The following is a 72,089-nucleotide window of genomic DNA, read 5'->3' as shown; positions in this document are numbered from 1 at the left end:
TCACTATCATGTGTTTCACTTACCGGGAATAATAGCACTATCAACCTGCCACTGGAAGCCTGTGAAAGACCAATGCACACATTAATAATTACATGTGGTGGCCAGAAGTGCTGCTTCCTTAAACTCATGCAAACATTCTGCAAAAGATCCACCCAACTTCTCATTGCATTAGTTCACCCCTTGTTTTTCTGGCCACAGTCACATTAGTGTAGATCGAAGATGGCCAAACCGGTCCTCGAGATCTACCAATCTACATTTTCCAGACCCCCTAGCTGGTGCACAGGTGTAGTCATTACTAACTGTCACATTTCCCAGGCCACCTAGCTGGTGTACAGGTGCAGTCATTACTAACTGGGGCAGTACAGATGGTGTAATGGTTAGCATTACTGCCTCACAGCGCTAAGGTCATGGGATCAATTCCCACCATATCCCTAACCGTTCAGAGTTTGTATATTCTCCCTGAGCTTGCGTGGGTTTTTTCGGGGTACTCTGTTTCCTCCCATAATCCAAAACCATACTGATAGGCTAATTGGCTCCCATCAAATTAACCCTACAATGTCTGTGTGTACGTGTACATGTGGTAGGGAAAATAGATTGTAAGCAGGGACTGATGAGAGTGTTCAACTATACTCTGTACAGCGCTGCAGAATCTGTGTGCGCTATATAAGAAACTGGTAATAATAGTCTCTGAAGAACGCTGTGGAATATGTGTGTGCTATACAAGAATCTGTTAATAAATAATTACTAACTGTCATGTTTCCCAGACCACCTAGCTGGTGCACAGGTGCAGTCATTACTAACTGTCAGATTACCAGACCCCCTAGCTGGTGCACAAGTGCAGTCATTACTAACTGTCAGATTACCAGACCACCTAGCTGGTGCACAGGTGCAGTCATTACTAATTGTCAGATTACCCAGACCCCCTACCTGGTGCACAAGTGCAGTCATTACTAACTGTCAGATTACCAGACCACCTAGCTGGGGCACCGGCGCAGTCATTACTAATAGTCACATTTCCCAGACCATCTAGTTGGTGCACAGCTGTAGTCATCACTAACTGTCATATTACCAGACCACCCAGCTGGTGCACAGGTGCAGTCCTTACTAACTGTCCCATTTCCTAGGCCATCTAGCTGGTGCACAGGAGTAGTCATTACTAACTGTCACATTGCCAGACCACATAGCTGGTGCACAGGAGTAGTCATTACTAACTGTCACATTCCCCAGACCACCTAGCTGGTGCACAGATACACTTAGCTGGTGCACAGGGGTAGTCATTACTTACTGTCACATTGCCAGACCACCTAGCTGGTGCACAGGAGTAGTCATTACTAACTGTCACATTGCCAGACCACCTAGCTGGTGCACAGGAGTAGTCATTACTAACTGTCACATTGCCAGACCACATAGCTGGTGCACAGGAGTAGTCATTACTAACTGTCACATTGCCAGACCATCTAGCTGGTGCACAGGAGTGGTGCACAGGAGTAGTCATTACTAACTGTCACATTCCCCAGACCACCTAGCTGGTGCACAGGTGCAGTCATTAGTAACTGTCACATTACCCAGTCCACCTAACTGGTGCACAGGGGCAGTCATTACTAACTGTCACATTCCCCAGACCACCTAGCTGGTGCACAGGTGTAATCATTACTATCACATTCCCCAGACCACCTAGCTGGTGCACAGGTGTAGTCATTAATAAGGGTCACATTTCCCAGACCACCTAGCTGGTGCACAGGTGTAGTCATTACTAACTGTCACATATCCCAGACCACCTAGCTGGTGCACAGGAGTAGTCATTACTAACTGTCACATTTCACAGACCCCCTAGCTGATGCCCCAGAGCACTCAGGTTTTGGCGGAGCAGCGGGTGGAGCTGACCTGTTCTTCAGGCTGCGAGTATGTGCAGCCAAGAAAATAGGTCTGAATCAGGCCCATTGCTGGATTATCATACAATAACCACTCTCAAACCACAAATGAATCAGACCCTCTTCAGAGACACAGATTTTTGCATGCAGGGAAAACTTTTTTTTTTTTTGTGAGCAAGTGTCCAACTCTATGGGCCTGATTCGGAGGTGGGAATAAAGCGAAAATGAGCAAGTAACTTTGCACCTCGGCAAAACCATTCTGAAGTGCACGCAGGGCTAAATTCACAATAGCGATGATGGATCTACAGATCCAGGCCTACAGGTAAAAATAGGCCAATCACCATGGCATCATAACGATGATGGCCACGTGGTCGGCCATATAATCTTTATTAAAATTATTTGGTGGCAAATTGGTAGTATGGGGGGGGGGGCACTTCTGTATTAGCATAAGGAGGGTGGAACCATTAATCAGGCCTTGTATACAGCATACTTGCCGACTTTGGCATACTCCTTTCCGGGAGAAGCCCGGAGAGGAGTGAAAGGGGGCGGGTAGAGGCTTCGTTTTGGGGGCGGGGCTTGATGACATCACCCGTGCCCCGCCCCAATTTGCGGGTCCGTGGGTGGGGGGAGGGGCTAAAAATGCCGCGAAATGCCGCGAATTGCGTCATTTAGCCCCGCCCCCTCCCCGCGGACCCACGAAAGTCATAGTTTTTAGACCGCGGGGAGAGGGGGAGCCGGGGCTGTAGGGAAATGCGGGAGACTTGCCCCCCTTCCCGGGGGACCGGGAGGGGGACCGGGAGGGGGACCCGATTTGCGGGACCCTCCAGGCCATTCCGGGAGGGTAGGCAAGTATGGTATACAGTAAATAAGTGAGACCACCAATAACAGATAATAAACTATTTCTGAGCCACAGTAAGCAACATCTATACTTACATGCAACTGTAAAGACCACAGCTAAACTCCAGGACCCCATATCTGATACCGATGACTGAGAGGAGTTACTCACTATTCACTAAAAAACAAAACAGGAAATAGGAATAACACTGAATGCATGTTTCAGCCAAAGTATTAACCAGAACATAAATATATAGGTAATTCTACACTACCCTTTTTATAATTAAATTTGTAATACAATTTTTAGCCCATTTATTTTGAATACATTTTCTTTTAATATTAATGTTTTTATTCCGGCTAATTTTATATATCCAATGGAATCTATCTTTTGCTTGTCATTTGTATATTTTAGTCTTACAAGCGAAAATCTTGTCACGTGGAAAACACTCCGGGTGACATTCTATGGATTGAGATAAATGCGCATGTTTTAATACCGCACCACATCGCACTTTTGAAAATCGCAAGATTGGCCCGTTTTTCGCATATTTAATGAGATGCGAAAAACGGGCCAAATAGTGCGAATAGGTGCGAGTTGGTGCGATTTCTTTAGTCCAGAAAATGTGCGATTTTCATGTCTGAAAATTCGCATGTTTGCAGGATTTCACATTTTAAATAAAAAAAAAACCAGCGCGGGGTCCCCCGCCAGAGCATAACCAGCCCCGGGCTCATTGAGCCGGTGCTGGTGACATAAAATCAGGGTCCCCGACAAATAGGGTCCCCTTGATTTAATGAAACCAGCACCAGGCTCAAGGTCCGGCGCTGGTTCCCGAAATACGGGGGACAAAATGACTAGGGGTCCCCCGTATTTTAAGAACCAGCACCAGACCCAACCAGCCAGCAGGGTAATGCCACAGCCGGGGGACACTTATTATATAAGGTCCCGCGGCCAAAGCATTATCCCCCTGGCTGGTCAGCATGGGCAGGGGTCCTGGGGAAGTGGGGACCCCCCCAATGAAGGGGTCCCCCCCCTCCAGGACTTACCAGCCCATGCTGAAACCAGCCAATGCTGTCCCCGATGCCCCTGGGCGGTGGGCATCGGGCTGATGCAAAGTGTAAAAAATTGAATAAAAACTATTGTTTTCTACTGTAGAACTATGAGTCCCAGCAAGCCTACCACGCATGCTGGGACTTGGAGAACCACAAGTCCCAGCATGCGGGGCATTAAATGGCCCGCTGGCACTTGTAGTTCTACAGTACAAAAAATAGTAAAATAAAACACACTGACACCCTGAAAAATAAAAGTTTAATACACACATAACACACACACTGATATTTACCTACCTTGAGCCCGTAGGTCGGTCCCTGGATCCTGGGTCCGGGGTCCGGGGCTCCTGGACAGAAGAGTCCGGTTCCGGGGCCTTGGTCCTGGTTCCGGGGCTGGTCCGGGGTCCTGGGCTCCAGGGCTGATGTCTCCGGGGTCCAGGATCCGAAGTTGTCCAAAAGGGGTTCCTAAGGAAGGAAATCCTACTCACCTGGTCCCCGGCGACGACCTCGGCATCCTCTCCGGCAGATGCGCTGCTCCCAGCTGGTACCCGCTCACGGACTGGAGAGGCGCAGAGATGTTCATCTTCCGCGCCTTTCCTCCGAATGATTCTATTGGCCGCCTAGCGGCCAATCAGGAGCCGACTTTCTCGGATCCAGGGACCGACCTACGGGCTCAAGGTAGGTAAATATCAGTATGTGTGTGTTATGTGTGTATTAAACTTTTATTTTTCAGGGTGTCAGTGTGTTTTATTTTACTATTTTTTGTACTGTAGAACTACAAGTGCCAGCGGGCCCTTTAATGCCCCGCATGCTGGGACTTGTGGTTCTCCAAGTCCCAGCATGCGGGGTAGGCTTGCTGGGACTCATAGTTCTACAGTAGAAAACAATAGTTTTTATTCTATTTTTTTACACACCCGCCCAGGGGCATCGGGGACAGCCCCGGACTTTCAGCATGGGCTGGTAAGTCCTGGAGGGGGGGGGACCCCTTCATTGGGGGCGTCCCCACTTCCCCAGGACCCCTGCCCATGCTGACCAGCCAGGGGGATAATGCTTTGGCTGCGGGACCTTATATAATAAGTGTCCCCCGGCTGTGGCATTACCCTGCTGGCTGGTTGGGTCTGGTGCTGGTTCTTAAAATACGGGGGACCCCTAGTCATTTTGTCCCCCGTATTTCGGGAACCAGCGAAGGACCTTGAGCCTGGTGCTGGTTTCATTAAATCAAGGGGACCCCTATTTGTCGGGGACCCTGATTTTATGTCACCAGCACCGGCTCAATGAGCCCGGGGCTGGTTATGCTCTGGCGGGGGACCCCGCGCTCGTTTTTTTTTTATTTTAACTGTTTAAACTTTTTTTTACACCAGAACCCTGCACAGATCATTGCGATCTGTGCAGGGTTCTGGCTAATTTGCCCATCAGAACCTGGTCTGATTTTTGGGCAAATTATAGAAACAGTTTATACAAATCGCATACCATTAAATATGCGATTTGTATACTTTTTCATGTGAAAACATCTGGATGCGATGTGCTGCGAAAAGCAGCAATCGCATTTCCAGTGTGTCCAACTTGTTGGCCAAAATCACACTTTTTTCACATTTTCGCACCTCATTAAATATGCGAAAATGGAAAAAATGCAATTTCGGTCGTTTTGGCGAAATAAATCGCCAAAATCAGATTATCTTAATCCATAGAATGTCACCCTCTTTCTTTCTATTTTTATTTTATAATATATATTATATAATAAATTTTAATCCCTCCCCCCTTTTTTTATGGTAATGATGGGTCCCACCCCCAATAATTGGTAATCAGTAAAGGTATTTAAATCGAACCTGCAGAGAGAGGAGACACACCTTGAAAAAGATCCAGGGAAGGATCGAAACGCGTTGGTGGAGTCTCTCTCTGCATACTACCCCTAGAGACCAGCGAACTGGTGGGATGAAGAAGCCTGTTTTTGAATGTGATCAGAGTATTGGGGCCCCTTTTTCTGGTCACATAGAATACATCATCATTTCCAGGCCCAACATGTCCCATACAGTGAGGCGGCTCTAAAGTGGAATTTTATTTTATATGTTTTTATAAATCTTGTTGAATAAAAAGGTCTTTGTTATATACAAGCACCTTGTGGAAATTAGCACTGTCAGTTGCCAGAGATATCTATACTGGTAAAATGGGAGGAGGAGACTAAGGAGTAAAGACCCACCTGACATGCACTTCTAATCTGTTCCTGAGTGAGTACTTAGGAGTAGGGGTAACCAACCCCGTAACAATCTATATATACTTCATGTGATGTGATATATGCTTTTATATAACCTCTACACTGTGAGTGGTTTTTAAAGGGGGCAATCCCTGAAAATTAGATCATTAATTCTTTTTGGATTACAAATACAGATTAACCAATTTGCAACCAAGCAGTATTACACGAGGGCAGTTGCTCTTTCTCTCTCTCTTGTCATTTCATGTACTGGCACGAAGTGAAGTAAGGAGAGACATCAGAACATCTGACCAGGGGAGTATTAGCCTCTCTTTATTTTTCAAGTTTTTAGCGCCCATGTTCATTTGAGATACCCATTTTTCCAAAATTCTACACAGCTACAAGACTGGAGTGCATCCAAAAACAGCTACAAGACTGGAGTGTCTTCTGTACACAACTACAATACTGGAGTGCCTCCCGTACACAGCTACAAGACTGGAGTGCCTCCCACACACAGCTACAAGACTGGAGTACCTCCCGTACACAGCTACAAGACTGGAGTGCCTCCCACACACAGCTACAAGACTGGACTGCATCCCATACACAGCAACAAGACTAGAGTGCCTCCTGTGCACAGCTACAAGACTGGAGTGCCTCCCGTATACAGCTACAAGATGGGAGTGCCTCTCATACACAGATACAAGACTAGAGTGCCTCCCATACACAGCTATAACACTGGAGTGCCTCCCATACACAGCTACATGACTGGAGTGCCCCCCGTACACAGCTACAAGACTGGAGTGTCTCCCATACACAGCTACAAGACTAGAGTACCTCCTTTTAACAGCTACAAGACTGGAGTGCCTCCCGTACACAGCTACAAGACTGGAGTGCCTCCCATACACAGCTACAAGACTGGAGTGCCTCCCTTAAACAGCTACAAGACTGGAGTGCCTCCCTTAAACATCTACAAGACTGGAGTGCCTCCCATACACAGCTACAGGACTGGAGTGCCTCCCATACACAGCTACAAGACTAGAGTACCTTCCGTACACAGCTACAAGACTGGAGTGCCTCCCATACACAGCTACAAGACTAGAGTACCTCCCGTACACAGCTACAAGACTGGAGTGCCTCCCGTACACAGCTACAAGACTGGAGTGCCTCCCGTACACAGCTATAAGACTGGAGTGCCTCCCGTACACAGCTACAAGACTGGAGTGCCTCCCGTACACAGCTACAAGACCGGAGTGCCTCCCGTACACAGCTACAAGACTGGAGTGTCTCCCGTACACAGCTACAAGACTGGAGTACCTCCCGTACACAGATACAAGACTGGAGTGCCTCTCATACACAGCTACAAGACTGGAGTGCCTCCCGTACACAGATACAAGACTGAAGTGCCTCCCGTACACAGCTACAAGACTGGAGTGTCTCCCGTACACAGCTACAAGACTGGAGTGCCTCCCGTACACAGCTACAAGACTGAAGTGCCTCCCGTACACAGCTACAAGACTGGAGTGCCTCCCGTACACAGCTACAAGACTGGAGTGTCTCCCGTACACAGCTACAAGACTGGAGTACCTCCCGTACACAGATACAAGACTGGCGTGCCTCCCATACACAGCTACAAGACTAGAGTGCCTCCCGTACACAGATACAAGACTGAAGTACCTCCCGTACACAGCTACAAGACTGGAGTGCCTCCCGTACACAGATACAAGACTGAAGTACCTCCCGTACACAGCTACAAGACTGGAGTGCCTCCCGTACACAGATACAAGACTGGAGTGCCTCTCATACACAGCTACAAGACTGGAGTGCCTCCCGTACACAGATACAAGACTGGAGTGCCTCCCATACACAGCTACAAGACTGGAGTGCCTCCCGTACACAGCTACAAGACCGGAGTACCTCCCATACACAGCTACAAGACTGGAGTGCCTCCCGTACACAGCTACAAGACTGGAGTGCCTCCCATACACAGCTACAAGACTGGAGTGCCTCCCGTACACAGCTACAAGACCGGAGTGCATCCCATACACAGCTACAAGACTGGAGTGCCTCCCGTACACAGATACAAGACTGGAGTGCCTCTCATACACAGCTACAAGACTGGAGTGCCTCCCGTACACAGCTACAAGACTGGAGTGCCTCCCGTACACAGCTACAAGACTGGAGTGCCTCCCATACACAGCTACAAGACTGGAGTGCCTCCCGTACACAGCTACAAGACTGGAGTGCCTCCCATACACAGCTACAAGACTGGAGTGCCTACCGTACACAGCTACAAGACTGGAGTGTCTCCCGTACACAGCTACAAGACTGGAGTGCCTCCCGTACACAGCTACAAGACTGGAGTGCCTCCCGTACACAGCTACAAGACTGGAGTGCCTCCCGTACACAGCTACAAGACTGGAGTGTCTCCCGTACACAGCTACAAGACTGGAGTGTCTCCCGTACACAGCTACAAGACTGGAGTGTCTCCCGTACACAGCTACAAGACTGGAGTACCTCCCGTACACAGATACAAGACTGGAGTGCCTCTCATACACAGCTACAAGACTGGAGTGCCTCCCGTACACAGATACAAGACTGAAGTGCCTCCCGTACACAGCTACAAGACTGGAGTGTCTCCCGTACACAGCTACAAGACTGGAGTGCCTCCCGTACACAGCTACAAGACTGAAGTGCCTCCCGTACACAGCTACAAGACTGGAGTGCCTCCCGTACACAGCTACAAGACTGGAGTGTCTCCCGTACACAGCTACAAGACTGGAGTACCTCCCGTACACAGATACAAGACTGGCGTGCCTCCCATACACAGCTACAAGACTAGAGTGCCTCCCGTACACAGATACAAGACTGAAGTACCTCCCGTACACAGCTACAAGACTGGAGTGCCTCCCGTACACAGATACAAGACTGAAGTACCTCCCGTACACAGCTACAAGACTGGAGTGCCTCCCGTACACAGATACAAGACTGGAGTGCCTCTCATACACAGCTACAAGACTGTAGTGCCTCCCGTACACAGATACAAGACTGGAGTGCCTCCCATACACAGCTACAAGACTGGAGTGCCTCCCGTACACAGCTACAAGACCGGAGTACCTCCCATACACAGCTACAAGACTGGAGTGCCTCCCGTACACAGCTACAAGACTGGAGTGCCTCCCATACACAGCTACAAGACTGGAGTGCCTCCCGTACACAGCTACAAGACCGGAGTGCATCCCATACACAGCTACAAGACTGGAGTGCCTCCCGTACACAGATACAAGACTGGAGTGCCTCTCATACACAGCTACAAGACTGGAGTGCCTCCCGTACACAGCTACAAGACTGGAGTGCCTCCCGTACACAGCTACAAGACTGGAGTGCCTCCCATACACAGCTACAAGACTGGAGTGCCTACCGTACACAGCTACAAGACTGGAGTGTCTCCCGTACACAGCTACAAGACTGGAGTGTCTCCCGTACACAGCTACAAGACTGGAGTACCTCCTGTACACAGATACAAGACTGGAGTGCCTCCCATACACAGATACAAGACTGGAGTGCCTCCCGTACACAGCTACAAGACTGGAGTACCTCCCGTACACAGATACAAGACTGGAGTACCTCCCATACACAGATACAAGACTGGAGTGCCTCACGTACACAGCTACAAGACTGGAGTGCCTCCCATACACAGCTACAAGACTGGAGTGCCTCCCATACACAGATACAAGACTGGAGTGCCTCCTATACACATATACAAGACTGGAGTGCCTCCCATACACAGCTACAAGACTGGCGTGCCTCTGTATTAGTTAATGCCCTGTACCTCAAAGTAGAGGGTGCAGATTCGTAATCCCCAGAATGTTATGTTATGAATCTCTGGGTTTCCCTTCTTCTATGAGAACATGATTATGAGAGGATCTTAACAGAACAAATATATTCAAAATTGAAAAGAAAAGTTAAACTTCACCTGTTACAAACAATATGGACACTGGATAGGCCTCTAATGAGTTGTCTTATGGACGGCTTTACAGGTGTGACATTTATAAGAGCCAGGTATAGGGAGTACTCGCCAGCTGTAATCATTATAGATTGGCCTACTTCCATTTAAAGGCGAGAAAAATGTTTTACAAGTTGTGCAATTATTTATTCTTAGCATGTTGTGTAAGCATCTAATTATCTAGTGTCCCAAATAGTGTTATTCAGTGCTGGACATGGGATACAGAGACCCAGGACATGTAAGATAAGCAAAATAAATTGAGATCAAAATAAATCGTTGTGAGGATACTGCTCATTAGTGAGCATACAAGTTAATAAGGGAATTGGCTCCACAAAATGCCGACATGGTCAAGGCATCGACATTGAAAATGTTGACAGGTTAAAAAGTTGGCATACTTTTTCATGAATTTTTCTTTGAAACTGTCTTGTTCATGCTTTACCGTCCCAGTGGATGTTGGGGGGAATATAATAAATAGTCCATGGTGAAGCATTACTAGCGCAGCGTCACACTTACAAAGTGTCTATGTCAACATAGGTTGACATAGACACCCCAAATTTTTGGTCATTTTGATCATATCAGCAATTTAACCATTGTCCAATGGTAGGTGTTATTTTGACCGTTGGGATTTTGATTGTAGGTAAATCATACTGAACCCGTGTGTACATATCTATAAAAAAACATCATGTACTATTCACACCCTCCCTGGTTGCATAATTAATTCTGAAAGCACCAGTTCTATGTTCTTCCTGCTATCATCCAGTAACCTGTCCTGTTACCCTCTTACAGCCAGGGGGACTGATTCAGCATTGATCGGTCCCCAGCGTATTCTCTCCAGGGACCAATGCTTTGGGTCTGCGCAAGTATGGGCGAAATTATGCATGTACAGACCCGATGGGGGGTTGCACTTGGACACTTGTTTTATGACTGTCAGTATCACATTGACCAGGAACTGCATTACTGATATTATATTAACGTTTATATTGAATACAAGGTGATTCATCGCGCCCTACGGGCGCTCTTCACACCGTCGTAAGGGGCTGCACCCCCTTAATTTGTGAACATTTGTATATGAGAAAGATGGTTAGAATTGTATGAAAGATGCCCTGTATTGCAACTTGAGTTATAGGTGAAATGTGGTAAATAGAGAGCATATGATGTGGAAGGGGGTGTGTATTGTTTTGTTTAATTAAAAAGCGGTTACAGAGTAAGATGTACATTGATAGTGTGGATGGTACAGTGACATTTGTGGGTGTGAGGGGGGGGGCTGTGTGTGCATGTTGTTTAGGTGTGTGTGTGCAATAGTAGGGTGTTTTTGAGTCAGCGGCTCCCCACTAGTGGAGGTCACGACACAGGAAAACAGGAGGCTGAGTAGTGATAGGGGTGTGTGGACATAAGGGGGACTAAAGAGGAGGGTGGGAGATACTGTGCAGCTTCTGCCAGTGGGTGATGGTCCAGTGTGGCAGTACAGGAGTACAGGATGGTGGCCCTGAGTCAGTGTCTCCTCCTACTGGGTGGGAGTTAGGGTACATGAGAGCAGGAGGCTGGGCTATGAGGCATGATAGGGGCATGTGGGCAAAACAGCGTCAGCAACTCCCCAGTGGTGGAAGTTACGGTTCAGGAGAGCAGGAAGCTGGGTAGTAATAGGGGTGTGTGAGTATACGGGGGACTAAAGAGGGGCTTAGGGGTGCCGTGAATTGTGGGAGGGGCGTGGGGAGTGCCGTGAATCAAGGGAGGGAGGGGGCGCAGGTGTCCGCGGATCGCGGGAGAGAGCGGGGGTCCGCAAAGCGTAGGAGGGGGCGTGAATTGCGGGAGGGGGTGGTTGCGAATTGCGGGAGGGGGGTGTGTGCGGGGGGTGACGTGAATCGTGGGAGGGGGCGTGAATCGTGGGGGGGGGTGTGCGCGGGAGGTCCGTGAATTGCGGGAGGGGGGGGCACGGGGCGCGATAAATCACCTAGTTGGTTATATATTCTTGTAGAAGGATGGTAGGATGTTGCTGTCATTCAGAATGCATTTACATAAACAGTAATAGTAGCAGTAAAAGATCTGACTTAAAACACCTACAGTAAAACATAACAGGTGTAATATATTATACAAAGAATTGGTTGATGATGTGTAGGTTGACGTGCACGTAGTTGTCACTGTAAAAAAATTGCTACAAGAAAAAATCAACACAGAAAGGTCAACACATGTAAATGTTGACATAAGTGTGGCACTTCATTGGTGTCCATGTCGACACATGAGAATGAACATGAAAACATTCAAAAAAGAAAAATAAATCTTCAAAAACTCATGTCAACCTTTTTCATTGTCGACCATAGCCGTGTCAGTGTTTTGCATGTGCCATTTAATCCTGGGGTTGCCGTGAATCGCGAGCGGGGGTGGGGGGGGAGGAGGTGAGGTGTGTCCGCGAATCACGGAAGGAGGGGTCGTGGGCGGATGCCGTGAATTGCGGAAGGGGGCTGGTCCCGGGGGGGGGGGGGGGGTGTGGGTGCCGTGAATCGTGGGAGGGGGGGACGCGGGGGGTTGCAGTGAATCGTGGGAGGGTGGGTCGCAGGTGCGGGGGGTTGCCGCAATGACAGGGGGGAATCGTGGTAGGGGGGGTCGCGGGGCTGGGGGGTACCGCGAGGAAGGGGGGGCCTGGGGGGTTGGCACAAATCGTGGGAGGGGGGGGTTGTGGGGTGCCATGAATTGCAGGAGGGGGTGTGTCACGGGGTGGGGCCGCAAATCGCAGGAGTCGCCGCGAATTGGGGGGGTGTGCTGTGAATCGCGGGAGGTAGGTCGCCGGGGGGTGCCGCGAATCGCCACAAGAAAAAATCAACACATGTAAATGTTGACATAAGTGTGGCACTTCATTGGTGTCCATGTCGACACATGAGAATGAATATGAAAACATTGAAAAAGTGAAAAATAAATCTTCAAAAACTCATGTCAACCTTTTTCATTGTCGACCATAGCCATGTCAGTGTTTTGCATGTGCCATTTAATCGTGGGGTTGCCGTGAATGTGTGGGGGGGGGGGGGGGGACACATTGCTTTGTTTCTGGACTTTCTTCTTAATTTATGGATTACCATCACCTGTGCTTAAACACCTTTCTTATCAATTACCCTGTTTAAAACAGGTGATGACAATCAGTGGCGGATTCAGGGGGGGGGGCAGCCGGACATGTGCCCCCCTGTCATTTAATTTTATAGCTGAGGACCAGGGCTTTCCAACGAGCCCAGCCCCGTGTCTCTAGCCCCCCGGGAACCGGAGATATCGCCTGGCAAAGCTGTAACGTTTTTTCCCCATAGGATAATATGGGACCCGTCAATTCCGACCCCCATCTGGTTCCGACGGCTGCCAGTTCCCCCCCTGGCATCACAGAAGCTTCAATTCCAAATCGCTGGGCCTTCAATATGATACCAGGGTGGTCCATATCGGTCAATTGGTTCCAGAGATATTACGTGTAAACTAATTTTTTTTATTTTTGAAATGTAATTTCATGGCTGTTCATGTTCTTCGAGGGCAGATTACTCTGGAACCAAACGTTCCAGTTTCACTGGACCAAAATCATTCAAAGCTTACGCAAAAGTTCTTCACTATGATACTTGTCTCATGCAAATGGGTCAGTTGGTTCCGAAGATATAGCCGGTTAAATTAGATAACTGTTAAAGGGGGGGAGGGGTGGTTTTCTCTCCCCCTCACACCAGAAAATGCAGGGACTAGGCTGGTGTAAAAGGAGCCAACCTGGGAATGCATTTTCTGGTGTGAAAGGGGTATTATTTCAAATAGCCGGGACCTGCAGTGTTCTGAATACAGCCAGGCTCTGCCACTGTCAGTGGCTATCAATTCTGCCTGGCAGCTGTCCCCCATTTACCGCGAGCATGTATTTCCCTTGGCAATGAGCATGTAATCCCACATGGCAATGAGCATGGAACCTCTGGCAATGAGCATGGAACTATTGGCAATGAGCATGTAGATAAGCAGCACTTATGTAGCATAATTTTTAATAGGCATTATGGTGTTTGACATAATACATAATGGACATAATGGCGTGTAACTTAACGTGTAATGGACATTATGGTGTAAATGTTTAATGCGCCCCTTTGGCAGACAATGTCCCTGTTTATGAAACGTATTGTGAATTTTGGCTTAATCTGTGTGGCATTATGTGAATTTTGGCTCAATCCGTGTGGCATTATGTGAATTTTGACACAATCCATATGGCATTATGTTTATTTTGGCTCAATCCATTTGGCATTATGTGAATTTTGGATCAATCCATGTGGCATTATGTGAATTTTGGCTCAATCCGTGTGTTATTATGTAAATTTTGGCTCAATCCATTTGGCATTATGTGAATTTTGGATCAATCCGTGTGTTATTATGTAAATTTTGGCTCAATCCGTGTGGCATTATGTGAATTTTGGCTCAATCCGTGTGGCTTGATGTGAATTTTGACACAATCCATGTGGCATTATTTGAATTTTGGCTCAATCCGTGTGGCATTATGTGAATTTTGGCTCAATCCGTGTGGCATTATGTGAATTTTGGCTCATTCCATTTGGCATCATGTGTAAGGGGCAAGTATAATGGGGTCTAGTATTTTGTTGCATAATGTGTAGAAGTTGTATATGGTGTTGTACACTACACTCAAGGACACACCTCTGTTGAGTGGCCACACCCCATTTTCCGGAGCGCGCCTTCGGCGCGCATACAACTACATCCTTCACTATTGTCGCCATGGTGGGCCTGCGTACTTTAAATGCCAGGGCCTATTTTTAATCCCATTCCCACCCTTTCTCTGCCGCTCTCTTAGCATGTACACTGGCACCACTAACACCGCCCCTCCCCCACCTAAACCCTCTTTTATCATGGTGCCCCCCCTGTCATTTTATCCTGGATCCGCCCCTGATGACAATCATAAATTAAGATGGAAGTCCACAAACAGAGCATTCTGTCCCTCCTGGAGAGGGTCATGTTGGGAGGTATGGAGGTATGGAGGTGTGGGGCGCTCACCTGGTGTGTCTGGTGAGTAGCTGTGTCTTTGCTGTGTAACATGGAGAGGCAAAGGGTGTCTGGCACTGTGGGCTCACTGGGCTGGTTCTCTGTCGTGTGAGTCAGTCATGTGAGTCAGAGGCTCCACCCAGCGTTACAGCTTCAGGCACACTTTGAGTGACAGATGTAGCCAAATATATAAGAGATGTATACTTCTATATTAACACTGTATTGAACTGTATGGCATATTCAGTGAAATGCAAGCTGTCCTAATCAGTAAATATTACCTACTGTAGCTTGTTTTATTATTATGTTATAGTGTACTAACATTCACTAAATTGATGCTTACAAGTAAATAATGAAAATAATACATTTATTTAGACTATTGGCAACCTGACCCCGCACCTCCCAAGTTTCCCGCTTATCGTGGGAATGTCCCATTATTTAGGGAAGTTCCCGCTTCACTACCGTGGCCATAGCATCTATTCTTGCAGGCAGAGGGGCTGGGGTTATATTTTACTATTAAATCAAAAAGGATAATACAATAATTAAACAATTCACCAGCCAGTAACTGTATATATTATATCAAATTTATGTAATACATAGAATTACACATGGTCACTTTCCAATAATGATTAATAATGATTTGGTTAGTAAGGCAAGCAGCACAACTGTTATTAGTTCTCCTTGTATACGTTTGATCTTGGGGCCCGGAACACTGAAATCTCTGGGGGCCCCCCAACATTGAACGCAGATTGTTATTACATTACATATTGAATGTTTTTATTATTATTATTATTATTATTATTATTAGAAATAAACAGACAATGAATATTAACAATGCAATATATTAGGGAAGGGCAGATGGGAGGGCACAGCATTGTGCGTTGTGTGGTTTGGTGTGTTGCCTGATATCACAAAACTCATTAGTACGGGTAGCCAGACAGGTGATTTGGCAGCCATGCTTACAGACCCTGAGTCCCTAAAAGCCTTCGAGCCCCTCAGCTGGTCGGGGCCCAGTACGAGTGTCCCCTTTGACCCCCCCTGTCGCCTGCCCTGACAACTGTAATTCCATTTATAAGAAGATAATTATGAATAAATGCTTAGAAAGTCCTTTTAGCTCTCTCGCAGCTGGTTATATAGTACTTTGTGGGTAGATAGTTAATATATGTAATTGGTAGTTAGTATGAATAAACATTCAGTGGGTTAATGGAGATGAGTTCTACCTTGCCAACCTTGCATTCAGCTGCCATGTTTAGTTGCATCCAGACCACGGTGTCCCGGCTACTGGCTCCCAGCTAGGTTCCTCCATGGGACGGCATGACCTCCACTAGGGATGACCATCGATGATTTGAAATCATCGATGGTTCATGGCCGATGTCGAATACTTCACCATCGATGGAGGAGAACCAGATGGTTTCCCTACATCGATGGAACAGCAAAACGATGTTTTGCGTTTTTTTCCCAAAGTGTCGGGACACGGATCATAGCTCCGCCCCCAACACCCGTGAAGCCCCGCCCCGTGTTTTGATTGGCCCACAGGCCAATCAATTAAACACAATGGATGACCATCGATATGTAAAAATATCGATGGTCATCCATTTCATAGTTTAGCACTATCGATGGGCAGTTGCAGGAGTGCCATTGATGGCAATGGCAACGATGGCCATCCCTACCCTCCACAGTGTCGAAAACGGGGGCGCGATTATAGGCCACGCCTGTTTATTAGCCCACGCCCCTAATTTTTTTGCCGCACTTCTGAGTGTTCCTCCTCCCCCTGCATACAAGTTGGGAGGTATGTGACCCCTAAATCTGCCCCTGCATAGAACTCACACATGTCTATGGCCTTACTGGTCACACAGTAGCATGATAAGTATGTTGGGGCACTGTTCCATGTATATCATTGAAAATGTATACATATTCAAATTCATCTTGACTTGCATATGTTGGGTAAGGTGCATCTCAAGATCATGGTGTCATTTGTGCCATGAATATATCAGGTAAAACTGTTGAAAGAGGATTGCGTGGCTGCTCAGTTTACAGTATTCTTGTTTTCCATGGAGGCCACTGAGATTCTTCTGAGTGTTTGCAAAGTACAGATGGAGCCGGCCTCATTTTTGCAGGGGCTGGCGATAGTATCGCTAGCCCCCGCTAGCAGCCGTCTCTCGCCAGGGGTGCACGCGCTCCGTTGCTACGGAGCTGGCTACAGGTCCCCGCCGCCTCCCCCGCCACCTCCGCCGGTGCCCGCGGCCCCGCCATCTCCCCTATTCCTGCCCATCTCCCTGAAGTGGAGACGGGCAGGGACCCGAAGTGGAGACGGGCAGGGACCCGAAGCGGCGCCGTCCTGAAACTGGGACGCGCGTGCGTGTGAGTCCGGCTATACTACGTTTTCAGCGTAGCCTAAGCTACGCTGTCAGTGTAGCCCAATGGCTGCCTAGCATAGTTAGCATAGTGACTCCACGGCAGCCCAAAGGCTGCCTAGCGTAGTTAGCGTAGGGACTCCGCGGCAGCCCGGCTCTGTCCCCGGCATCCATGGCAAGACTAATGAGCACCTCTCACACAGCACCGGTACCCGCCAGATATCCTGCGCTGGCGGACGCCGGCAGATGCCGGCGGAGAGGGGATCATGCGGGCGCCTGCAGAGAGGTGCTCCAGCTGTCTGAGACGCAATTGCATCTCAGATGCTCCTGCATCTCAGTAATTATTGCAGCAGGGTATGGCAACCCAGCCTGTGTCCGCTTCAGTGAGACGGGGTTACATAGAAACATAGAATTTGACGGCAGATAAGAACCACTTGGCCCATCTAGTCTGCCCCTTTTTTTAAACATGTTACCTTAAACCATATTTGATCCTTATTTTTTTGTAAGGATATCAATATGCTTATCCCAAGCATGTTTAAATTGTACTACTGTATTTGCGTCTACCACCTCTGATGGTAGGCTATTCCACTTATCTACTACTCTTTCTGTGAAAAAATTCTTCCTCACATTTCCCCTGAATCTTCCTCCCTCTAGTTTCAGTGCATGTCCTCGTGTTCTGTTGCTCCTCTTCCTGTGAAGAATGTCTCCCACCTGTACCTTGTTAAAACCCTTGATATATTTGAAAGTTTCTATCATGTCCCCCCTTTCCCTTCTCTGCTCTAAAGTATATATATTAAGATCTTTTAGTCTTTCCTGGTACGTTTTGTGATGTAGGCCATGCACCATTTTAGTTGCTCTTCTTTTGTTTCTAATGTATTTATATCCTTCTGGAGATATGGCCTCCAGAACTGAACACAATACTCTAGGTGAGGTCGTACTAATGACCTATACAGTGGCATTATTACTTCTTTCTTTCTACTGCTGATACCTCTCCCTATGCAACCAAGCATCTGACTTGCCTTCTTCATTGCTTTGTTACATTGCCTACCTGCTTTTAAGTCCCCTGAAATAGTGACACCTAGATCCCTCTCTTCCTCAGTAGTTTCCATTATAGTGCCATTTATACTATATTGAGTCTTTGGATTTATGAGACCCAAGTGCATGATTTTGCATTTTTTGGCATTAAACTGTAGTTGCCATTCTCTTGACCATTTCTCTAATCTACCTAGATCCTCAATCATTTGTTTTACCCCTCCTGGTGTGTCTACCAAGTTGCATACCTTTGTGTCATCTGCAAAAAGGCACATGTTACCCTCAATTCCATTTGCAATATCACCAATAAAGATATTAAAAAGCACCGGTCCAAGTACAGATCCCTGGGGTACTCCACTTGTAACCTCTACCTCCTTTGACTGTACTCCGTTTAATACAACTCTCTGTTTTCTGTCCTACAACCACGCTCTTATCCATTCAACTATCTTAGAATCCAATCCCAAGCATTCAAGTTTATTTAACAGTCTGCGATGTGGGACAGTGTCAAAAGCTTTACTAAAGTCTAGATAAGCTACATCTACAGCCCCACCTTGATCTATTACTTTAGTCACCCAGTCAAAAAAGTCAATAAGATTTGTTTGACATGATCTTCCGCCAGTAAACCCATGCTGTTTTGGATCCTGTGAATTGCTGGTTTTGAGATATTCTACAACTCTTTGTTTTAAGAGTGTTTCCATCAATTTCCCTACTACTGATGTAAGGCTCACTGGTCGATAGTTGCTTACCTCTTCCTTGCTTCCACTTTTGTGCAGTGGGACTACATTCGCTGTTTTCCAGTCCTCTGGGATTACTCCAGGAGCTAGTGACTGGTTGAATAATTCTGTTATTGGTTTTACCAGCTCCCCTTTAAGCTCTTTTAGTATCCTTGGATGTATCCCATCTGGCCCCATTGATTTATCCACTTTCAGTTTTGAGAGTTCTGTGAGGACTTTCTCCTCTGTAAATGTACTTGTCTCTCCCTCAGTTTTCTGACTATACTTGCAACTTAACTGTGGCCCCTTCCCCTCTCTTTCAGCAGTGAATACTGAGCAGAAATAATTATTAATATTATCTGCTATTACATTGTCCCCCTCAAGAAAACTTCCACTCTCTGTCTTCAGTCTAATTATTCCACTTTTTTTTTCTCTCCTTTCACTTATATACCTAAAAAAAGTTTCACCCCTTTACCCACTGACTGGGCCATTTTCTCTTCAGCCTGTGCTTTTGCACATCTAATTACCTTCTTAGCCTCCTTCTGTCTAACAAGATACACCTCTTAGGGAGTTCGGTCGCACGTTTGTCTACTGCACAAAGGGGGTATGCTGATGCAAGTGCGTCTTATGCACAATAAAGGAGGCATTTGCCAGTGCTCCATGTTACATACTGACAAATGCCTCCTTTTCAAACCCCCACTATCAGCGACAGCCCAAAGCGTGGCGAGCCCGCAAGGGGACTCGTTACGCGTCCTCTTGATTTGTTTATACCCCCACTATCCATGTCGGCGTGGAGTTGACTTTATAAAAAGTAGTGAGCGCAGCAAGCCACCGAGTCCAAAGCGTGGCGAGTGAAGCGGAATACATGTGAAGTAATCCGCGTCCCCTCGCGGGGCTCGTTACGCTCGCCATGCTTCGGGGCTCGGTGGCTTGCTGCGCTCACCACACTTTATAAAATCTACTGCACGCCACCGTGGATAGTGGGGGTATTAACAAGTCGGGAGGACGCGTAACGCGTCCCCTCGTGGGGCTCGCTGCGCTCGCCATGCTTCAGGCTGGCATGGATAGTGGTGTGTTTCAGGAATACATTCACACCTGCCATATCATACATTTGAGACAGTAATGACGACGTGTTAACTGGTAACAGGATTATAGTTAATAAGAAGAAGAAAGCAATTTAACAAAGTACAATAACATCAAAATTATTAAGAAGAAAGAAAAAAATAAAACAGTTATTCTTCTGATTCTGCATTGACAGAAAGTGCAGCAGAAGTGGATGCAGTTGTGTCGGCATCTGTGTCGTCTGCTTTGTCAGCTTGTGGTAGCAGCGTAAAGAATACAATGGAAAGCGTTTTCTGTGCCAACAGCCTTTTGCCAAATGAACTGCTGTAGGTAGGAGTCCAGATTCTGGCGCGCAGTGCCCCTTTGCCTTTTGTTGCGACACTTACACGATCCCCAAAGGCGTTCAATATTTTAGGTGTGAACCCCAGTGTCTGGATCAATAAAATTGTACCGGTGGTTCACTCGTGCATGGTGATATCCTGCCTGCTCCAGCTGCTAGGTGTTATATGCACGCCAGCAATCAGAGTATATAGTCGTCCCCGGTTCAATGTGTTTGTTGATGGCGGTCATCAGGGTTCTGGCATCACGTCTTTCGACAGGTGCCTTTAAACTTACTCACGAGTTTCCTGGTTAATCTGTCAATATGAATTGATAAGATTAAAAGAAAGTTATTTGGTGTGTGTTTGGTGTAGAGGTAGGGGACTGGTTTACAAAACAGCCAGCCCAGGTTCGCGTACGGACAAGAAACAATGTTACACGGCGGAAGTTGGTTGGTTAGATCTTTATCTTCTCTGAGGTTGATAAATATCTCCTTAGAAATTGAAATGTAAATTTATATCTCTGTATTTGGGCACCGCAAATCCCTTGTGGAGCCATATCAATAACGAATAAGAATAAGTTAGTTATATCTATGAAGTATTTATTATATCAGTTGAGGAAGACTCCTCACTTTTCTACCTTACTTGGCTGAAGTAGACAACAAAGGATGATTTATGTTTATTTAATCATTTAAAATAAAGTAACAATTATTACAGCATTATAGGTATTGGAAAGCAGTATACAATAGCATATAATCACTGTATATGTAATATATTTCATGCATACACAATTATTTCTTGCAAGTGAAAAGGAACAAGATTAAAGGATGCAGCTTTCTTGGGCTTGACTCTCAGCCATGGTTACTGTACATGAAGGGACAGACAGAAGAGGCCCAGGAACACATGGGAATAAGTATGAGACAGAAGGGGGAAAGCGGCTAAGGTGTAGATTTCTGAGTTCCATATATTTTAGTTTATGTGTTTAGAAATGGTCATGTGTAACATATACACCTAATACGCATGTGCCATTTTTTTAAATATATCTCATCTTTGATGATTCATAAGGACTTTAATAAAAATGGTTGTGGATTACTACAGTATGTCGACAGTCTAAGTTGACAGTCAATAGGTTGACTACTATTGGTCGACAGGCAACAGGCTGACCCATAGAAAGGTCGACACTGACAAAAGATCAACATGGAAATGACACAGGATAAGGTCAACACAGGTTTTTCACAGTTTGGTTGTTTATGTTGACATTTGTTGACATGGACACCGTATTCGTGTACGGCGTCCCTTTCCTACGCTTTGGGCACACTAGTATATTCTCCCTCTATGCCCCCTTGCATTGCCCACTTACTTGAAGTAAGAACAAGTCGGTTTAAAAAAAAAAAAAATGAATAACCTGTGTCTATATTTCCCTGTGTCCATTAACCATTAACATGTCAACTTTTTGCTTGTGTCAATGTCGACCTAGAAGATGATGTCCAAAAGTGATAAAATGGAGAGTGAGAAACACCAGCCAATCAGCCCATACCTGTCATTTTTCCAACCCAGCCTGTAACATGGCAGGTAGGAGCTGATTGGCTGGTAGTTTATCACTTTCCATTGTATCACTTTTGAAGCTTAGTACATCTGGCCCTATAGCGTAATCCATCTCCACGTCAATGAGAGATATGGAAGAACTATGAACAGTCAGCTGGTTTTACACATGTGTTCCCTTTCCGAATGTACCCTTTATTACATGCACATTGCGGGTAGCATTCCTTTCCACAGTCTGCGGGTACTTTTGGTCTCTGACAGGTTGGGGGGCAGCGTGATCCGCAGGGTTCATAATGCATATTATCGCCACAGTTTGCTTTACACTCTTTCGGTTTGATACAAACTACAGATTCATTATAAGCAAAGGTCTGTGGTATGAATCCGGCATCACATTTACAGCCACGTATTTCGTACAGTGGACAAAACCTATCAGGAACATAAAGTTCTGTACAGGTTACAAGGCAGCCCCCAACTTCTCCAGAGTGACTGTTTTTGGGACAATTATAGCCTGTTTAATAAGATAAAAGAAAATAACATAAATTCCTTTACAACATTCAATTGTTAAATCATTTGAGAAATACAGAGTTTAAATTCTGGCCTTAGCAATGCAAAGATGAATTTTATTCTGCAGTTCAAACATAAACAACACAAGTCGTCGCTCGCCCCCACCAGTATGAATTTTAGGGTTTCCCCCTCCCCTCAGCCATGGTATCTGCTTATCGTCAGGGGATGACTCCCTCCCTCCAATCTCCATCTGCCGCCAACTCAGGTCTAAAGTCACTGCCCCCATTCAAAATATCCCTAATAAAATGTCTGTCACCTTCTTTAGCATCCGGGGGAGGGCGGGCATACCCGCAGCTCCAGCGCGAAGGGGGGGCCGGCTGCAGACCCGCTGCTCTGGAGGAGGGGGAAGGGGGGACGGCAGGCATTACCGCTGCTCCGTTGGGGGGGGGGGGGTGGTGCTGACAGACCCCCTGCACCCTTACGATGGTGCGAAGAGCGCCCGGAGGGCGCGATGAATCACCTAGTCCATAATAACTGTCTTCTCTGAGGCGGCAGCCATTTTGAGAGGGTCATTTTCAATGGGGCAGGAGCAACGGGACCGCAGACAAGTATCTGCTGACCCAGGCAGTGATAGCAATAGCTGATTCTGCTGTTCCCATAGTATATCTATATTTAGGGCTGGTGCCATCTTCCCAGTGATATCTTCTGGATGATCGCAACCACACATTGAAAGCAAAGGTGCCAGAATATATTGTTCTCTATCTTCCCAAATATCACCCGATTAGAATGACACCCCCGGTGGAGCCCTACAATTACACTTCGTATTTTAGGTTGGTTAGGATATATATTTTTGTTTGGGGGGTAAAATGTTTAATAATTTTGCTAAAAAAATCAATTACTGTAATTATATATATGTACCATTAACTCACTATCATGTGTTTCACTTACTTGGAATAATAGCGCTATCAGCCTGCCACTGGAAGCCTGTGAAAGACAAATGCACAAATTACATGTGGTGGCCAGAAGTGCTGCTACCTTATACTCATGCGAACATTCTACAAAATATCCACCCAATTTCTTGCATGTGCATTGCTCCACCCACTGTACTTTTCTTAACCATCACCATTAGTGTAGATCAAAGCTGGCCGACTGGCCCTTGAAATCTACCAATCTACATTTTCCCAACCCCCTAGCTGGTGCACAGGTGTAGTCATTACTAACTGTCACTTTTCCCAGACCACCTAGCTGGTGCACAGGTGTAGTTATTAACTGTCATTTCCCAGACCACCTAGCTGGTGCACAGGTGTAGTCATTACTAACTGTTACATTTCCCAGATCACCTACCTGGTACACAGGTGTAGTCATTACTAACTGTTACATTTTCCAGATCACCTAGCTGGTGCACAGGTGTAGTCATTATTAACTGTCACATTGCCCAGACCACCTAGCTGGTGCACATGTGTAGTCATCACTAACTGTCACATTAACAGACTCCCTAGCTGGTGTACAGGTGTACTCATTACTAACTGTCACATTTACCAGGTCACCTAGCTAGTGCACAGGTGTAGTCATTATTAACTGTCACATTTCCCAGACCACCTAGCTGGTGCACAGGTGCAGTCATTACTAACTGTCACATTCCCCAGACCACCTAGCGGGTGTACAGGTACAGCCATTACTAACTGTCACATTCCCCAGACCACCTAGCGGGTGTACAGGTACAGCCATTACTAACTGTCACATTCCCCAGACCACCTAGCTTGGTGCACAGGTACAGCCATTACTAAATGTCACATTTTTAAACCTGTGCTGCATTCATTCCTAACCGACACATTCTACAGATGCACAGGTGGCCAGAGAATAACATGACCTGTTGGTGGATCTCCAGGCTACCCCTTGGGTAGATATATGCTTGATGTTGATGGGAGGAAGTTGCATCACTGTAAAGACACACTTCTGCCACTCTACTGATTCCTGTGGTGTTTTGCACACAGACCACTTTACAGTTCATATTGGTACTTACACCCGGCCATTTATGCAATAATGCTCTCCGGGGGGGGGGGGGGGGGGGGGGGGAGGGGGGAGGGGGCTCACCTGCTGCTGCTTCTTCTTCAGTGCTGGCCAGGCGGAGAGCTGAGAGCCTGGGAGGTGCTGTGCAGCAGCCCTCCCGCGGCCATTTTGGAAGTGGGCAAAGTGCTCTGCGGCCGCTGCCCGCGGCCCAGGCAGCCCAGGAGGGAGCGCGTCCGGCCCCTTTTTAATGACTTTTGGGCCGGCCGGCCGGCTGGTTTCCCGGTGGGCCAATCTGCTTTGTTTATGTACCTGTGTTTTCTCCCATTTATCTGGACTAAACTGCCCCACAGTCCGGTCCTGCTGAATATCTGTCTGTGTTGCTAGTAGCGGCAGTTCCCAGCCGCCGCAGGGACGCTCGCGGGTTACTTCCCATACACTGGAGGGACCCCGCCGGCGACTTCCTATACGCTGGATGGACCCCCTGCCTGCCTGCACTGCCGGACCCCGCTGCCTGGAGGCTGTACCCCACGCTGGGGGCTGATGATGTGGTGCTACAGGTGATGATGTCCCCTGCCCACATGCACTGCTTATTCCCGCTGCCTCCACTCCTGACCCCACGGCTGCAGGGGGGAGTTGTTACAGCAGCAGCGAGCATCCCATCCGTCTCCCCCCTCAGCAGCCTGACAGCTCGCCCGCCCCCCTCTCCCCCCCGCAGCAGCTGGGGACAGCTTCCCCAGCACTGCATGCCATGCACGGACCCGCTGCGGGTGCCTCAACCCGCAGCGGGACCATTTACACCGGCCTCTACACGGGTCCTAACCGTGTTCTACCCAGGTCAGGACCTGGGTAGAGGACCCCTGTAAATGGACACGGCTTGACCCCATTTACACCGCCGAAGATCCGGGTCTGACCAGCCGCTGACCCAGATTTTTCGGCGGTGTAAAAGGGGTATAAGTGAGACCACAGATAACAAATCATAAACAATTGCTGAGCAACATCTATACTTACATGCAACTGTCAAGACCACAGCTAAACTCCAGGACCCCATATCTGATACCGATGACTGCGAGGAGTTACTCACAATTCACTAAAAGACAAAACAGAAAACATGAATAACACTGAATGCATGTTTCAGCCAAAGTATTAACCAGAACATAAACATATAGGTAATTCTATTGACAATAAACCAGCATGACTACAGTAGAAAGTAATACTGTTCTGAAATCCACATCACTAATATACCAAGTAATACAGAGAGAGGTCTCCATACAGTAGGCATTGTCATTGGCAATCCATATAACACTGGAGGGCCTCCCATAAACATCTACAAGGCTGGAGCTTCTCCCATAGACTGCTCCAGGACTGGAGTGCCTCCCGTACACTGCTCCAAGGCTAGAGCGCCTCCCATACACTGCCCCAAGACTGGAGTGCCTCCCATATACAGCTACAAGACTTGAGTGCCTCCCGTACACTGCTACAAGGCTTGAGCGCCTACCATACACTGCTCCAAGGCTGGAGTGCCTCCCATACACTGTTCCAAGACTGGAGTGCCTCCCGCACACTGCTTCAAGGCTGGAGCGCCTCCCAAACACAGCAACAAGGCTGGAGTGCTTCCCGTATACAGCAACAAGGCTGGAGTGCTTCCCGTACACAGCTACAAAACTGGAGTAGCTCCCATATACAGCTACAAGACTGGAGTGCCTCCCATACACAGTTCCAAGGCCGGAGCGCCTCCCGTACACAGCTTCAAGGCTGGTGTGCCTCCCGTACACAGCTACAAGGCTGGAGTGTCTCCCATACACAGCTACAAGACTGGAGTAGCTCCCATACACAGCTACAAGACTGGAGTGGCTTCCATACACCTCTCCAAGACTGTAGTGCCTCCCATACACTGCTCCAAGACTGGAGTGCCTCCCGTAAACTGCTCCTAGACTGGAGTGCCTCCCGTACACTCCTCCAAGACTGGAGTGCCTCCCGTACACTGCTCCAAGACTGGGGTGCATCCATTACACAGCTACAAGACTGGAGTGACTCCCATACACTGCTCCAAGACTGGAGTGCCTCCCGTACACTGTTCCAAGACTGGAGTGCCTCCCTTACACTGCTCCAAGACTGGAGTGCCCTTTGTACACTGTTCCAAGACTGGAGTGCCTCCCTTACACTGCTCCAAGACTGGAGTGCCTCCCGTACACTGCTCCAAGACTGGAGTGCCTCCCGTACACAGCTCCAAGACTGGAGTGCCTCCCGTACACTGCTCCAAGACTGGAGTGCCTCCCGTACACTGCTCCAAGACTGGAGTGCCTCCCGTACACAGCTACAAGACTGGAGTGCCTCCCGTACACAGCTACAAGACTGGAGTGCCTCCCATACACTGCTCCAAGACTGGAGTGCCTCCCATACACTGCTCCCAGACTGGAGTGCCTCCCATACACTGCTCCCAGACTGGAGTGCCTTCCATACACCTCTCCAAGACTGTAGTGCCTCCCATACACTGCTCCAAGACTTGAGTGCCTCCCGTACACTGCTCCTAGACTGGAGTGCCTCCCGTACACTCCTCCAAGACTGGAGTGCCTCCCGTACACTGCTCCAAGACTGGAGTGCATCCATTACACAGCTACAAGACTGTAGTGCCTCCCGTACACTGCTCCAAGACTGGAGTGCCTCCCATACACAGCTACAAAACTGGAGTGCCTCCCATACACTGCTCCCAGACTGGAGTGCCTCCCATACACAGCTATAACACTGGAGTGCCTCCCATACACAGCTATAACACTGGAGTGCCTCCCATACACAGCTATAACACTGGAGTGCCTCCCATACACAGCTATAACACTGGAGTGCCTCCCATACACAGCTATAACACTGGAGTGCCTCCCATACACAGCTATAACACTGGAGTGCCTCCCATACACAGCTATAACACTGGAGTGCCTCCCATACACACCTATAACACTGGAGTGCCTCCCATACACAGCTATAACACTGGAGTGCCTCCCATACACAGCTATAACACTGGAGTGGCTCCCGTACACTGTTCCAAGACTGGAGTGCCTCTCGTACACTGCTCCAAGACTGGAGTGCCTCTCGTACACTGTTCAAAGACTGGAGTGCCTCCCATACACTGCTCCAATACTGGAGTGCCTCCCGTACACTGCTCCAAGACTGTAGTGCCTCCCGTACACTGCTCCAAGACTGGAGTGCCTCCCGTACACAGCTACAAAACTGGAGTGCCTCCCATACACTGCTCCCAGACTGGAGTGCCTCCCATACACAGCTATAACACTGGAGTGCCTCCCGTACACAGCTATAACACTGGAGTGCCTCCCATACACAGCTATAACACTGGAGTGCCTCCCGTACACAGCTATAACACTGGAGTGCCTCCCATACACAGCTATAACACTGGAGTGCCTCCCTTACACAGCTATAACACTGGAGTGTCTCCCATACACAGCTATAACACTGGAGTGCCTCCCATACACAGCTATAACACTGGAGTGCCTCCCATACACAGCTATAACACTGGAGTGCCTCCCATACACAGCTATAACACTGGAGTGCCTATCATACACAGCTATAACACTGGAGTGCCTCCCATACACAGCTATAACACTGGAGTGCCTCCTATACACAGCTATAACACTGGAGTGCCTCCCATACACAGCTATAACACTGGAGTGCCTCCCATACACAGCTATAACACTGGAGTGCCTCCTATACACAGCTATAACACTGGAGTGCCTCCCATACACAGCTATAACACTGGAGTGCCTCCCATACACAGCTATAACACTGGAGTGCCTCCCATACACTGTTTCAAGACTGGAGTGCCTCCCGTACACTGCTCCAAGACTGGAGTGCCTCTCGTACACTGTTCCAAGACTGGAGTGCCTCCCATACACTGCTCCAATACTGGAGTGCCTCCCGTACACTGCTCCAAGACTGGAGTGCCTCCCGTACACTGCTCCAAGACTGTAGTGCCTCCCGTACACAGCTACAAAACTGGAGTGCCTCCCGTACACTGCTCCAAGACTGGAGTGCCTCCCGTACACTGCTCCAAGACTGGAGTGCCTCCCGTACACAGCTATAACACTGGAGTGCCTCCCGTACACAGCTACAAGACTGGAGTGCTTCTCGTACACTGTTCCAAGACTGGAGTGCCTCCCATACACTGCTCCAATACTGGAGTGCCTCCCGTACACTGCTCCAAGACTGGAGTGCCTCCCGTACACTGCTCCAAGACTGTAGTGCCTCCCGTACACTGCTCCAAGACTGGAGTGCCTCCCATACACAGCTACAAGACTGGAGTGCCTCCCGTACACAGCTACAAGACTGGAGTGCCTCCCATACACTGCTCCCAGACTGGAGTGCCTCCCATACACTGCTCCAAGACTGGAGTGCCTCCCGTACACTGCTCCAAGACTGGAGTGCCTCCCATACACAGCTATAACACTGGAGTGCCTCCCATACACAGCTATAACACTGGAGTGCCTCCCATACACAGCTATAACACTAGAGTGCCTCCCATACACAGCTATAACACTAGAGTGCCTCCCATACACAGCTATAACACTGGAGTGCCTCCCATACACAGCTATAACACTGGAGTGCCTCCCATACACAGCTATAACACTGGAGTGCCTCCCATACACAGCTATAACACTGCAGTGCCTCCCATACACAGCTATAACACTGGAGTGCCTCCCATACACAGCAACTTACCAGCACACAAAAAATATACAAAATTGAATATAAAAGTTAAACTTCACCTGTTACAATTCAGACGCTATAGAGGCCTCTTGAGTCGTCTGATTGATGGCTTTTCAGGTGTGACATTTATAAGAGCCAGGTATAGGGAGTACACGCCAGCTGTAATAATTATATGTTGGCTTATTTCCTTTTCAAGGTGAAAAATAACTTTTCCCAAGTTGTGCAATTAGTTAATTAATTAATTATTTTTAGCATGTCGAATTAACACTAATTATCTATTGTCCCAAATAGTGTTTCACAATGCTGGACACCGGATACAGAGACCTAGGACATGCAATATACTGTAACAACGAGGAAAAAGGGGAGGCCATAAGGCCAAGGGCACAGGACTAATATGCTAGAGGGTAAGAAGGTTAAACTCCAGTCAACATGTAAATAAATAGTTTATAATATATTGTTGTGGAGGTGCTCCCGGGGAGTATGGTAAGTACAAATGAAAACAGGTTGATGTTCAAGAGAGAATATCAAGAAAGATACTCCCGGGTGGGGCACAGCCTTCTATATTGGTGAAAGTATCAGTCTAAAATATCAACTTTATTAATACTAAGATTGATCCTATTTGTGGATCAAAAAACGAACATAAGACAAAGACATACAGATAACATGAATAATTATGAAAAATTTAGAAAAATCGTGAAAGTATGATATCAAAGTCTGAAAATTGGGCTAAATTGCCTCTGTATTCAATGTGACGATAGTATTGATATATTCCTATAGAGAGTTGTTTCAGACAAGGCACGTCTTCACTTAACCAAAATAGGTTTGCATGTAAACATATCTAATGAATTTATTAAAGCTGGCTCACTGTCTGGCAGTGCAGGTTATTCTTTTTTAGTAGTCAAATATATGTATAATCTCACTCTCGTTAGACTACAAGATCAAGGAAAATTTAATAGTAGTGGTGAAGTACCTGAGTTGTAGATACTCGCAGGGCTATAGGAATATATCAGTACTATCGTCACATTGAATACAGAGGCAATTTAGCCCAATTTTCAGACTTTGATATCATACTTTCACGATTTTTCTCAATTTTTCATAATTATTCATGTTATCTGTATGTCTTTGTCTTATGTTCGTTTTTTGATCCACAAATAGGATCAATTTTAGTGTTAATAAAGTTGATATTTTAGACTGATACTTTCACCAATATAGAAGGCTGTGCCCCACCCGGGAGTCTCTTTCTTGATATTCTCTCTTGAATATCAACCCGTTTTCACATGCAAGATACTGTAAGCAAAAAAAAAAAAAAATCATTGTGAGAGTGTGTTTACAAGTTAATAAGAGAATGGGCTTCTCAAAATGACGACATGGTCAAAATTTCCCCTCTGCCTCCCCCCACCATCACCGCCGGTCCCTCTCACCGCCCTGACACCCCCCCCCCCCCCCCCCCCCGCGAACTGAGCAGCGTCTTTCTGAAGCGGAGATGGGCAGGAAGATGCTGCCCGGCCACCGTGATACTGGGACACACGTGCACGGAAGTGTGCCCCCAAAGCCACGGTCAGGAAGTGTGTCCCGAAGCTGCGGCCGGTAAGTGTCTCAGTTCCCACGGCCTGCGTCGGTGTTAACCTTAGAAGTGGTGCAGGGGGTAGCTTGTTGGGCCTGCGGTCCCCCCAAACCACTGGGCCCTCTATAGTTACACCACTGCCTGTTACCCTCTTACAGCCAGAGGTCTGTGCAGAGCTGTATTCAGCATGGAACCAATGCTGAATTTCCCAATAGGCACATGAGACACGTGTGGAGGCCGGGGTCCCCCTTGCTGGGGGTTGCACTTAGACTCTTGTTTTATAACTGTCAGTATTACATTTACCAGGAATTGTAACATTTTTATACTACATTATTGATATTTCTATTACATTTCTATTGTATTTATATGGAATATTTATACTAAAATATTAACTTTATATTGTACCGTATGTGATCTTCAGAGGGGTGCGAGCTGTCCTAATTAGTAAATATGAATGTAAAATTTAAAATGAACTGAAATGTCATAGCTTGTTTTATTATTATTGTTATAGTGTACTAACAATCACTAAATTGACGCTTACAACTAAACAATGAAAACAATCCTGTACATTTGTTGTGACTAAGGGGGTTATTCTGGTTCACTCTTTCTGACAAATTCCTTCTTAGATGGACAAAACCATGTGCACTGCAGGTGGGGCAGATGTTACTTGTGCAGAGAGAATTAGATTTGGGTGGGGTTTTACTTCAAATTAAGATCTATATTGCGGTGTAAAAATAAAGCAGCCAGTATTTACCCTGCACAGAAACAAAATTACTCACCGAAATCGAATTCTCTCTGCACATGTTACATCTGCCCCCCTGTAGTGCACATGGTTTTGTCAATCTAAGAAGGATTTTGTTAGAAAGAGTGAACTAGAATAAGGCTCTAAGTGCAACCTGAGCTATACGTCTGCCCTGCATAGAACTCACACATGTCTAGGGCCTTACTGTTTACACGGCAGCATTATAATAAAAAAAAAATCTATATATTAAAATTAATCTTCACTTGCATATGTTGGGAAAGGTGCTTCTCAAGATGGTACTGTATCTATCATTTGTGCCAAGAATATAGCAAGTAAAACTGTTGAAAGAGTATTGCATTGCTGTGCAGTCTCCAGTCTTCCTGTTTTGCAGGGAGCCTTCACACACTACCCCAAGATGGCCACCGAGATTCTTCTGAGTGTTGGCAAAGTAGCAATGTGTGATTCAAATTTTTAGAAATCTGAACTCACCTGAATTTAGGGGACCCCAAACAAACCGAGTCCAGAATTGGATTTCCGTTTAGGTTGATTTCAAATTTCAAATCCAAATGTTGGAATTGTAAGTTCCTCCTTGGTGATTCTATTTGCCATTTCACACAGAAGAGTGTTGTCAAAATTTACTGGAATGATCGTTGTTGATGATGATATGGTAGGAACAAAAATCTGTCAAAATGACAGGACTTTAGCTGTTTTTTCTGTTTTCATAGCAATCCAGTGTCAAACTGGGGTATGTTTTTTAGAAAACTACTCAATCACTGAGTACTGAATGATGTAAGACCCCAATATACAGTAATTACAATACATAATACATAAAGTACTTGTAAGCCTTGCTCGAAGCAAAAGCTTTGAAAACTAGACTGCTACCTTCTGTGTTTGTGCATGTGTGAGAAAGAGATGTAGTTTCACTCTCTGCCAGATGGCAGTGTTTCTGAGACTAACAGACACTAGCCATATCGATGATATATAATTTACATTGTTGATTGTCAAGTTTGGAGAAGAGTAACATAAATGCATACTTGCTGAAACCATTTTGGAATTTTCATTTGGAGTCTAAAACTGAAACTATTTAAGAAACAAATAATATTTTCATTAATTATGTACATAATGTTCCCTATAATTAAATATGTAATTATAATTTTATCCAAACCTTCATTGTCCAATAAGTAGCTCCAGCCCGATAGTATGACTCCCAAAGGCGTGAAAATCATGACTCCTAATGTGAATTGCAAAACTTTTTATTGGGATGATTGTTTTGTACCGTAAAAGGTGGCGGCATTTGCATGGTCGATTGCACAATGTCTAGCTGATGGCTCCGATCTCTGATTGGCAACAAGTTCAGGACCATGCATGGCAGGATCTACCAATAGGTAACTGCAGAGGGTGCTGGGATCTGGGCGGTGCTGCCAAGTCTGTCTATCATAAAATTAATGCTGTCTCTGCCTGTGCTGTGGAACATCTAACACGTCACCTCCAAACGTAATTTAAGGGTCTGGAAAGGTATTTGTGGCAGCGTGGGGTTGGGTTCAGTAGGGTGAACTTTTGCCTAGGGTGGAACCATGGCCCTGGAACCATGTGTCCATTTTATAAAAGTCTTCTAAAATCTATAATGTTTATGCACTGCCCATTGGTGTATCATGCAGTAAATATGAGGATATCATTTACACTTAATATGAATATGTGTCATGGGGAAATATTTAAATAAGCAAGAGATAGTATACAGGGCCCAGCCCGATATGCCTAGTCAGTCAGGGTGCTTGTAATTAATCCATTAAAGACAATACTGCGAAAACAGAATAAAACAGTGGCGTAACTATAGAGGGTGCAGGGGATGCAGTTGCTATGGGGCCCCGTGGCTTGGGGGGCCCGAGGCAATCCCCATGCACCCTTTATAGCTGTAAGACAGGTGTGTCACTTACAAGGTAAAGGACGGAGGTGAAGCCGCTTCATGTGCACACACCGGGACTAACAATGCCACCGGCTGTGCGTGGCTGCGGCTGACGGACTGTTCAAGCACATCAATGTGCATCTGATGTGGAAGAGGAAGCGCCGAAGCACCAGGCTGCCGGCACACAGCGGCAGCAAGTGTCCGGGATCAACAGCACTTGGTTAGGGTATGCATGTCCCACACATGGAAATGGCAGGCTGCACTCCAGAGTGTACTTTAAATGGATTTTATTCACTCTAAAATTCCAGCATGTTTCGGTAAGATGCCCATTGTCAGGGACACCCCTTTAAAAATTTTGCTATGGGGCCCACATAGTCCTAGTTACGCCCCTGGAATAAAATAAATTGTATCTGGGATTACAAATGATTCATCTCATTAATAAATAAAATTAAGTGAATAACCAACTATATTATATAATAAAATACACTGTATAATAATAATAATTATATTATAAAAGAGGGGGATTCTAGAGCTACAGAGAGAGATACATTGAGGGACATTTACTAAGATGTGTATTCTACTTCACATGTGATGTTGCTATGGGCAACCAATCAGATCCGGTCTACTATCTTCTAGCAGGGCTGGGCAACACCGGCCCTCCAGATGTTGATGAACTACACATCCCAGCATGCCTTGCATCAGTTTCAGCATGGCCACAAAGCAAAACAAATGCAAAGCATCCTGGGATGTGTAGTTCATCAACATCTGGAGGGCCGGTGTTGCCCAGCCCTGTTCTAGAGGGTGCTAAATAAATAAGAAGTAGATTCTAATTGGTTGCCCATAGCAACATCACATGTGAAGTAGAATATTCATCTTCGTAAATTCCCCCAGTATGTTACAATTGTTGCAAACAATAACAGAATAAAGGATACATCTACATTGTATCCATCTCCGTATTACAGTGGGGGGCTGACCGCCCAAATGTAATGTGATATTTAAAAAATATTCCCTGCAGGGAGAGACACTAATAAATAAATTATAAAGACACATCCCTTCATGTGCCACCGTTGCAGGAGAAATCACTTGATGGTCCCCGACAAATTTCAAAATCTCCAATAAAACCCCGTTCATTAAACGCCATCTTTATTTTTTTATTTTTTTTTGTGATCAAATAAAAGTCTATTGTGGGTCCAACATTGCAGAGCAGATGCTCTTTGGGGTCATTTACGAAGTCTTTGACAGAGATAAAGAACTGATGAAGTCTGGGTTTCTGTCACCCCTCAACAGGGGGGCTTTAAGAGAGGAGGACGCTCATTTGGACCTCCTCCTCTGTTGCCCAGGCCAATAAAGGCAGCCATTTTTCTTGTAATTCCAGCAGCAATGCTGTCTTCGTCACAGGACTCCAGAGGGTAAGTATAAAATATGGAGGAGTGTGGGCCTCCTGGGACTCAGAGGCCGGTGTGCATGGCGCACATTGCACCCATTATACCACGCTGCCCCTTAATCCTCCAAGTCACAGCAAGCAAAAGTCGGCATCTGATTCGTCTGAAAGTGATTGACATGACTACAGGTTTAAGGTCAGTCTGATCTGTTTAATTTGAGTACAGGAGTTATATAGTCATTTGATATTGGATTCCATAATACACATGCGTGAATAATGTTTATACATTACATATACATTGTAAACTTACATCAGTAGGGGCAGCATTATTAAATAAGCAAAATAAGTACATTTTACAAAAAAAAAAAATCATTATTAACAAGAAGTCATTATTTATTTTCAAACAATGAAAACTATTCTGCATGGTCCTGTTGCCGGGTGCACATGGAGATAGAAACATAGAATTTGACGGCAGATAAGAACCACTTGGCCCATCTAGTCTGCCCCTTGCCCCATCTAGTCTGCCCCTTGGCCCATCTAGTCTGCCCCTTGGCCCATCTAGTCTGCCCCTTGGCCCATCTAGTCTGTCCCTTGGCCCATCTAGTCTGCCCCTTGGTCCATCTAGTCTGTCCCTTGGCCCGTCTAGTCTGTCCCTTGGCCCATCTAGTCTGTCCCTTGGCCCATCTAGTCTGTCCCTTGGCCCATCTAGTCTGTCCCTTGGCCCATCTAGTCTGTCCCTTGGCCCATCTAGTCTGTCCCTTGGCCCATCTAGTCTGCCCTTTGGCCCATCTAGTCTGCCCCTTGGCCCATCTAGTCTGCCCCTTGGCCCATCTAGTCTGCCACCTGGCCCATCTAGTCTGCCCCTTGGCCCATCTAGTCTGCCCCTTAGGCCATCTAGTCTGTCCCTTGGCCCATCTAGTCTGTCCCTTGGCCCATCTAGTCTGTCCCTTGGCCCATCTAGTCAGCCCCTTGGCCCATCTAGTCTGCCACCTGGCCCATCTAGTCTGCCCCTTGGGCCATCTAGTCTGTCCTTTGGGCCATCTAGTCTGTCCCTTGGGCCATCTAGTCTGTCCCTTGGCCCATCTAGTCTGTCCCTTGGCCCATCTAGTCTGTCCCTTGGCCCATCTAGTCTGTCCCTTGGCCCATCTAGTCTGTCCCTTGGCCCATCTAGTCTGCCACCTGACCCATCTAGTCTGCCCCTTGGCCCATCTAGTCTGCCCCTTGGCCCATCTAGTCTGCACCTTGGCCCATCTAGTCTGTCCCTTTTTAAAACAATGGTGCTGAAATATTTGAACTCCCCGGAAATAAAAGAAAAACAGGAAGTTCCTCTTTCAGCAAGTTATATAAAAGCCTGATACTATTATCGCCTTTTTATACATTTATGTCTCTTATGGGCCTTTTGATGTGTATGATCCTAATGTTGTTATAACTGATTAATCTACTGTAGTTGCTGGTATCCTGTTTATCCTTTAAACTCTTATTTGTTTTATCTACTCCCAAGAGACTATGCGTTGGTTGTCATCATTAGATTATTTCACTCGTGGCCATAGATAGCAGAGAAAATTTACAAAAGCTTTTAAAAATGAAGAGGTGATGTTGCCCATAGCAACGAATCAGAATCTGTCTTTCATTTCTCTGTTGCATCCTAGAAAATGAAAGACAGAATCTGGCGGGTTACTACAGTATGTGCATCATCATCTCTGATAATGATGATGACCAGTGGCGGTTTTTACCTCTGGGGGGCCCACAGGTAAATTCCACCACTGTGTGAGGCCAGATGCAGTCTGTGAGACTGCACAGTGACTTCCTATTGGAAGTTGGACCTGCCAGTCATTCAAGGCAGTCACATTGGGAGGTGTTCCGTCCCTCCGGGATGCCTCTCTATGTGCAGCTGCGGGGCAGCCCCTAAAATCGGGTTCTGTGCATATGCAGGGTCAGTGGACAATACTGCACATGCGCCGGATCCGGGACCGTCAATGCGATTCTACGGGTCTGCTCCCGAAGCAGCCCCATAGAGGCCGGGGCCAGTGCATGCGCAGCACCAATGAGGCTACCGGGTATGCACTGGCCCCTCCGCCGAGGTAAGAGCCGCCACTGATGATGACACATGGATAGGGGGTGCGGACACATAGATGTGTGAGCCATTATTAGATTGTTGAGGCTGCTTCCGAGTGTGCGCACGTTTATGTGCGCTGGACAGACCGTGGAGGCACATTGGTGTGAACGCAAGATGTCGTACTTATCGCATTTGGTGTACATTGTAAATTACCTGCTTTACATTTAATCTAAACCACCATATAACTTAGTAGAAGCATATGATATCTCCCCAAGAGGTCTGTCTACTAAGCCTTGGGTATAGATAATATGGAGAGAAATAAAATGGAGAGAGGTAAACTACAAACCAACCAGTTCCTATTGTTTTTTAAACAAAGCCTGTAACATGGTCATAAAGGGCCTTATTTTGGTTCATTCTTTCTGACAAAATCCTTCTTAGATGGGCAAAACCATGTGCACTGCAGGTGGGGCAGATTTAACATGTGCAGAGAGAATTAGATTTGGGTGGGGTTTTACTTCAAAGTGAGATCTATATTGCAGTGTAAAAATAAAGCAGTCAGTATGTTCCCTGCACAGAAACAAAATAACTCACCCAAATCTAATTCTCTCTGCACATGTTACATCTGCCCCCCTGCAGTGCACATGGTTTTGCCCATCTAAGAAGGATTTTGTCAGAAAGAATGAACCAAAATAAGGCCCAAAGAGACGTGATACTGCAGAGGCAGAACTCTGGGAGGCAATGGTGTCATCTGCCGCCGGGCTCCTGCTCTCAAGGGGGCACCTCTCATCCGCTGCGAGTTTAAATCCATTAACTGAAGGCCATCAAAATTGCTCCTGTGGCTGAGTTCTGAAATTGGGACGGGGCACCAATATACATCTTGCCTCCAGGCAACTGGGACAAACTTATGCCACTGCGTGATAGGCTGGTACTTTTGGGCAGATTTATCAACGGTGATGTTTTTGTTATAACTCGTTACGAATGATAAATGGTGCTCCAGTCAATCAGCTCCTAACTGTCAGGTGTTTGGAAAGTGGTAGTTATGAGCTGATTGACTGGAGCAACATTTATTATTAGTAATGAGCGATAAAAAAAATATCACTCATTAATAAATATGCCCATTTGTCTTCATCCACTTGAATAAAGGTATATTTTGGTCGATGTTGATCAATTTGGGGTCAATTTGGATAGACTGAAAATGTATCTTAATCGATGTTGGACTTCCGGAGCTTAAACATTTACTGACAATTATATTTTTATATACATTTTTAAATGTTAGTAAATGTGTGTTCTAGCCCTGGAAATATAACACAGATTAAAATCGATTGTGTACCTCCAAGTCTTAGTTAATAGACCCCAGGATCTCTGACCCAAGGCTTAGTACATAGCTCGTTTTATCTGCATAGCACAAATTCAATATTTCATTTAACTCTTATAAGCTTTGTAGTTTCAGTTAAAGTTGCTGAAATTTGTTGTGTTTGGAAACGGCTACGTTTGGTCTGGTGATTTTCTTCCTTCGCTTTTGCTCCCTCATCTTGGCCAATAAGAAGAACAGAAGAATGATGACCAGTATCACAAGTGAGTTCCCCAGGAGAAGTCCGTAGAGGAGTAGAGGGTGAGGTGCTGCCGGCTCACCTAAAATCAAGAAAACATGATTATTGACAAATACTGCTCTTAAATTCGCAAAGCTTTTTTCATGTGGATATTCACAAATTGTGAAGACTTTCCCTGTCCTCCAAGACCTTTTGCCTCAAAAGTAATTTCCCATATTGAACATCATCAGAACCACAGTCAGTAGCATAACAATAGCCACGCAGACCCCGTCTGGGATTGGAGGTGCTGGAAATCTTGTGGGAACTGTGGGTCTGCTCCTGCCTCCATTACGCCTTCGTCCGCCGCTGCCGCTTGGGTCCCATTGTGTCTGCCAGCAATGAAAATGTCCTTGACAAAATGGACGCCGAATCCTCTACCATTCATAGGGCGGTATTCAGTGCTATCAGCGAGGGGTCTCTGTGGCGAGGGTGGCTTGTTTCTGGGGAGGATCAACAAAAACAATCCTCATCATTTAACCCGCTCGCTGGCCATTCGGGGGACGATGAGGATTCCCCCCAAACAGTGAGGTCCGCCGCTAATGCTGTGAGCCTGCTGCATTTAGTCGTGATCCTTGCTGTTTTGGCAGCCGCACTCGCGTTTCCACCTCACTGGAAAACCAAGCGAGGTGGAAACGGCAAGTGCAGGGGGTCAGTTAAATACTGACCTTCGAGCTGTAATGGGGAGCTATCGGCACTGTTCACTGTCCCAGCTTGCCAAAGCTCATTGAATATACCCCATAATATCTGTCTTCAATGAGGCAGTGGCCATCTTAGGAGGGACATTTTCATTGCTGTCATGCTCAGATAATACCACAGAAGTGGCAGTGGATGGAAGTGGAACGAATGTGGGAGGGAGGGGAAAGCCACAGACAACAAGCAAGTACCTGGCAGCAGTGTTAATTGACACAACCAAACCCAGCAGTCTGTGCCGGGGGTGACAACATTTTTGTGGTGGGGGATGCACAGTTTTTATAGTTGCGCTATGGACCACAGCACTGTAATTATAGACAGAGATAAACTACAATTGGTGGAGGAAATCATCATATAAAAATGTGAATAGCATCAATAAGAGAGGGGGCCGAGTATAAATGGATATAACGGCATAGCAAAAAGAAGGGTTGTGTAAGAATATTCAATTGTCATGTTTGTCTATATAGTTGTTCCTTGTTTCCCCTATCTCTTACATGTGTAAAATCTTATAGATAGCCCTCACTGTCCAGACCAATCAGTGGGGGTAACAAGGGTGGGAGGGTCGTCGAGACAGACATGTACCCCAGGTACCCTGGCAGGCCCGGCAGAGTGAGGGACCCCAGCCAGCATCATATACAACAGATGATCCCCCTTCCCGTGCAGAGTTAGCAGATTTTTCATGACTGCCACACATCCAGGACATTTTAACTGAGTCTTCAGGGGCTGTTTATTGCTCCTTTTCGATCCCCAGACTGCTTCCCCAGCCTCACACTGGCTAGTATTAGCTGGTACAAGGGGGCAAGTTGATGACGCGTTGGATTTTCAAAAATGGGGACATTTTTGAAAAAGCAAGATGGCCGTGGCTAGCCGATTATGGCTCATTGCATCATCAAACTACTCTCTTGTACTTAACCTTCAGAAGACTGAATACACAGCAGAAGTTCTGTACAGGCTGCTGCCCCTTCTATCACTTAACTCTCTTTTCCTTCATCCCTCCCTCCCTGTCCCACTCTGTTCCTCTCTCATTCCCTCGCTCTTTCACTCCCTCATGGTCCCACTCTCTCACCCTCTCTCTCCCTCCAAATCCCACTCTCCCCCCATTCCCCCCTTCTCACCATCACTCTCCCTCCCTTCACGTCCCACTCTCTCCCTCTCTCCCCATCCAACTCTCTCCCTCCCTTCCTGTTCCACTCTCTCCCTCCCCATACCACTCTCCCCCTCCCTATACAATTCTCTCCCCTCTTTCTCCCTCCATTCCCATCCTACTCTTTCCCCATCTCCATCTCCCTCCCCATACCACTCTCCCCCTTTCTCTCCCCATTCCACTCACTCTCCCTCCCACTCTCTAATTTCTTGGCTTTCTATACTTAGTTAAATGTTATGACTTTTCTCTATGTCCTATGTCTGTTTTTTCTAGTTGAAAAGTTCACGTAGAAATCAGTATATTTGATAAGGGACTCTGTGAGAACACTTTGGGTCCATGTGCAAATGTCTGACCAGCTTACCCAAACCTTGTTTCCAGCTATACAGTACATCACACCTGTGTCTTACCTTGGAGCCCCGAGTTATTGAAGAAACCTAGAACACGTAGAGGGGATAATTATGAAGGTTTGTAGTTTGCACTCTCTTCACTTAAATATTATATTATTATTATCATTACTAGTTTTAAAGCCCGTCCAACAGACGGGCAAAAGTTTATGTAATTCACAAAATGTTTTTCATTGAATGGACCCTTATAAGCCTCATGTTCTGCATGAGAGGGCTCTCCCGAGAAGTTTCCCAGCAAGCCACTGTAAAGAAAAGGTGTGCCAGTGGCGCCTCCAGTGGTGAACTGGTGCACCACCATCCCCCTGGTCGCCAATCCCTCCCCTATTGCTGATCTTCCCATCACCGCCCCTATTACCGCTCGTGGAGGACCAGGGCTGCTCGGAGAGGTACAGCCGTGCTAGGCAGTTCATGTGTTCGGGTGTGAAAGCACAGGAATGCCTGGACAGACGAATGCTCCGAGCTCTCCCAAGTCCCCAAAAGCTGTCCCTAACTTCTCCAAGCGGCCACAAATAGCCGAAGCCGGCAGCAGCAGCCTCAGGGGAGCAGGGGAAGCTGCAGAAGGCAGCAGCTGCACCTTCTATGGTGAGTATTTCTGGGGCAGGACAAACTTCCCTCCCTCCCTGGTAGGTTTGTCCTGCCCTAAGAAAACCCACCACTCAAGGGGTTAATGGTCCACTTAAAGAAGTCTGTTTATTGTGTTGTAATCAGTGCTGTTAAGGAGGGGGGGGGGGGTAAGTATTAGGCGGGCCCGGTTCTGTTGGAGGTTCCTGTGTTCCTTGCCCCCTCCACTGCTGCAGAGACTGAGCAGTGGGAGCAGAGAGCAGAGGCTGCCACAGCAGCACAGCCTCTCTCTCCCACTCAGTAAATTGCTGCTCAGTGCTGTGTGCTGAGCAGGGGGAGAGAAGCAGCTACAACAGCAGCCTGTGTGCCAACACACAGGCCGCAGCCCCCTCCCATTGGCCACACCTGCTCCCATTGATCACATCCCTTTTTTACCGAGGCCCAGCAGCGCTTTAAGTGGCCCTGGTTGTATTCAGAAAGTCATAGGCTATCCAGCGACATATTACAATGCATGAAAACAACAGAAATAGCCGGGACCCTTATGACAGCGCCCTTAAGGGGTCGTCCAATTAAACCCAACTTAAACCCAACTTCGAACTTAGATTGTCCCTTAAGATGAAACGGTAATTTGCAACTTGTGAAGAAGATTAGTTAAAGCTTCTCGACAGTTATTGTGGAACACACACACACACACATACTTCATTCAATTATACTTGTGTAGATTATTATTATTATTATTATTATTATTATTATTATTATTATTACTAGCTGACCCTCTTGTCATTGTCCGGGAAAACCTTGGGGTTTTTTTAATTTCCAAAATTGCTGTAAAATTTCATCTTACAGTATGCTGTGCCAAATACCTAAGATTGTAATTTGTTAAAGCCTCCACCATAATGTTAGAATGTGTTTGCATTGATACTCAATGACGGCAATGAAATCAGGGGTCGTGTTGTTGTTTGAAACGCACCACTCCTGACTCGATAGCTTGTGTGTTTGTTGATGAATTCCACATCCACTCCTGAGATGTAGCTTATGATGCATTTATTTTTTTGTGTGTTCTGTGTGTTTGTGTGTGTGTGTGTGTACAGTATGTGGGTGTGTTGTACTGTGTGTGACGTTTTATGTATGTGTCTGTATGTGTTGTGTGTATCTGTCCAATGTGTAAGTGTGTGAGGTGCGCCACGTACAGTATATTTGTGTGTGTAGTGTGCAACATAAGATATAAGGAAGGCCACAACGTTGTCCCGCTCAGAACTTACGCCTTATATGGAGAGATCCCACCCTCTTCACAGACCACACCCCCTCAAAAGACCCCACCTATATGCAGCAATAATATATATATATATATATATATATATATATGTCTAGTGATTGATTGTGCGTCTCCGAAACACCGCCATCTGTTGGCAGTGAGTGAAACTACATCTCTTTCTCTCTCACACCTGCACAAACATAGAGGCAATCATAAGGTAGCAGACTAGCGTTCGAAGCATTTGCTTGGAACGGGCTCACTAGTTTCAGTGTCATTGTGTACTTGTGGCTGTGTCATACTGTACCTGTGCACGTGATCTCTGTAGTGTGATTCAGAAGGGTTTCGCCCTTGTACTGCAGCAGGCAGGAGAAGGTGACGCTCTGTTGGGCTTGGCATTGTGTAATACCCCCATACAGATGATTGGCAATCCAGTATGAACGGCTTGGCTTTGGAAGCGGGCCATGTGAATTGTTCTTCTTATACTGATGCCCGGCAAATTCCAAAACCAGCGTCACATGTTCCACTCTATACACTTCGGTTTTGCAGATGAGATCTGTGCCATTGATTGACGCAATCAGGTTTTCTTTTGGTAGGAATAAAGAATGACAATAAAGAAATAAAATAATGCAATTAGTAATTAAAAGGTGATAGATTATATATATATATATATATATATACAGATCCAGGATCCGGCACTCAGAAGAAAATATTCAAAAAAACACTTACTGAAATGAAGATAAACAGTCAAATGCTGCGGTGCCATCCGAATTTGAGAGTCCACGTGGGGCCAACAAACAGACAGGAGGAGGAAGGAGGCGGCACTCGTCAGGCTGAATAATAGGAGTCCTTTTATTCCTACAGTATCGGGGTTACCCCCCGTCGTCAGGGATGGACAACATACACAAAGTGAAATCAAACCAAAATGACCTTATATACACACCTGAACACACCCCCCGCCCACCAGCCCCATTAAAAACAAATAGCGCTCACCTGCCGGACAAGGGAGCGTCCCACCACGCCAGGTAACACAAGATGTGTGCACCCGGCAGTAGGCGTCCCTCCGGTCCAGCTGACTGTTCCGTGTAGCTCTCCCTCATCGCGTATCTGCCAACTAGGTATGCGCACTACAGCGGTGGACAGGGATGGACGGACAAACGGAAGCAGCAGTAAACACCACACGCTTCCGCCAACCAGCCCCAAAATACCGCTTTGTGCCAATCGCAAGATGGCGCCCGCGATAAAGGACGTTACTGGAGTTCAGTCGGAGCACTATCTGTCACCTAGACAACGTAAACAAATAAATGTAAACATGGTTGAACTTGATTGTAACACTAACCATGACATATGTTAGTGCTTAATTAAGACTTCCCTGCAAGCCTCAATGTGATTTAACATATATAGCAATGCGTCCATAATAAATACAGGACCATGTTAGAACAGCTTAAAGAACACAAACCCTGCACAAGAGCAAACTACAAAGCTATAGAAAGAATGTATATAACCCCCATAACATTTAAATATATGGGAGCTTATCCACTAACAAAACATCACAAATGTGAAAGGCCTGTTATTAATACTGAGCATATGAAGACCAAAAGGGGGACTGAACACTGTTAATGAAATAGTCAAAACTGACAGGGGAAACCTATAAATGGGGCACCAATGCAGATCATTTAATGTATTAATGATGACCAGCAAGTAACATGATTTCTACAAAAAGCACTGTAGCCCCAGGGTTTCATTTAAACCTCCAGGGGCCAAAGTGCCCAACATAAAAATCCACCTGCTTTCCCGCTGTAAAAGAATTTTGTTTCTATTGCCCCCCCTGATGTTTTTGGGGACATGATCTATAATAATAGAACGTATCTGATTTACAGTGTGCTGGTGAGACAAACAATGACGGGAAAAAGGTTGGTCACTGTATCCTGCCTGATGTGCCTGATTAATGGCTGTCCTATGTAGGGCCATGCGCTCCTTAAATTGGCGCTGGGTTTTCCCCACATAGGACAGTCCACAGGGACATGTAAGTAAATAAATTACATAAGTAGAACTACATGTAAGCGGATACCTGATGGTAAGTGACTTGTTGGAATGAGGATGCCCAAATTTATCCCCAGTGTCCATAGTTTTGCAAGTGGTGCATCCCAGACACCTAAAGCACCCATTTTTTCTGGTTAAGAAATGTGTGGGGACCTTTTTGTCCCAGCCCGTGATATCCAATTTCACCAGACTGTCTTTCAGATTCGACTGTCTGGAGTAGCTGGGCATCAACTGGGTGTTGCGCAAAAGTGGGAGATCGGGATCAGAGGACACTATGGGCCACCACTGTTTTGCTTTGGCAGTAGTATGCTGGCTGTCCCATGAGAATTGATTGACCCAGGGGATCTTACATTTAGTAGAGCTACTAAAATTCTTGGGTTTAACTTCCAGTGTCTTGTCCCTAGGTGTCTCCAACACTTTTTTCTTAATGGGCAAGAGAGTGGATTTGGGGTATCCACGCTGAACAAATTTGTCCACCATGGAGTCCAATGCTAAGGGTACCTGGGACTCATCGGACGTGATCCGCCGCACCCGCAAAAGTTGCGAGTATGGAAGTCCACGCCTCAATGAGACAGGATGAGAACTGTTGTACCTTAAAAGGGTGTTTCTATCGGTACTCTTGGTGTAAAGGGCCGTAGTTAACTGCCCTTCAGTCAGTTTTATATCAACGTCCAAATACTGGACACTTTTGGCATCCACATGAAAAGTAAATTGAATAACACTGCCACTATTATTGTGTTGAGTGAGAAGAGATTTTAACTCAGAGGGATGTCTAGACCAGAAAATAAGGAGATCGTCTATATAACGATAATATAGTGAAACTCCCTCTCTGTGCTCAATTCCATCAAAAAACAAACCCTGTTCCACCCCATACATATATGTATTGGCGTAGGCCGGGGCCACCGCCGACCCCATGGCCACGCCCAGCTGCTGAATATAAAACTTTCCGTTATATAAAAAATAATTTCTGGTTAATACCAATGTCAATAACGAAATAAACAGCTCTATGGGAGGACCCTTGTATAAAGGGTTGTTTGTTAGCAGTAATCTGACCGCCTCCACACCTGCATCATGGGGGATGCAGGTGTAGAGACTGGTCACATCCGCTGTACAGAGACAAGTGATCTTAGTCAAATCTTGGACCTGATGTAAGTCCCTTAAGATAACCAACAATGAAGTCGTGTCCTTTAAGTAGGCCGGGAGTGCTTGAACACAAGGGTTAAGCCAGCTGTCCAGGAATACCGATATAGGGTGGTATAGGGATCCCCTGGCTGACACAATGGGCCGACCAGGGGGATCCCTAAGACCCTTATGGATTTTCGGTATGCAATAAAACAGGGGAGTCACTGGAAAATCCACTGTAAGCGCCTGTCTCAGTTCTGGCATTATCAGACCCTCCCGTACAGCTTTGTTGAGAATAGAGTCAAGTTCCACTTTGAAGCCCCAAGTGGGATCTTTATCGAGGTGTCCATAAGTATTTGAATCACTTAGCAAGCGATTGCATTCCTTGCGATAATTGTCCACATCCATTATTACAACTCCACCGCCTTTGTCTGCTCCACGTATTATTATATCCTGGCGTGCTGCCAAGGATTCCAATGCTATCTTCTCATCTTTGGTGAGGTTGTAATGTATTTTAGCCACTGGATTCTGGAGATGTTCTATTTGTTGTTCCATCAGGCGCGTGAAAGTTTTAATGGTGGGACTGGTGGAAATGGGGTCAAATTTTGACTTAGGAGCGAGCTTCATAAGTTTAGGAGGAATAGTTGAAGTGGAAGAGGCTAATGTTGGACTAACAGGCTGTCTGCCAAAGTGATCCTTCAACCGTAATGCGCGGTTCAGTCTGAAGGTATCCACCTTCCACTGGAATGGATCACCCCGTCTAGTTGGGATAAATGAGAGTCCTTTAGCAAGCACTTGCATTTCCACTTCAGTTAACGTAGCGGATGACAGGTTAAAAACTAGTTCCCTTTGCGCTTCTGTGTGTTGGCGCCTCTCCTGCCTGAGGTTTTGGCCCGCACGTCTAGTCCTCCTTCCAACTCTGCTGTTGGGTCTTTTGAATACATGGCCCGTGTTTGAGTCCCTAAAGGGAACTGTCTCCTGCCGGTTTCAGAAGGACCTGAATCAGTTTCACTCTGGGAGGTACTTGATGCTCCAGGGGCTCGGTCTTCAGTGCCCCGAGGTTGACGTTTTCTATATGGTCTTGGTCTGCCTTGTGGCCTGTTGGGATTTAGCCACTCGTAGACTCTTTTCTGGTCATAGTCCATCTGGACTTTTCTAAGCTTGTCTCGCTTGAAATTGACAAGATTGGTTCTGTATTGCTCCAACTGCACCTGTAGTTTTTCTAGCCATTGGTTGCTAGGATCTGCCGTCAACACAGGGATATGTGTTTTCTCAAATGCTTCAATTTTCTGTTGGTATACCTGTTGTTCTCTAGTGGATTCCTCCACCACCAGGAGGAGCAGGTCCATTGAGCATTTGTTTAGCACCCCTATCCAGCGGCGGCAAAAGGATGCGTTATGTCGCCCAATCGTGGGTGTGTTTTTCACCCTAAAGCCGCGAGGGATCAGCTTACTTCTAAAATAATCAGACAAGCTGATAGCATGATATTTGAAGTCACATTCCCTTTGTTTTAAACGTAGGAGTTGCTTAAATAGAGCTTCTGGCACTTCAGTGGTGGCATCCTCGGCCAAAGTCAATTTGGAAAGGATAGACTCTGCATCACTATCAGAGAGACTAACCAATTCCCTGACATCCATTTGTATAAATTCCATTGCCATATCTAGCTCTTGACTTGCTGACGTCATGCTTATTTAGGGGAACCAACTGATGTGTTAATCGGCAGAGTTACAGGGGTTATATGAGCCGGGGAAGGTGATCAAGGGTGCACACACTGGATCAAATCTTCAGTATAAAAATACAAAAAGGTGCCTTGATAGGTACTCTATACGGGCCATGTAGCACACATAAAGTCCAGACATGCAGATCCAGGATCCGGCACTCAGAAGAAAATATTCAAAAAAACACTTACTGAAATGAAGATAAACAGTCAAATGCTGCGGTGCCATCCGAATTTGAGAGTCCACGTGGGGCCAACAAACAGACAGGAGGAGGAAGGAGGCGGCACTCGTCAGGCTGAATAATAGGAGTCCTTTTATTCCTGCAGTATCGGGGTTACCCCCCGTCGTCAGGGATGGACAACATACACAAAGTGAAATCAAACCAAAATGACCTTATATACACACCTGAACACACCCCCCGCCCACCAGCCCCATTAAAAACAAATAGCGCTCACCTGCCGGACAAGGGAGCGTCCCACCACGCCAGGTAACACAAGATGTGTGCACCCGGCAGTAGGCGTCCCTCCGGTCCAGCTGACTGTTCCGTGTAGCTCTCCCTCATCGCGTATCTGCCAACTAGGTATGCGCACTACAGCGGTGGACAGGGATGGACGGACAAACGGAAGCAGCAGTAAACACCACACGCTTCCGCCAACCAGCCCCAAAATACCGCTTTGTGCCAATCGCAAGATGGCGCCCGCGATAAAGGACGTTACTGGAGTTCAGTCGGAGCACTATCTGTCACCTAGACAACGTAAACAAATAAATGTAAACATGGTTGAACTTGATTGTAACACTAACCATGACATATGTTAGTGCTTAATTAAGACTTCCCTGCAAGCCTCAATGTGATTTAACATATATAGCAATGCGTCCATAATAAATACAGGACCATGTTAGAACAGCTTAAAGAACACAAACCCTGCACAAGAGCAAACTACAAAGCTATAGAAAGAATGTATATAACCCCCATAACATTTAAATATATGGGAACTTATCCACTAACAAAACATCACAAATGTGAAAGGCCTGTTATTAATACTGAGCATATGAAGACCAAAAGGGGGACTGAACACTGTTAATGAAATAGTCAAAACTGACAGGGGAAACCTATAAATGGGGCACCAATGCAGATCATTTAATGTATTAATGATGACCAGCAAGTAACATGATTTCTACAAAAAGCACTGTAGCCCCAGGGTTTCATTTAAACCTCCAGGGGCCAAAGTGCCCAACATAAAAATCCACCTGCTTTCCCGCTGTAAAAGAATTTTGTTTCTATTGCCCCCCCTGATGTTTTTGGGGACATGATCTATAATAATAGAACGTATCTGATTTACAGTGTGCTGGTGAGACAAACAATGACGGGAAAAAGGTTGGTCACTGTATCCTGCCTGATGTGCCTGATTAATGGCTGTCCTATGTAGGGCCATGCGCTCCTTAAATTGGCGCTGGGTTTTCCCCACATAGGACAGTCCACAGGGACATGTAAGTAAATAAATTACATAAGTAGAACTACATGTAAGCGGATACCTGATGGTAAGTGACTTGTTACAATACAATAGATCCCTCATGGTAGAGCTGCCTCTGTAATTCCAGTAGTATTGCTCCCCCTAGTGTCTAGAACTTGTCACTGCCTTCAATGGCAGATGTCCAACACTATGTATACATGTTCACGACTAGCTGGTAATTGCTTCATATGAGTGCATTGGGATATCTGAGACCAGCACCAGATTGAAGGCCCATACACACTGGGTGACTTTACGCTCCAAGGCTGCCCAGTGTGTACGGCCCGGCGCTGAGCAGTGAGCGCCAATCACTGGAGGACGCCGTTCATCTGCTGTATTACCAGCCAATGAGCGATGGGGTGGACGGCTTTCCATACCGTCCGGGAAAATCACTCAGTGTGCATGCACCTTTAGTCTTGGTGGTGTCTTTTAAGACAGGGGGCCCCTGTGGTAGATGGTGAGGAGGGAGGTTTATATTAGATTGCGCATATCTCCCTGTATGGCCCATTCCAGGAGGGACAAATTCTCTCTACCTAGACTTTACTGATGATATCTGATTGGTGTCGCTTGATTTAAACCAGGGGTTATCAAACTGTGGGTCCTGTCCCCATAGTGGGTCCCGACCTTCTCAGCATGGGGTCGCGACTCCATGTTGCTGCCCATTAGGCTGATGACTTTTCTAATCTCAGTCAGTGATTCAAAGAGTCTGAAAAATCTGTTGAATTGTCTGTAATTGTAGTCTCCTCCCATCACTCTGTGCCACCACAATGCTGCCATGTATGTGCTGTCTGCTGACTACACGTGTGATGTGATGGGTTATGGTATATCAGACTCCTCCCATCACTCTGTGCCTCCACAATGCTGCCATGTATGTGCTGTCTGCTGACTACACATGTGATGGATTATGGTATATCAGACTCCTCCCATCACTCTGTGCCTCCACAATGCTGCCATGTATGTGCTGTCTGCTGACTACACGTGTGATGTGATGGGTAATGGTATATTAGACTCCCATCACTCTGTGCCTCCACAATGCTGCCATGTATGTGCTGTCTGCTGACTACACGTGTGATGTGATGGGTTATGGTATATTAGACTCCTCCCATCACTATGTGCCTCCACAATGCTGCCATGTATGTGCTGTCTGCTGACTACACATGTGATGTGATGGGTTATGGTATATCAGACTCCTCCCATCACTCTGTGCCTCCACAATGCTGCCATGTATGTGCTGTCTGCTGACTACACCTGTAATGTGATGGGTTATGGTATATCAGACTCCTCCCATCACTCTGTGCCTCCACAATGCTGCCATGTATGTGCTGTCTGCTGACTACACGTGTGATGTGATGGGTTATGGTATATTAGACTCCCATCACTCTGTGCCTCCACAATGCTGCCATGTATGTGCTGTCTGCTGACTACACGTGTGATGTGATGGGTTATGGTATATTAGACTCCTCCCATCACTATGTGCCTCCACAATGCTGCCATGTATGTGCTGTCTGCTGACTGCACGTGTGATGTGATGGGTTATGGTATATTAGACTCCTCCCATCACTATGTGCCTCCACAATGCTGCCATGTATGTGCTGTCTGCTGACTACACATGTGATGGGTTATGGTATATCAGACTCCTCCCATCACTCTGTGCCTCCCACAATGCTGCCATGTATGTGCTGTCTGCTGACTACACATGTGATGGGTTATGGTATATTAGACTCCTCCCATCACTCTGTGCCTCCACAATGCTGCCATGTATGTGCTGTCTGCTGACTACACATGTGATGTGATGGGTTATGGTATATCAGACTCCTCCCATCACTCTGTGCCTCCACAATGCTGCCATGTATGTGCTGTCTGCTGACTACACGTGTGATGTGATGGGTAATGGTATATTAGACTCCCATCACTCTGTGCCTCCACAATGCTGCCATGTATGTGCTGTCTGCTGACTACACGTGTGATGTGATGGGTTATGGTATATTAGACTCCTCCCATCACTATGTGCCTCCACAATGCTGCCATGTATGTGCTGTCTGCTGACTACACATGTGATGTGATGGGTTATGGTATATCAGACTCCTCCCATCACTCTGTGCCTCCACAATGCTGCCATGTATGTGCTGTCTGCTGACTACACCTGTAATGTGATGGGTTATGGTATATCAGACTCCTCCCATCACTCTGTGCCTCCACAATGCTGCCATGTATGTGCTGTCTGCTGACTACACGTGTGATGTGATGGGTTATGGTATATTAGACTCCCATCACTCTGTGCCTCCACAATGCTGCCATGTATGTGCTGTCTGCTGACTACACGTGTGATGTGATGGGTTATGGTATATTAGACTCCTCCCATCACTATGTGCCTCCACAATGCTGCCATGTATGTGCTGTCTGCTGACTGCACGTGTGATGTGATGGGTTATGGTATATTAGACTCCTCCCATCACTATGTGCCTCCACAATGCTGCCATGTATGTGCTGTCTGCTGACTACACATGTGATGGGTTATGGTATATCAGACTCCTCCCATCACTCTGTGCCTCCCACAATGCTGCCATGTATGTGCTGTCTGCTGACTACACATGTGATGGGTTATGGTATATTAGACTCCTCCCATCACTCTGTGCCTCCACAATGCTGCCATGTATGTGCTGTCTGCTGACTACACATGTGATGTGATGGGTTATGGTATATTAGACTCCTCCCATCACTCTGTGCCCCCACAATGCTGCCATGTATGTGCCGTCTGCTGACTACACATGTGATGTGATGGGTTATGGTATATTAGACTCCTCCCATCACTCTGTGCCCCCACAATGCTGCCATGTCTGTGCTGTCTGCTGACTACACGTGTGATGTGATGGGTTATGGTAAATCAGACTCCTCCCATCACTCTGTGCCTCCACAATGCTGCCATGTATGTGCTGTCTGCTGACTACACGTGTGATGTGATGGGTTATGGTATATTAGACTCCTCCCATCACTCTGTGCCCCCACAATGCTGCCATGTATGTGCTGTCTGCTGACTACACGTGTGATGTGATGGGTTATGGTATATCAGACTCCTCCCATCACTCTGTGCCTCCACAATGCTGCCATGTATGTGCTGTCTGCTGACTACACGTGTGATGTGATGGGTAATGGTATATTAGACTCCCATCACTCTGTGCCTCCACAATGCTGCCATGTATGTGCTGTCTGCTGACTACACGTGTGATGTGATGGGTTATGGTATATTAGACTCCTCCCATCACTATGTGCCTCCACAATGCTGCCATGTATGTGCTGTCTGCTGACTACACATGTGATGGGTTATGGTATATCAGACTCCTCCCATCACTCTGTGCCTCCACAATGCTGCCATGTATGTGCTGTCTGCTGACTACACCTGTAATGTGATGGGTTATGGTATATCAGACTCCTCCCATCACTCTGTGCCTCCACAATGCTGCCATGTATGTGCTGTCTGCTGACTACACGTGTGATGTGATGGGTTATGGTATATTAGACTCCCATCACTCTGTGCCTCCACAATGCTGCCATGTATGTGCTGTCTGCTGACTACACGTGTGATGTGATGGGTTATGGTATATTAGACTCCTCCCATCACTATGTGCCTCCACAATGCTGCCATGTATGTGCTGTCTGCTGACTGCACGTGTGATGTGATGGGTTATGGTATATTAGACTCCTCCCATCACTATGTGCCTCCACAATGCTGCCATGTATGTGCTGTCTGCTGACTACACATGTGATGGGTTATGGTATATCAGACTCCTCCCATCACTCTGTGCCTCCCACAATGCTGCCATGTATGTGCTGTCTGCTGACTACACATGTGATGGGTTATGGTATATTAGACTCCTCCCATCACTCTGTGCCTCCACAATGCTGCCATGTATGTGCTGTCTGCTGACTACACATGTGATGTGATGGGTTATGGTATATTAGACTCCTCCCATCACTCTGTGCCCCCACAATGCTGCCATGTATGTGCCGTCTGCTGACTACACATGTGATGTGATGGGTTATGGTATATTAGACTCCTCCCATCACTCTGTGCCCCCACAATGCTGCCATGTCTGTGCTGTCTGCTGACTACACGTGTGATGTGATGGGTTATGGTAAATCAGACTCCTCCCATCACTCTGTGCCTCCACAATGCTGCCATGTATGTGCTGTCTGCTGACTACACGTGTGATGTGATGGGTTATGGTATATTAGACTCCTCCCATCACTCTGTGCCCCCACAATGCTGCCATGTATGTGCTGTCTGCTGACTACACGTGTGATGTGATGGGTTATGGTATATCAGACTCCTCCCATCACTCTGTGCCTCCACAATGCTGCCATGTATGTTCTGTCTGCTGACTACAACTGTGATGTGATGGGTTATGGTATATTAGACTCCTCCCATCACTCTGTGCCTCCACAATGCTGCAATGTACTGTATATGCTGTCTGCTGATTACACATGTGATGTGATGGGTTATGGTATATTAGACTCCTCCCATCACTTTGGGCCTCCACAATGCTGCCATGTATGTGCTGTCTGCTGACTACACGTGTGATGGGTTATGGTATATCAGACTCCTCCCATCACTCTGTGCCTCCACAATGCTGCCATGTCTGTGCTGTCTGCTGACTACATGTGTGATGTGATGGGTTATGGTATATCAGACTCCTCCCATCACTTTGTGCCTCCACAATGCTGCCATGTATGTGCTGTCTGCTGACTACACATGTGATGTGATGGGTTATGGTATATTAGACTCCTCCCATCACTCTGTGCCCCCACAATGCTGCCATGTCTGTGCTGTCTGCTGACTACACGTGTGATGTGATGGGTTATGGTATATTAGACTCCTCCCATCACTCTGTGCCCCCACAATGCTGCCATGTATGTGCTGCGAGCATAGCGCGCCACCAAGCCTGAAGTGTTAGGGGATGCGGAATACACTTCAAGTAATCCGCGTCCGACCACCACGCTTCGGGCTCGCTGCGCTTGCCAAACTTTATAAAATCAACTCCACGTCGAGGTGGATAGTGGGGGTATGAACAGGTCGGGAGGACGCGTACCTACGCTCGCCATTCTTCAGGCTGGCGTGGATAGTGGGGGTTTCAAATGGAGGCATTTGCCAACATGTAACATGGAGCCCTGGCAAACGAGACCTTTATTGTGCATGAGACGCATTTGTGCACCGCATCCCCCCTTTGTACAGGAGATGTAGACATGAAAAAGGTTGTCATGTTTTTTTGGTGTCTTTGTCGACATGGACGCTGTATAAGTACCGCAGATGTATCGCATATGCTCGCGTGCGTGCTTCTCTCTGTTATATTCCCCCTCCGTGTCCACTGGGATGATAAAGTATGACCAACTATTTTTTTTTTAAATTGTGAAAAAATCATGTCGACATTTTTATGTTGACCTTTTGTTCCTGTCGACAGTTTGTCTATGTCAACATAATGCATATCGAACTTTTTGGTGTATCCACCTTTTTCCTGTTGACCAATAGCGGTGGACCTACTGACTGTCCAGCTTTTTTCTGTCGACAAACCCGGGAAGGAGTATGTAGGGGGATGAGCTGTGTGATGTAGGGAGTTAGAGAGGGCCTTGTATGGAAGGGAGAGGAGGATTAATAGGATTTCGTAGGGTCCACCCTGTGGCCCCCCAACATCCAGCAGTGGCAGCATACCGGAACTGTCCAGGGCAATGGTCACACATATATTTCACCAATTATTGCTGCATGGGCAATGTGAACTAAAGGGTCTAGAGCAGGCATGTCCAAACTATGGCCCTCCAGCTGTTGTGAAACTACAAGTCCCATCATGCCTTGCCACAGTTTTGCTATTAGGGAATGCTAAAACTATGGCAAGGCATGCTGGGATGTGTAATTTCACAACAGCTGCAGGGCTATAGTTTGGACATGCCTGGTCTAGGAGGACAGTCAATAGGTCTACCCCAAAAGGTCGACCCGTAATAGGTCGGCAAGGTCAAAAGGTAGACACTAAAAAGATGATTATGTGAAACGAGTACCCTCACATGGCGCACCGTGCTTCTATTATATTATATCACATTCTGGTCCACACGCAAACCCTCACACGGCTGCAATTGGATGATTTCCATAATCATCCATTCGCAGCCTTGGGTGCAGGGGAGAAATCATTGGAGCTCGCAGACCTGAGACACCTCTATGGTGTCTCAGATCTGAGAGCGCCCTGGGCAGGAAGCGGGCGGGCAGCTGACATCCGCTCACGTCAGCTTACCGCCCCCTGCACCCGCACCGCCAGCCCATATGAATGGGAACGCCCAGCATTTTCATTGGCTGTCCCCCTCCCCCGCCACCGCCCCACACCCACCACCCGCACTGCTAGGTGCGAGCAGGACGGCGAACCTGTAGCTCACTATGTCCACTCACGCCCAGCATCTGCACATGCGGAGAAAGGCACCTGCACATGAGCAGATGCAAAAAACTGGTCCCCTGTGCGAACATGCTGGGGACTGATTAACTTAGAGTAACCCCCATAGAGAGATATGAACCGGTTTTAAAAAAAAAATCTTCTGACCCCCATTGTCCTTTTGAATGTCAACCTTTTTCTTGTAGACCTGTTGACCCTACTGACCTTTTGACCCTGTCATACTATTGCATGTCGACCATTTTGGGTACACCTATGGACATTGTAGATCCATCACCCGGAAGCAGGTGTGGCCACATCGATGTTGTGAAGAATAAGCTTAGAACTAAGTACAGTAGTTTGGAAATCAAAGCGGCCCAATCTCTGTCATTTCACACACATTTGTTCAGACGATACATATCATCGCCATATATGTATTATACCTGTAGTATATGTTCAGACAATACTTACCGTACACAAGAAGATATGTTCCATTCCCCGTTGAAGCTCCGCTATCTGGACCTACCAGCAATGACGTATGGCAGAAATAGGTGTCAGTGTATGCGAGGACTATATTGTCCATGGTGAACGACATATCTGTGGTGTGGTTGGGGTTACTAAGCCATACTGATTTTTTGGTGAATATAGAGTCAGGATGAGTCTCAGGGAAAACATAGTATCTTTTTGTGGACCTTTCTATAAACCAATATAATGTAACACGTATCACTCCCTCTGTAATGTATTGTAAATGGCAAGTTATGTTAGCGGTGGAGCCCACCATGGTGGCTACAGCAGCCGGTTGCTGCAGTATTACAGCGGAATCATTTTGGCCTGTAAAGAGAACAAGAAATTAGTTATTATCACCAGTTATAATCATTATAAAACATCCAACACACTTTCCAAAAACACACATTCAAAATGTAAGGATTGAGGTTGGGGAGAAGATCCTCTTTGCCTTCGGTGGTTGGCGAAGGTGCCCATTGCGTAATAAAATCCAATGGCCACCTAAAGTTTACCCAGAAGGTTCTACAAAGGAAGTTACAACAAGATAACTACAAGTCCCATAGATAGCCCTGTATTCATGGCGTCCATGAGGGGTGGGCTGCTGGGTCTCCAGTCCCAAGCCCAGACAGAAAGGGGGCCCAGTATTTAAGTCTATCAAATATAATTTGTCATAAAAAAGTTGACATTCTTTTGAAGCAATGTAGAGGTAGAGTAGTTCGGCCAGTGCTGTGGACACCAAAGGTCTCACCAGGCATTCCGGGGAATGGGAAAGGGGGCGCTGCCTATTTTGACAATCCAGGGACCCACCATTTCTGATGGCAGCTCTGCCTGTATGAGAATGCTAACTACTAGATAATGGTGTACCCAAAGTAAAGCTAGGAAACAAGATGAAAGTATGGACAGGCAGTGGCCATAAGCAAGGTAGCAAGGAGAAGATGAGGTTCAGATCTTGGAGGCAGTCGTGGGCGGTTGGTGCACGTGTACACTACAAAGCAAATGCAGTAGAAGGGTTTCTATGGACAACAGAAGGGATTCAGGTCAAGGCAGTTAAATAGAACTGGCTTTGACAAAGCTACAGAAGAAATCAGAACTCACAAAAGTCAGGAAATGGGCTAGAGCAGGGGTTCCCAATCTTTTTCTAATCACGGCACCCTAGAGTATCAGAATTTTTACAAGGCACCCCTAGGCCCCAAAAAATATATATCAAATTAAGTAGATCTGATTGTGTTTATATGTGCTTCTTAGGTTCAGTTATGTGGTAAAGGGCAGCATTTGGTTCTGATTGTACACATTTTATGATTGGCAGCCACCAGCACTGGTTTTGTCCAGAAATAATTGATCATAAATAATTTGAATTGGTCCTGGACGACCAACCCGAGGCACCCCTGCAAGTGTCCCGAGGCACCCCAGGGAGCCTAGGCGCACAGTTTGGGAACCACTGGGCTAGAGGATACAAAATATGTGCAACAAACAAGGACAAATACTCCACACATCATAGTAGGGCGGTAGGAACTATACATAGGAAAGCAACGCAGAAACACGGAATAAGCAAAAGGGGCTTATTCTGTAAATATGTCAACTTATTCATGATGTGGAATAAGTCTTACATAAAATTGGAAGTATGAATATGATACTTAGATACTGAGCCGCCATCGTTGCCCTAGTTCAATAGACCTGTAAAAAGACAAAGAGAAGAATGGGGGATTAATTACATATATTAAGATTTTTTTTACATTTACTCATGGAGTATAGTCAGAATAGGCCCCATTCTCACCGACACCCCCGGCCCTCCCTCCCCGCAATGAATGGGCCCAGCAAGTTTGTAACTCACCAAAGCAATTCGATGCCAGGGTCTGTAACCTTTTTTAACCTTGAGAAAGCCTTAGCGGTGAAACACGTGTAGGATCTAGACTGTAGTAATGCTATGAGACTGAGATTGATTTATCAGTTAAATGTACCATTAGACTGGGAATTTGTGAGGGACCTTATGCTATTCACAGAAATGTTCAGCCTTTAGAAAAATTGAGGTAGTGAAGCAGAGAGTCGGGGTTCAGACCTCCAGCCCACCTTTATCAATCATAACTGCATAAAGCCATGTACTGTATGATAATGATTCCGCACTGCACACTATGCTGACCCATTAAAAAGTAAACCCAACTGCAATTACACATTTAGGTCATAAGAGGGCAGCACAAGACAGTGTATGATATTGTTGTCAATCACAGATCGCATACAGTGCTTTAAACCCAGCATAATTGAATCCAACTGCAATTGCACACTTGGATCACTAGAGGGCGGCACGAGGCAGTGTATAATACCATCTTTCATTTCTTACTACACATTGGGGGTTATTCTCGTTCACTCCTTCTGGCAAATTCCTTCTTTGACAATACCATGTGCACTGCAGGTGGGGCAGATGTAACATGTGCAGATAGAATTAGATGTGGGTGGGGTTTTACTTCAAAGTAAGATCTATATTGCAGTGTAAAAATAAAGCAGCCAGTATTTACCCTGCACAGAAACAAAATAACTCACCCAAATCTACCTCTCTCTCTAGAGTGACCAACTCATCTCTTTAATCCGGGACACATATTAATTACACAGGTTCTGTGGCAGTTTAAAACCAGGTGAAATGGAGTCTTGAGGTGTGGCAGTTTAAAACCAGATGAAAGCCAGCCACAGAACCTGTGTAATTAATATGTGTCCCGGATTAAAGGGATGAGTTGGTCACCCTACCTCTCTCTTACATCCGCCCCCCTGAGCTTATTATTTTTTTTTATTTATTAACAGTTTCTTATATAGCGCACACATATTCTGCAGCGTTTTACAGAGAGTATTTGAACATTAGTCCATGCTCCAGTGGAGCTTACAATCTATAGCCTTTATTCAGATCTGATTGCAGTACAAATTTGTTTGGAAAATGGCCAAAACCATGTGCACTGCAGGTGGGGCAGATATAAAATGTGCAGAGATAGTTAGATTTGTGTGAGTTATTTTGTTTCTGTGCAGGGTAAATACTGGCTGCATTATTTTTACACTGCAATTTAGATTTCAGTTTCAACACACCCCAACCAAATTTACCTCTTTCTGCACATGTTACATCTGCCCCACCTGCAGTGCACATGGTTTTGCCCATTTACCAAACAAATTTGTACTCCAAACAGATCTAAATTCCCTACCACATGTACACACACACTAAATTTTGCTGGCAGCCAAATAACCTACCAGTATATTTTTGGATTGTGTAAGGAAACCGGAGTACCCAGAGGAAACCCACGCAAGCATGGGGAGAATATACAAACTCCACACAATTAGGACAATGGAGGGAATCGAACTCATGACCTTAGCATTGTGAGTCAGTAATGCTAACCATTAGACCATTCGTACTGTCCAGAATAGAAGTGGGATCTCTAAATACCCGGTGCCCCACCAATCCCTCTCAAAGTCAGCTGTGGAATAACCAATAAATAAGGCATTATACAGTACAAAGCCGTACATTTTTAATCCTTTATACAACTCTTTATTCATTCTGAGCACTTTGTGCTACATTTATATCAGTTTTGTCAGTATTGATTTTAACCCTTAAAATTTCACCTGAGCTAGGGGGTATGGTACTGCTTTCCTAGCACGGCGCCCACGATCTAGATTGTATGTGTGGGGCTGATATCTCAAGCATCTCATGCATCTTATGTGTTTGTGCGGCATAAGATGCATGAGATGATGCAATCGACGAGATTTTTACATTGGAATCAATGTGAAATGGTCCCTGAGACCCAATGTTACATTTATTCCAATGTAAAAAAGCCCCCAAAACCCCAATTTTAATTGCTAACCCCCCCTCATGGGTGAAATGGCCCCCCCATTGTTAACGCCACCCCGCTATTGACGCCAACCCGAAGCGTGGCGAGCGCAGTGGTACGCGTCCTCCGACCTTTTCATACCCCCACTATCCACGTCAGCTCGCCACGCTTCGGGTTGGCGTTGATAGTGCTGGTGGCGTTAACAATGGTTATTGGGGGCTCACGATTTTTTATCTCATGGATCTCATGCATCTTATGAATGCATAGGATCCATGAGATGCATAAGATGAGATCCATATGAATAAAAAATCGTTTCAATTGTATTGATTGTATGCCTTAAGTAAGGCATACAATCAGTGAGACGGGCGCCGTGCTAGGAAAGCAGTACCGGGGGTATGTCCTAAATTGGCAGTACACAATAAAGGCTCATGGGCGCCCCCCACATTTAAATTACCTTTTAAAAAAAATGTCAGAAATAAAGACCAAAAACTCCTCTTTCTCTGAATGAGAACGCTTTCTTCTTTTCTTCCATGCCAGGTCTGCACAGATGCAAATACACGTCAGACCATAAAACATCAGAACTGATAAAACAGCCTGATATCGCATTGTCTGACCGATAGTCATTATCGCCGCATCTAATTACAGGCTGTTTTTACTGATGAAAAATGGAGCTGTGATTGCACAAAAACACACGGGATAAGTTCCTGACCCACCAGTGTGTTATTGCGGCTCCGGGGACGACGACTTGTCAGAGACCAAATAAATGTGCACCAACTAAAGACTGGCCAGTGGATGCGACAAAGGAACATCTAGGTTTAGGGGAAAATATATCAGAGTGTCAGGGGGTTATTTACTAAAATACAAGAATTGTGATGGCGCGGTTTGTTTTCTGTGTACAATTATATATATTTTTATAAATTAACTTATTTAATCTGGACTGCACCTGAATCGAGGAGCTGACCCTCAACAAAAACGACAGAAAGAAATGGGTATAATGACGCGCTCAAAATCAGATCAAAATGACGCAGAAAAAGTACAAATTCTAGTACAAAGGAAACAATTGTAACCACGTTCAACATTTTATGAGATACATTGTAAAATACTTCTAAAATAAAGTTGCAGAGTCAGTTTTGCATATAAGGATAATCCTCTAATCGAGCAGATATGAAAAGTCTTTGTTACTATACAATGCTAGCTGCAGCACTTAACGGACGACTGGCTCCATAATGGTTTCTAGATATAGAAGTTTTGTGCAGTGCCGCGCTCTGCCTCTGTGGTGCAGATGTGTGTAGCCAAGTTGTTTCAATACCGTGTTTTGTAGAATAGGTAACAACATCGTAAACACACACAAAGGAGGTGTATAGGAACCTTGACACCTCCTTGATTACTTGATGATAGAACAGTTAATAAATGTAATAAAATAATTTGTACACAGTAAAAAGCAAACACAAACTACAGTAACTATAAGAAAACAATGCGAAGGTTGAGCTGCGCTCAATGCACTGAACAAAGCAGGTCCCGGAGCGCAGGCTGCCGGTAAGTGAACTCTGATTGGCTCACCAGCCGGTGCTGCATTTCAATTGGCCATCGGCATCCTGTGTCGAAGAAGTCTGCGCTCCAGGACCCCCAGCGGAAGAGGAGATGGGGGAGCAGGAGCCGGGTTACGGTAAGTCAAGTGAGGAGGGGGAAATGACCCAAAATTCCTGATGACAGCCCTGCACAAACACCTCCTCCAGACAGGGGAGCTGTATGGAAAGATAACCACAGCACAGGGATTTGTGTGTTCCTCAAGCGATCCCGGTGTGAGTGGACCTAAACTGAGGCTCCAAAGTCCGGGACACATGACCTAGGGCAGGGATGGGGAACCGTCGTCCCTCCAGCTCTTGTTGAACTACACATCCCAGCATGCCTTGCAACAGTTTTAGCATGGCCAAATAGCAAACTGTAGCAGGGCATGCTGGGATGTGTAGTTCAACAACAGCTGGAGGGCCAAAGGTTCCCCATCCCTGACCTAGGGGGATCACCGTTACTCTCTCTGGAAAACCCCACCAGAAAAACACCCGTGGACCACCAGTGAAGATAAAGAGGTACCTGAAGTATCAGCAAGGAGTGTACTTATATAAGGACAGATTGTTTTTGGTAGCCCAGTAACGGGACGCCATTAACTGGGGACACCCACATAGGGACGCACAACAACACTGTGCCGCAAGCACATTCCTTAAATATTTTCCTTGAATTTTAAGTGCTGAATACATGAATGTCAAGTTTTTTTTTGGTACTTGTGTATTTTGGCGGCGCCCATCGCATCGTATACCATAACGCATGCGATGGTATGCGATGCGACGCGATGTCGTTGGTTAGTGTACGATGGCATACAATTTTGAAATTGTATGCCATTGTACATGGCATACAATGCCATACGATGCGATGCGATTAAACATTGTATAAGCACCCTAATGGGTGCTTATACTATGTTAAGCACCCTAATGGGTGCAAACAATGTTAAATGCACCCTCTCGCGCCCCCCCCCCCCCAGTATAAACGGCGAGCGCCGCGTCCTACGACCTTTTCATACCCCCACTATCAACGTCGGCGTGGAGTTGAGAATAGATTAGTGTGGCGAGCGCAGCGAGCCACCGAGCCCGAAGCGTGACGAGCGCAGCGAGCCCGCGAAGGGCGGCGGTACGCGTCCTACGACCTTTTCATACCCCCACTATCCACGTCGGCGTGGAGTTGAGAATAAATTAGTGTGGCGAGCGCAGCGAGCCACCGAGCCCGAAGCGTGACGAGCGCAGCGAGCCCCGCGAGGGGACGCGGATACCTGTGAAGCCCGCGAGGGGACGCGGATACCTGTGAAGCCCGCGAAGGGACGCGTCCGCTCGCCACGCTTCGGGCTCGGTGGCTCGCTGCGCTCGCCACACTAATCTATTCTCAACTCCACGCCGACGTGGATAGTGGGGGTATGAAAAGGTCGGAGGACGCGTACCGCCGCCCCTCGCGGGCTCGCTGCGCTCGCCACGCTTCAGGTTCACGTTTATAGTGGGGGGGGGGGGTGGCGTGGGGGTGCATTAAACATTGTAAGCACCCATTAGGGTGCTCAAAAGCACCCTTTAGGGTGCTTATACGATTTTTAATCGTATAGGGGGTCAAAATCGCGTCGCATCGCATGCCATCGGGTACATGGCATGCGATGCGATACGATACGTTCATCGTACGATGTACATCGGGGGCGCTGCTATAATACACAAGTACCTTTTTTTTTTTTATTTGGATAGTCGGGAACACCAGACTCCATGCAGGAATTTCCATTGCATGCATTACAACTATTGTTTCCTTTATTATGTATTCTCCCTCTGTGGGGGTCGTGGACTCCCACAAGGGAAAATAGCCCCTGGCAGTCGGAATCCTGACTGTCGGTGTTTATCAGTCAGGATTCCGATGATGTAGAAACGTCTGTCGTAATCCCGACCGTTGTAGTCACCCGGTGCCCGGTTTAGATAAGTGCTTTATTATTAAGCAGCGAGTTTCAAGATAATCAACATTTTGGGTGTGAATCAGCTCACATGTCTACGTCGACACCTAAAAGATCGACATGCATGTGAAAATTCCATGAGTTTTCGTTGACACCTGAGAATTTGGACCCCCAAATAGTTTACCACGTACCCTCTCATGGCTCGCTTCCCTCACACCTATAAAACACTGGGACTCCAGCGCCAATTCCGCCCCCAGCCCTCCCTCCTCTAACGACCGGCCCGGTGTACAGAAATGCGCATGCTCAAACCCAGTCCATCAAGGCTGAAGTTGGATGGCTCTGAGCGATCCTGAATCAGCCCCATATTAATCTGACATAACAGTATCACCTAGGAAGGAACACTCACACTGTAAGCGATCAGAAGCCACTCTGTATAAACAGGGGAAGTAGTAATGGGAACTCGTCTCTGACATGTGTAGGGATATGAAACAGACAAATACTGATTATTCCCCTCCCACGTTCCATTAGTCAAAACCTGCTAAAAATACCCTTAATATTTCCAAAGTACCGGCACGCTACATAACCACGTCATGTTGGGAGTGTGGCTACAGTATACCCCCCCCCCAGGGGTGTGACTAGTGCTCATCTGATGGGGACATGCTTGCTCATCCCTGTCAGCACGGCAGCAGGGAGTGGCTTCCCTGCCCGTCACTCTGTTTCAGGGAGAAGGGCAGGGCGAGTGGAGGCTCGGGGGGGGGGGGGGGGGCAACATGGGAGTAGAGGGGAGCTGGTGAAGAGTGGCGGCAGGCTCCGACAGAACGGGGTGCGCCCCCTTCTGTTGGATGGCGTGCATCGGTGATTGGCGATGCTGTCATACTGCCAGGAGTAGCTACATCTGTATTATCTTCTAGACGGTGCTAAATAAATAGATTCTAATTGGTTGCCCATAGCAACATCTCTCCACATGTGCGAGACAGAAATGCCAGGTCACATCAGTGCACAAGGGGCTCTGACTGGCTGGCACTGTGGTAAGTCTGTGCTTATGTACGTGCTGAATGGACCACGCTCAGTATCAGCAATCTACATGGGGCACAGGGCCTTATTCTGGTTCACTCGCAGAGGCAAATTCCTTCTCAGATGGACAAAACCATGTGCACTGCAGGGGGGCAGATGTAACATATGTAGAGAGAATTATATTTGGGTGAATTATTTTGTTTCTGTGCAGGGAAAATACTGCCTGCTTTATTTCTACACTGCAATATAGATCTCACTTTGAAGTAAAACCCCACCCAAATCTAATTATATCTGCACCTGTTACATCTGCCCCCCTGCAGTGCACATGGTTTTGTCCATCTGAGAATGAATTTGCCTCTTAGAGTGAACTAGAATAAGGCCCACAGTATCTACCCCAAACTGTGAATATGTACAATTCATATATATGGAACGTACAGGTTTGTCTCATGGATCTGGTGCATATCATGGGTCCTGCTTTCTGTATAAATTGATGGACATATTCTGAGTTATATTTCTAAACTGTTAGGAATACGGATGTGGGGCCTGATTCTGGTTCACTCGCAAAAGCTCATTTTAATGGACAAGCCATGCTGCACTGCAGGGGGGCAGATGTAACATTGGCACTCAAATTGTTATTATACTGGAGTACAAAAAAAAAAATACCATTTGTCGACTTGCACGTCACAGGAAAGCACCACAATACCGAAACAGAAAGTTTTCATAACACATGATGTTAGTGGTTTACCTCATAAATGCTGTTTCATGTTCAGCAGGTAGAGAATGCAAAAACACCATTTCCGTATGGGAAGCTGACACAATTACACCCCTTTCACACTGAACATCAAATTACCGGGTGAAGCAGTTCTAAAATCCCGGGTCGCCGACCCTGGTCTTTACCTGGGTCGGCAACCTGGGTTGACTCTTTCACATTGAAGAAAAACCCATGTAATTCAGCAAATTACCAGGCTGACATCTTTAAAAAATGTAAATTAGTAGAGATCTATTTTCATGCGCACAAAAACAGCTACGGATTCTTCACAAACATGATATAACGGCCAATATCGCAAGAAACAAACAATAAATAAAAAGATGTGAAAAATCATGCAGCACTATGTAAAGCTGTGTACACACGGTACAATATCGCTGGCAATATGGTCGCTGAGCCACCATATTGCCAGCAATTTGTTTGTGCTGCAGCGATAAATCGCTTAGTGCGCTCCCGTGTTCAGCCCCCTAATGGTCGCTGGTAATGTTTCCCTCTGCAGCTCCCCCGGCAGAGATTCCTGTTCATCAGTGACCATCTCTGGTCGCTGATGAACAGGAGACACTGAGCAATATATTGGACCGTGTGTACACAGCTTAAGATGTTTATATTCAGTCACGTGTTAAGGTTTTTTTTTTCCTCCACCCTAAATTATACCAGATGAAATTTACGGGGGAATCACATCCAATTCAATTTTCAATATTGGATCCATAAATCAAAATATTGTCCTCCAATAATCCAGGGATATTTATTATTGAAAAGTCACAAAAAAGTCTATATACAGTCACAAATGTTCACATAAAAAAAAATATTACAGTCTCCAAGGCATAAAAAAATTAAAAAAAGTTCCATATGCAGAGTAAATGGGAAAAGCTGACCGGGCCTTCAGGGCAAGACGGTGGAGATCTCTCCTGTGGGATGTTGTAACCTGGGATTCAACGCTGGAGTACTGCCGCTATATGGTACTGCCCTACATCACAGGCTTCCGATGATGAAATAAAACCTCCTGAATATTCACAGTCTCTCTGCAGAACCTCTGGCCTGTTCCATTGGCACAAATAGGCCGCTAATGCAGACAGGCTGCTCCGGGGGAACATTGCCTACTGCACAACATGATGTTATGTATGACACAGACTCTGCCACCGGTGTGTGAGAAGTCAGTATCTGGCTGTGTATTAGGGCAGCAGGGTGCAAAGCACAATGTTATATATGTACAGACACAGACTCTGCCACCGGTGTGTGAGAAGTCCGTATCCGGCTATGTATTAGGGCAGCAGGGTGCACAGCACGATGTTATGTATGTCCAGACACAGACTATGCCACCGGTGAGTGAGAAGTCCGTATCCGGGTGTGTATTAGGGCAGCGGGGTGCACAGCACGATGTTATGTATGTCCAGACATAGACTCTGCCACCGGTGTGTGAGAATTTCATATCCGGTTATGTATTAGGGCAGCAGGGTGCACAGCACGATGTTATGTATGTACAGACACAGACTCTGCCACCTCAGCCCTCTGAGTGTGAGAAGTCAGTATCCGGCTGTCTATTAGGACAGCAGGGTGCACAGCACAATGTTTTGTATGTCCAGACACAGACTCTGCCACCGGTGAGTAAGTTCGTATCCGGCTATGTATTAGGGCAGCAGAGTGCACAGCACAATGTTATGTATGTCCAGACATAGACTCTGTCACCGGTGTGTGAGAAGTCAGTATCCGGCTGTGTATTAGGGCAGCAGGGTGCACAGCACAATGTTATGTATGTCCAGACATAGACTCTGTCACCGGTGTGTGAGAAGTCAGTATCCGGCTGTGTATTAGGGCAGCAGGGTGCACAGCACAATGTTATGTATGTCCAGACACAGACTCTGCCACCGGTGTGTGAGAAGTCCGTATCCGGCTGTGTATTAGGGCAGCAGGGTGCACAGCATGATGTTATGCATGTCCAGACACAGACTCTGCCACCAGTCAGTAAGAATTTCATATCCGGCTATGTATTAGGGCAGCAGGGTGCACAGCACGATGTTATGTATGTACAGACACAGACTCTGCCACCTCAGCCATCTGAGTGTGAGAAGTCAGTATCCGGCTGTGTATTAGGACAGCAGGGTGCACAGCACAATGTTATGTATGTCCAGACACAGACCCTGCCACCGGTGAGTGAGAAGTCCGTATCCGGCTGTGTATTAGGGCAGCAGGGTGCACAGCACGATGTTATGTATGTCCAGACATAGACTCTGTCACCGGTGTGTGAGAAGTCCATATCCGGCTATGTATTAGGCCTGCAGGTTGCACAGCACGATGTTATGTATGTCCAGACACAGACTCTGCCACCTCAGCCATCTGAGTGTGAGAAGTCAGTATCCGGATTTGTATTAGGGCAGCAGGGTGCACAGCACAATGTTATGTATGTCCAGACTCAGACTCTGCCACTGGTGTATTAGGGTAGCAGGGTGCACAGCAGAAAACGCAGCTTAATACTGCAGCAGCTTTGCATGCGGCATCTAAATAATAGGACATCCTCGCAGGTGTCCTCATTTAGCACAAACTGGGTGTGTGGTATCACAAGAGAAGAGCTTTGTTCCTGTGCTTTTTCTCCTGGCAGTACCTCAACAATCAGAGGCTCAATATCAGGTAAGCTTTAAGCTGCCACGTCCATTCACCCTCTTTCTGCACGTTGCATGCAGTAGTCCTCCTGATACCCGACGCGTTTCCACCCTCAGTCCACCTGAGATCTGACACGTTTCCACCCTCAGTCCACCTGAGCCTTGACAAAGGCCCACTATGTGCTGATTATATACTCCTAAAGGTCCAGTTTACTTATTCCTTATACACATTTAAGGGTTCTCTTAAAGCAATATACATACTTGAGTTTATAAAAGAAACACATTCCATGGTTCTCTGAAAGGTATACAGACCTCAAATCATAATCATAATTTTACTACAAAAACCATTTCACTTCAAAATCACCATTTAAGCCTTTTACAAATTGGTTGCAGAGTGTTCTGCTCTAAAAATGCTGCGCATAAAGAAAATAGATACTCTCCGGTGATCTTTGCAGCTCCCGGTGGTATGCCCTTCATCTTCCAGCTAGGAAGGGGATGCTGGGAGATGTAGTGTGCAAGCACTCTTCTTCACTAAAGCCATCTGCACCCTTGGGTCATCTGGCCGCATCCACCTTCAACAGCGGCGGGTCGCGGGTCTTCCACAGCCCGCCAGATAGACACAGTCCCCTGGCCCGGCCTCAGCCTCCAATAGTGTTCACAGGAAGAGCAGTGGGCAGTAGGAACACCGGGAGCCTCCACAGAAAGCCCCCACCATGCGACGTGACGTAATCATGTCTCGCAGCGTGAACCAGATGGAGGACGAGCCCGAGGAGTTGGCACCACCATCCTGAGTGAGAATCGGCGTGTTACCGTCTGACATTGGTGGAGAAGACACCGCTTTGGAAGATGAGTGATTACAGACTTAGGGATAGATTCTCTAAGCTTCAAAAGTGATAAAATGGGGAGCGATAAACAGCCAGCCAATCAGCTCCTACCTGCCAGGCCACAGACTGTGTTTTAAAAATGTCAGACAGGAGCTGATTGGCTGGCTGCTTATCACTCTCCATTTTATCACTTTTGAAGCTTAGAGAATCTGGCCCAAATTATGTTAATTGGAAATTTCCAATTGTATAATTCTTTTTTTTGGGGGGGGGGGGGCATGGTGCCAGAGCAACCCCACTGGGTTTCTAAATATCAATCAACTGCCCCCTGATTTTTTTCTGATATTACCACGTCCAACGGCTGGTGTTCAGTGGCGACAAGAGGGGGGTTGTGGGGTGCTTTTTGCCCGGGTCTGATGGAGCCGGGCAGTGGGAGAGAGGCAGCTGCAGTGGCAGCCTGTTCTCTCTCTCCCTGCACTGGTGTGCTATCACACCCTGACCCACACCCTGCCACCCGCAGCCCCTGCTAAATTTTCTTTCATTTTATTTTACAGCGGGGGTGGCTACTCCCCCTACCATTGATTACACCCCCTCATTTTAACTTGGCCCAGCAGAGCTGTTGGTGCCCTTTCTGGTGTTTACTCCAGTATGGGCACCTTTAGGCACGTGAAGCTCCTCTCACCCTGATTCAGAAATCGTTTTGAATCGAACACCTGCCAATATAGCACAACATCCATACAATCCCCTGATGTAATGCCCATATTTTTGCCTACAGTATAGCTTCATTACGTCTTTGATGAGATGGATTCATAAAGTAGAGAATAATTAAGAAATATATCATTCTATAACCTTACCCCTTTGTGTGCGGCAAAAGAACTCCACGAAAGTCTCTGTTTCTTCTCACTATGAAAGTGAAATGGTGATGTGTCACGTTGTTCTGCAGTAAGAGAGGAAATCAATGTAGGTTACGAGATGAAAGAGGAATCAGATACCATTTGGCACTGAAAGGGTGTAGCTGACTGAACTTGGTATTCACACCTAGGCAGTGGCGTAACTACATTTATAGTGCCCCCCTGCCGGGAATTTTGGGCACCCCCCCCCCATAAGTTAACCCCCCACCTCACCCCAGAAAAGTTATTACCCTCCTTACCCCGTTGCCGCCGGACACGCAGATCTGTCGGGTCCACGGCTCTCCCGGCTCCTAATAAAAATTGACACTCGTAAAATGGCTACCCCATAATGCAGACAGTTTTTGAGAATGCTAGAGGGAGGCAGCGGCCTCCTCTAGCAAGCTTAAAAATTGTCTGCTGTATGGGGGCAACCATTTTCCGAGTGTCACTTATTAGCAGCTGTAGGCTGGAGAGCCGGGGAGCCAACAGATCTTTGTTTCGAGGTTAGAGGCGGCGGCAATGGGGTAAGGAGGGTGTTAACTTTTCTGTGGGGGGGGGGGGGCAGGAGTGCCGCGGTAACTATAGTCCTGCAGACCCCCCCCCCCCCCCCCCGGCGCCCTCACCTTCTTAGCGCCTCCCCGCCACCGCAGGGGCTGTGGGACTACAGTTACACCACTGCACCTAGGGGAGATGCAGGGCTGCCATCAGAAACTGGGAGGCCAGGGCTGACAAAATAGGAAGGGCCCCCCTTCCCTTTCTCAGACACATGGAATGCCTGGGGAGACCTCCGGTGTCTGCAACACTGACCGCACTATCCCACCTCTACATTGCTTCAAGAGAAATACTACAAAATCCAGTCCTGGGCCCCCTTTCTGTCGGGCCCGGGACTGGATCCCCCCAACCCCCCCTGGATGGCTGCCCTGGGGAGATGAACCAAGCCTGGAGATACAAACAACTGCTGTCAATTTGTAAACACAACTTGTAATAACCTGTCAGAAGCTGATTGGTTGGAACTATATCTCTGTACAAGCATTGAGTTATGCATACTGTATGAGTATGCTGCGTATCGGCTGTCAGTCCCTCCATTGGTTACCTGTATTCTGCTGTATTCGTTATAAAATACATCTACTCACACACAAGGCCATAAACCAAACTACACCAACATACATCTCATCTCTTATCTCATAGTATCTCCCGACCTGACCTCTCTGCTCTGCTTCTCTCACCACACTCATTACCGGCTCCCATTCACCATTGCAGGACTTTCTACTCTGTGGAATCCCCTCCCACGCACAATAACACGCTCCTCTAGTCTCCAAACCTTCTCTGAGAACTCCCCCCTTCAGGCAGCTTATCACATTCCAGACCCACCTACATAACCTTCATATACCTCTCCTGTCCAATCACATCCCCACTGTACAGTCCTCTCACATCCCCTGTTATTGTCTCTCTCACTGTCTAATCCTCCGGACCCCTGGCCGACATTGCTGGGTCACCAGTGGCGTAACTATAGCACCGCAGTCGCGCGGGAGGGGGGCGCTGGGGGGCTGCGGTGCTATAGTTAGCCCCCTCCAATCCGCCGCTTGCCCGCCCGAAGCCCGTCCATCGCCAGCCCATCCGCCGCCCGCAGCCTTACCTGTCTTCAGTGGTGGACGGTCATTCTTCTGCTAGTGAGACGGACCACAATAAAATGTCCGCCCCATATAACAGACTGTTCTCTGAAACTGTCTGCTGTATGGGGGCGGACATTTTGTGTTGGTCGGTCTCCATAGCAGAAGAATAAAGCCAGCAAGGGAGCCGGAACCAGCAAGACAGGTAAGTCTGCGGATGGGGGAGGGGGGTACGAAGGGGGAGGGGGGTGCGGCGGGGGGGCCCATTAACGGCGGGGGGGGGGGCGAGTAGACTCGATGGTTGGGAATGTGTCTGGGGGGGGGGGTTGCACAATTTTGTTGTCCAGGGCCCCCACAGATCTTAATCCGCCCCTGCCCACGGACCTGCAAATTTGGGTTTTTATACAGCGGGGAAGGGGGTGCGGTGACTGCAGGGGTGTTGCGTGAGACTTGCCCACCTTCCCTGGGGATTTACGGGACCCCCCCGGCCATTTCGGGAGGGTAGGCAAGTATGAGTAACTGTGAGTATCTCAGTGATTAGATTCAGGTAATAGTCCGGGATGCCGACAGTGAGGAGGAATAAGGAAAATCCAGATATAACAAAAGCAAAGAAAAAACAATGTACAAAGAATCTAGAAACCAGGCAAGTATAACCTCAGAAGGCAGACTGCAGGCTGGCATGCAGGTATGCCAGGGTAGGGTTGCTTGGTTGACCACTAAAGGTGGTTGACACATGAAATAGGTTGACAGTTGGTCAACACAAGCATTAGGTCGACAATGGGAAGGTCGAGTTAAAAGGTCGACATGAATTTTTTTCTCTTTTTAAAAAAAAACAGGCGGTATTTCATACCTGACCATCCATTAGGGTGTGAAGAGAGAACAGAAAAGGTGTCCATGTCCACTAACGTCGACATTAGGCACAAAAAAGTGAAAAATCCATGTCAGCATTTTGACTATCGACCTTCCGATCCTGTCAACCATAGACCCATCAACTTATTTCATGTGTCGAGCTAATGTTTGTGGACCTTCATACTGTGAACCCTATGATGACTCATACCCGGAATGCTGAGGCAGGGTTGGATAGAAGATAACCTAGTACGGTGATGGCTCACCTTGACACTCCAGCTGTTGTTGAACTACCCATCCCAGCATGCTTTGCATCAGTGTTAGCATGGCCAAATAGTAAAACTGTAGCAGAGCATGCTGGGATGTGCAGTTCAACAACAGCTGGAGTGTCAAGGTTAGCCATCATTGACCTAGTAGCAGTCCTCAAGACAACCAGAATGACCTGCACAGGAGCGCTTGTGAGCTGGGCCTAAATAGCCGTTCCCAGGTGTAGGCGCAGCTGCTCCTGATCAGGTGATTTA

At 46.8% G+C, this 72,089-nt stretch overlaps 1 protein-coding gene across 2 annotated transcripts; it reads right to left on the bottom strand.

Moving 5' to 3' along the window:
• Positions 1–37,933: 37,933 nt before the first annotated feature.
• On the bottom strand, positions 37,934–69,164 carry LOC146041706 (uncharacterized). 2 transcript variants are annotated; one of them, XM_083161617.1, is made up of 6 exons: positions 69,077–69,164; positions 57,360–57,426; positions 55,720–56,079; positions 42,761–43,039; positions 40,644–40,670; positions 37,934–38,445 (listed from the first exon to the last, which is right to left on the bottom strand). In XM_083161617.1, the coding sequence occupies exons 2-6, from the start codon at positions 57,403–57,405 to the stop codon at positions 38,264–38,266; spliced, it is 894 nt and encodes a 297-aa protein (XP_083017743.1). In that variant the 5' UTR covers positions 57,406–57,426; positions 69,077–69,164; the 3' UTR covers positions 37,934–38,263. The 2 variants fall into 2 exon arrangements, with proteins under 2 accessions (XP_083017743.1, XP_083017744.1); XM_083161618.1 differs by lacking the exon at positions 40,644–40,670.
• Positions 69,165–72,089: the final 2,925 nt, after the last annotated feature.

This window comes from Crinia signifera, chromosome 19, assembly GCF_055691185.1.
Source record: "Crinia signifera chromosome 19, ASM5569118v1, whole genome shotgun sequence".
NCBI classification, from domain to species: Eukaryota; Metazoa; Chordata; class Amphibia; order Anura; family Myobatrachidae; genus Crinia; species Crinia signifera.
This window is presented reverse-complemented; position numbering and strand designations above follow the sequence as displayed.

Coding starts and splice junctions, on each gene's coding strand:
- LOC146041706 (XM_083161617.1), bottom strand. CDS start 57,405: ATGGCGGCTCAGTATCTAAGTATCATATTCATACTTCCAATTTTAT. Junction 40,671..42,760: donor TACAGAGATCACGTGCACAG/GTACAGTATGAC, acceptor TACGTGTTCTAG/GTTTCTTCAATAACTCGGGG. Junction 38,446..40,643: donor CAATAACTCGGGGCTCCAAG/GTAAGACACAGG, acceptor TCTTGATTTTAG/GTGAGCCGGCAGCACCTCAC.